The sequence below is a fragment of the Cupressus sempervirens genome, chromosome 7, assembly GCF_028749045.1.
Source record: "Cupressus sempervirens isolate cs-2001-9-10 chromosome 7, ASM2874904v1, whole genome shotgun sequence".
Lineage (NCBI taxonomy): Eukaryota > Viridiplantae > Streptophyta > Pinopsida > Cupressales > Cupressaceae > Cupressus > Cupressus sempervirens.
The window spans coordinates 573,683,063-573,755,151 of record NC_143124.1 but is presented as its reverse complement, the minus strand read 5'-3'; positions in this window follow the sequence as shown (position 1 = coordinate 573,755,151).

Genomic DNA, 72,089 nt, shown 5'->3' with positions numbered 1-72,089 from the left:
CTAAACAAGGATCCGTATACTATCATGCATGAAAGCTCAAATAGTACCTTGAAAATATTTTACCACCCAACCACGTGGAACCATAAATGGCTCACTCCCTTGAGATAGAAGACAAGGCCATGATCCACATAGGTTTAAAACAAATCAAAGGCTTATAATCCAAAATTATAAATACAAAGATAATCTAAAGCCATATGAAATCATAATGCCAAATGAAGACATAAAGCGAATGGACAACCAGAGGCAAAAACATGTGTAATGGTTTCAACTACATCTATGTGAGTGTCATTGTACATTATTATATGTTGGATTACACCACCTGAGCTAAGGGCCATCTTCCAACATAGAATGTTCCTACTTTAAGTACTTCAATGAAGAAATGTATAATGTTCCTTGGTACATTCCTATAATTTTGGGATTAACCACCCGAGATAAGGATCTCTGGCCTCATTATGACTACTTCAACATTATATGTATGGTTACAATATCTAATTATCTTCATTAAAATGAATTCCCAAACTCCCATAACCCATTTAACTTTATTAATTTTTCCACTTTATTACAAAAACTTACATGTACTTCCATCCTACATAAGGCCCTAATCTCTAGTGCATAGAATCCTCTAGCAGCCACTTTCGAGGCCTAGCACCTAGGGTCACATACCCCTAGTCCCAAATCCTAACACATACAAATAATATTCACATGAAGTGGCATCATACAATTAGAACAATATAGGAAACTTGTTTTTCTAATGAGCCATAAAATCCATAAGCCTTCCGTGACCAAAAAAAATTAATTTAGAAATCCAAATCAATTTTTTAGGAGGGAAAGATGGTGTGCATCTATTCGCTATTCTTTCTCATTGGTTTAGTATTATTACACATTCATGCAATATTATTGCACTTTCATACCGGATAGTTTCACATCCATGCAATATAATGGTACTTTTGTGTAATTTTCTTAAACCATGCATATCATCATTATTCCTACAATTTTGTACAATATATCTACACATCTATTCCCTAATGTGCCACTTTTGTTTCCAAAAGTTGCACTTTTGTTCAAAGGTGATTAACAAACTATAAATGCACATAACTAGGCATATGTGAGGTATTCTTGTGCATATGTGTACTATTCATGTGTATTTATTCCAAAGAATACAAGAAACTATATAGAATGCTAAGAATTGAATTTTCAAGATTAGCTTGGATAAAGGACGGAATTCCCACCACTTCTAGTTTGAAACCCTAGGTTAAAAACTCAACCAATACCCATCCAAAGGAGTTCAATTCATATAGAACCAACACGAATTGCAACACACACCAAACCTAAATATAAATTGAAAGGGAAGATTAAGAAAACCATGGAAAGTCATCAAGGATAGGTACCACACATATTGTACTAGAAGTATAATTCAATCTAATCTTACTATTTGTTCTTCCTTTATTATTTAAGTTATTTCAAAGTAATAAGAGGATGAGAAGAGAAAAATCATGGACTACTTGAATTAGATTTTGCAAGCTTATTAAGGCCTGAGATTTTTCCCAAGTCCCTTCATCTTCCTCCTCTGAATCTTTTGTAACTTCCAACAATCCTTCCCTTCCTTCATTCTTTAGGACTTGCAAAATAATTTTCAAAAAAAAATCTATAGTTTTTGTCAATATTTTTTTTCTTTTACAGAGCTCCTATGTGCTCTCATTCTTAGGGAAGCCCCCAAGTTTATAGGGGTAGAATGTGTCATTAATGTTGTTACAACCATTACGACCAACACAATTAAGGTTTGATTTAAAAAATCAACATATTTTTTTATTTATTCAAATTTTTGTTTTAAATGGACCACTAATTTATGGGATTTCTGTGTTGTCATGAACCTCCTACTTAATAAAATCACACGGTTCAATGGTCAAGACACTTCCCTATCATTCAAAAGTTTGAGGGTTTAACTCTCATCACCTTTTAGTAATTCTCATTTACATACCTAACCCCTAATTACAAATTATACCATATTTCTTTTACTATAGTTCTTGAAGAGCACAATAGGTGAGATGGTAGACAATGGGTTTGAAAAGTGGAAGTTTATAGGATCAAATCTCAAGAATGTTTCAGCCTTTTATTTCCTATTCTTACATTTATTTATTTAAGTGGTATTTTACATTATTTATTTATTTTCAATAATTATACAATTAGACTAGTACCCACAAAACATTGTATCACACATGCAACCAATAGTAAATGTATAGTTATTTGAGTATATATGTGAGAAAACATATATACTTAGATAGATATACCTAATTGACCCACACATACAATGAGAGATCAAGATCACATAAACAAAAAATAAAATATTTAAGTATCAAAAGTATCACACATAAAAAACCACTAGTGTAAAAATCAAATGTTGTAATACCTAATTAGAGGTAAAATTATAAAGGATCCCCAATTAGTAGTAGATTTTCTAATCAGGAAGTCTAATCTTAGGGTGTCTATATGGATCATGATCCCATCTCCTTTTCAATAATAGTTGGTTTGAGGATTTTGAGGCATGCTTAGACTTGTGTAGCTAGGTGGAGTCAATGTCTTGTACCTATACATACCCTCATCACTAACTAATAAGATATATATACACACATACACATACATACATATAGACACACACACACACACCTAAATAGTGACATGAAAGGAAGGAGGAGTGTGACATCCTATAGATCTTCCAAAGAAGTGACTAAAACTACCTCCCCTTTTCTAGAAGATACAACAAGCAAATTAAACATACACATATGTGTATATAAAACACATAGAGTTAGTTGAGTTAGCTTAAAACTAAATCATAATCATAAATTAAATTTATCCATAAACTAGATGTTTAAATAAGGTATTTGAAAGCATGACACTGAATAAGAATTCTAAGCTTAGTTTAGATGACAGTTTAAGGATTTTTGTTATTTTGTTTCTTGAAGACTATTTCAAACATTGTCTTTTGTAAAAATTTATATTTTTTTTGCCTATTATAGTTTGATGTTTTGTTGATATAATTATTTGGTTGAGCCTTATGGTTATGAATTAAAATACAATCAATAGTATACATATGAATGAATTGATTATATTTTAACCTAAGCTCGTATTGGGAAAATCTTCCTATAGCCAAGTGTGTCATGTGTGCAAGAATATATTAGTATAATAAATTATTTTATGAAACAATGGTATGATTATACATTATAAAGTATGGCATGTGCTAATAATATGTTGTATGAATAATTCAATAGGTTAACACAAAAAAATAAGGAGATTGACTAATTCAACAATAGCCATAGGGAAAAAAAGGAAGTTAACTATCATAAAGACATCCACTCTCCATCGAGTGGGTCAAGGCAATAACCATCTACCTGGGTACAAATCTAGCACCATGATGCTCTATATTTTTAGTTAACCATTATCAGAAGGGATTATTCTATGAGAATAAGCAAACATATAAGTTTGTTGTTGCCTATTAAGACTTTGTTATATCCTTGTGGCTAGAAGGATCATATATCTAGGAAGCATTTTAAGATTTATTATAAATAAGTTGCTTCGTGAACTTCCATTAGTTAGTACTAAGAATTCATAGTGTAACCTAAAGTAACATTAGTCAATAAATTATTTTACATTTTATTTTTTAATTGATGTCTCAAGTGTGAATACAATGAAGATTTCAATCTCCATTAGTTTATCTTGAGTAATTTCTCTATTCACTTGTCCAAGGGGGGCCTACTTGGTGAGTGAATCTTGTTATTAGATTTACTTTCCTTATTTCTTTGGAGTATCTTGATACTCTATTTTTCCTACAACCACAAGGTAAAAAAACCCATGGTTATTCAGACAACAAGGGGAAACAGAGTAGGATCATATTTGGTTGTTGAGTTTTTATCAATATCATAAATGTTCTATATCTTAGTTTCTTGATAGAATTGGGATTCCAATAATTAACTTCAAGCATTTTATTTTCATAATGTAATGATGAAAATTTCATTGGCTTTGATCATATACTTTCCTTCACCATTTCAATTTAATGTCCCTGGTATGATATTGTAAATGAGCTTATGGAGTCAATTGGTGACTTCTTTGAGGATGTTCAATCCAAAAGTAATGGTTGATTTACTCTTGTTTCCAACTAATTGATTTAGTAAGCATCCCAAATGATTCATGGTATAATATATTTAATCTCATAAGAGTATTATTATAAATCAAATTAAATATAAAACATGCATTTTGATGTGGAGCCTAATATCACTCGTAAGTTTATTCGATGTAGTTTCCCCTCAAATTATTTCTATGAGGGTTAGAGATGTCATAATGTATTGGAAAAATTATTATATTGGATGAATTATTGTAGCCCTAATTTTGTAAGAAGAAAATTGTTGTATATATGGCTTAGGGTTAGAGATTTCATATGTATGATGAAATCGTAGCTTCTTGTGGCAGTATTGAGCTATAAGGGATTGTGGATTATAATAACTAGATAATAATAATATTAGATTGTTGTTGGTGGATGTAGCCTAGGGATTGGGTGAGCCACATTAAATCCTTATGTTTTGTTTTCTCTTCTATGCAATTTATTATTGTATGATATTGGTTATATTTGCAAGTAATTGTTATTTTTACCTGTGGTTAATCCTGACAACATGATTATATGCCTAACAAAACATCATAATAAATCTCTAAATAGTGTTACAAGGATGTGTGTCAAGTATAGAGGTATTTATAAACATATTATATCATAGGAATATAGTTTATTCAATTTCCTTTAAAAAATTTTCTAGTAGATAGGTATCATTGTGCTAGTGAGTGTTAAAGTTCCTTGTAGTTTTATTTATGATAGTGTTTATCAAGATACAATATCAAGGTGTATAATAAATAACCTTATCTTCCAAAATAGACCAAGTGTACTTATACTACTACCAAAATATATTGATACTTGTCATTACTAAAGGAAAATTACACCATCACACCTAATGAATCATTTATACATTATAGAATCTCAAAGGAAAGTCATGTCAAAGTTTGAATTTTTTTTCACAATGTGTACATTAAGAGATGCACTAGTATAGAGTGCTACATAATTTTTCAATGAGTTGAGGTGTTGGAGAAGGTTTTTCCTAGCATTGAATTTCCCAATTACACTTATTAGTGTAGATAGTTTGAGGCAACAAAGAGTGGTTTCAAGAATATGCATAATTGTAACTTTCACTTGAGAAGTGTTACAAGATTTACAAAGGACTAAAAAGTGGTTACCACTTCTCAATGAGGTCAAATATCTAGAAAGTGAGAGACATTTTTGTGGGAAGTAATAATACAATCCCATGGAACCCTATAGATAATTCATATGCCACACATTTTTTGAGAAATGCCTCATCAAAATTTGACTTTTTTGTATTCTATGAACCTTAAGCAAAGGACCAATACATAATGGTACATAATAACTGAATGAGTAGGAGATATAAACAAAATTATTCATCACATTTATCCTCTAGCTGGAGTTGTTGGCATAAATGGTTTGAGGCCATGATAAGAGGTTTCAAAGATACATACTTGCAACTTTCCACTAAGAGATATTGCAACATTTTGCAAGGACTGAAAAGTGGTCACCTTTTTTGAATGGGGCTGAATATTGTAAAAGTGAGGTAGGTTTTTGTAGGCATCAATAACATGATATTATAACACCTTATAGATCATTTATATAAGGGAATTTTCAATAGCTCAATCGTGCGCTATAGGAGATTCATATACTGCTGCAACCATCTACAACCCTACAATTCTATGGGCTATAGTACTCCCTTTCATCTAGACCCCCAAGACCCCTACTATTTATAAGGGACTCATTGCCATATACTAAGAATCTAGAATCTATATTCTCGTCCCCTACTATTTTAAAGGCTATCTCCTAGGCCATGGAAAAATAGGTTGCCTATGAACCGAGACCTATGTCCTTCTATATATATGGGTGGGCTGTTCCCAAGTCCCTTCTATTCTCACTTCATATTGTCAAAATCTAGTATCAAAGCCTAAAGATTATGTAAATTTGACCTCTATTATCACTTTAATGAAAGTTATATTTATTCATAAAATATATTTTGATACTCTTGATTATTCACCCACTATGTTTGAAATGTATTCTATAATCATATAACTCTTTGAATTTCTCATGCATGTCTCAATTTACTTGTTGTAAGACCTAGTATTATAATACCCATTGTTAAGCCGGTGATAGGTGTTATTAGGGAATTATCCAGGTAGTAAAATTTGTAGTTTGAGAAAAAAGTGGAGAGTGGGTCAATGGAAAAAATAATGAAGAACCCAATGGAAACAATAGAGAAATATCATAATGCAGCTAGAAATATTGAGGCAAGTCTACTAACTTCTTTGCACAATCTAAAAGTGATGTTACTATAAAAGAAATAAATTCAAATGTTCTAGAAGAGTCTATTTTAAATGAAGGTTATGGAGATAGATTTACTGATAAATAGTTTAAAGTACCTAAGATACAAGTGTCTAAAATATATAGAGATGTTCCTACTAGTATAAGATTTTTTTGTTTATAAAGTTCTCAGTAAATGTAAGGTTGTAAAATTGTAGCATGTTGTAAAAAATGGCATTGATGGTAGGCTTAGGTTTTTTATGGAAATAGAGATAGGATAATGGTAGAGATAGGCTAGAGATGATCCTCCTGACTATAAATGCCTTCACCTATCTTATGTATGTATAGGAATTCATGCTCACTATATAAAGGGTTTGTCCATCACTATAATTTTAATGCTCAATTATAAAAGGTTGACTAAGCTCTCACATACTCTTTTAGGAGTAGCCTATGATTCTATGTCAAATGGACCCATCTATATTGATTTTCTTCTTGAATATTCTGACAATCTAAAAGATGGAAATATAAATGATGTCCTAACATATGAATTTAATATTATCAACCTACATATGAAGAAGGTCTCTATTGATCATACCCTTACATTCCTTATCCATTACCAATTGTATAATAAATCCTTTCCATTAATGGTCAGTTCGAGAAGAGAAGCCTCACCAGAAGAATCTTTGTACACTCTTTGGAATTCCACAAGTCCAACTACTAAACTGAGGGCACCACATATTGTAAGACACAAAAATATAAAAATGCCTACAAAATGGGCACTTTATCTTTGGGATAAAGATGCTCAAGGTGAAAATACACATTAATTATAGGGTGTAAATATTAATAAACTTGACAACTAAGTTATCACAAGTTTTGTCAATCCTCAATTAGGTTCCCATATACAAAGGTCTCAATCTATTCGGATCTCATTGACCTATCATCCATGATCCTCTTCAAGAGTTGTAGATCATGGTTATAAAATACCCCATGGTAACAAATGAAAAGTATGGATGAATTTCTAAAATTTATATTAGATAGCATGTTCCATTTTCCAACCATTCTGATTGTAATAGGTCATCCTTTAGCATGAATTCATGCTTCAACCAAAGAATCAACTCTTAGTTCAAACGTATCTTCTTTCCCTCATGTATAATTTTCTAAGCTTGAACATAATTTGTACAAATGTGATAGCTGTAATTTTATCTTTTCTACAAGTTTAGTTTGAGTCTTTAGATGTAAAATCATGTCATGAAAAGAAATCTATTTTCATATTGCTAATAATTCTAATCCTAGAGAAGCTATAGTAGATACACTAGCTGGTAAATCTATCATTCTAGGAGTCATTCCCTCTTTTTGACATTTTATGCAATATGATCTCATTGGAAAATGATAAATTAAATTTTGGACACAACATGTTTCACCTATCAATGAGTCCCAAGTGTCCTCTCAAAGTAAATTATTAAATTTGTCTAATTCTTTCATGCGTGAGCATATGTTACTCACCAAATTCTTGAAATTTTAGTAGCAAACTAAAGTCCTAGCCAATCAAAAATATTATACCAGCTATCAAGATAACGTCCATGAGATCATTGCCTACTTGAAAACCATAGAACGGCATCTCTCTAATTAATGGAAGGTTGAACTTGTTGATCAGATAACCAAAATTCATATTGATTATCTTCATTTCAAAGCCCATGCAAAAGCATGTTGGAAAACTCAACAATCAAGTTTCCAAACTCATGAACAAACTATCAAAGGAATAAAATCCAAAATCTCTACAATACTTCAAACAGTCCAATGCATACATTCAATAACTTTGCACATTGGCCAGACCATAATGTGAATTGAGCAAAAATTAGTCAAATCAATAAATGATATAAGCCATCAAATATCTTTGATTCCAACTCAACTAGTTCAATTTTCCTACTATTATGTAGGATATTTCAAAGCCCAGTATGAAGGAAAAGGCTTGAATCCTAATCTTCCACCTCCCCCTATTCAAAAAGTTTGGATAACTCCCTAGGATCCATGAGACAAGCCATGCCTAGAGAAAAACAAAAGGGCATAGGAAAAATTTACATGGAAAGAGGAAATAATGGCTTTGGATATGATGATAATTTATAAACTTGTTGAATTATAGAGAAGATGTTACACCTCCAATAAATTTTGATAGTATTTATGAAGTAGAAAAAACCACTAGAAATATTGATACTCTAAAATCTTGGATAACAAATTATTTGTCCACAAGAATAGGAGCAGATGGATCCAATGTAATTAGACAAGCTCCTAATTCTATCATGAGTATTTCTAAAAGAGATTGGGACTTTATTAATAGAGGAATAGATCAATTTTGTTCTTAGTTATGGAAGAAAATATGCCTTTGAAAGAATGGCTTATAACCTATTTGTAAACAACAAATGTTGTGATCCTAAATAGTTTGATTAGTATTGTGTTGAATAGTATAAGAATTTCTATTAGTCAAGAGAAGAAAAAAATCAAGAATTCATGTATACTACATTTATTAAATGTTTTGAAGGACTAGGAAAATATTATCATAAAAGGATCTTAGAAAAGCTTGTTACGGAACAATTAGAACTTAGGGAAATTAGATTCCCTTAATTGGTTTATACCTTAACATAAATTAATGAAGAAGTATGCAAAAATGGTTAGACAAGAAACAATTAAAAGGGGTCAAGCCCTTAATTTCTCCCACATTATGCAAGAGAATCACCTTGGATATGGATGTGACATTAAAGAGAGAGTTTAAACATTAATCCAAAGGTAGAAATTTTGAGTGTACAGAATGTTCCATAAGATGAAAATATGGAAGTAGGTTTTCCAAAAGAAAGAGATATTTTCATAAAAGAGAAAAATTATAGAAAAAGGAGAATTGGAAACCAATTTCATATATCTATAAAGGAGAAAACTATGCAAATAAGTGTCCTGATAGAAATAAGACCAAGAATAAGGTTAGAGCCTAAATGATAAAAGAAAAAGGGTTAGATGAACCTAATGAGTATGAATTTATTGATGATTATACCTCTAATTTAGAGGAAATAATTCTATTAGAAGAAGATATTGACACTAAATCTAATCATTCCTTAGATGTAGTGGAGAAAAAAAAACCACAATCAAAGTCTAATTCTGACCCTAAATCTTATTTCTTTTGTAGAGTGATGAAGATATCTCCTTCTCTCTTTGTCAACATGAAACTTGTTGATTTTATAAATGAAATTTGGATTTTAGAGAATTGACAAAAGAATAGAAATATTGGCCCATAAACTTGGAGGAAAATTAAAGACAAAATTTCCCAATTAAAAGACAAGAAATGACACCTACTATAGGCACAACAAAAACCAACCTCTCCACTAATTTTTTGTAAACCCCATAGGACTCCTAGATCCCATGCTAGATCCAATTCAAAATTATTGCCTTTAAACCAAAGAATTCCTAGAGAAGCCCAACAACAGGCATAATGGCTAAAGGATCTAATGTAGGAAAATAATATAATTTCTTGAGAAAGTAATTTCTCAAGCCAAAGAAGAGAAACAAGAAATTGAAGATGAGGAAAGTGAGAATCTTACTCAAGAACTCATTAAAGGATAAGAAATGGAAACTATTGTAGATCAATTAAATTCCTCATTAAAAGAAGTTGGGTTGCATTCAATCCAACTTGTTTAGCTAGTTTCACCAATAGCAGAATCTCTCCTTTGACACAAGAAACTTATCCCAAAAATAGAATTAGTTTTGGTCTCTAAAGGATATGATCCAAACATAGGAGAAGAATTGAATACCAAAAGTCATGTTTCTAAATAAATGGTTAAAACATATTTTCTAGTAGTAAAACTCCAAATTTATTTTCGCACAATAAAAAGTATCCTTTAGCATTCTTATGGGATACTAAAGAATATCTTAATATTGCTAGATGCAATTATTTTCCATCAAATAATTGGATACCATTTCAAATAGAAATATATTTTTGCCAAGGTAAAACTACTTCTTGTTATACATGTAGAACACCTATTAAATTCTAATATGGACATCAAGAAAAATTAATTTTTATGCATCTTGAGATTGATGGTTATGATGGTGTCATAGGAAATCATGCTATGAAAAACAGGTAGCCTATAGTAATAACAAAAGAATTTGAGGAATCTTTCATAACCAAAGATTTGAAGAAACATAAAAGAACTCTTATCTGTATATTACTACTTAATGATAGTGATGGAAATGAATTCCCACAAAAGTCTAATGCTAATTGTTTATTGATGAGAACTTGGGAAATCATAATGTGCAAAAAAGAGATTGAATAATTACTAGCCTTAGATTTGATTTCTTTATCTTCTTCACCATTTTCTTGCCATGCTATATATGTTCCCAAGTATGATGAAAATAATGAATTTCTAGAGAAAATGCTAGTAGTAAGTGTTGACCATAAAGAAAATCTAGTATTACCAATTAATTCAAAACACTTAGTCATTTACTAGGTAGAGTTGGTCAGTCAATACTACAACTGAGTCACTCTATATAGATTGAGCTATGTAAAGGAGAAGTATATATAATTAGTTGTTCCAAGTAGTAGTTACTATCATACAGGTTAGGAGTTGTTGAGTATTCTAGTATTTGTTGAGCTTTACAAGAGGCAATACTTGATTTGAGTGATATAGAGACCAAATAGTTTAGTTAAAGCTAAGTACTATCAAGGCTAAGGGACAACATGAAGAACCAATATGCATCAAGCATTAGAAATCTATTAGTGTCAAGTAACACAATTTTGTATAAATGTTTGGAATGGTACAAACATTGATTTTAACCATTTTTATCAGTATGTGAGCATGTTTTTATGATCAAGGAGTTAGTTATGAAGATAAGTATGCATGTAATTAAGGATCATCAATCCCTATTTAATGAGATTAACCAATCATAAAATGAGAAGGAACAAACACAAAAAGGGATGAATCTAGATCATAGATTTGGATCTAGAAGCTTCTTCAAACAATTATTTAAGGGGTATATTTAGACCTAATTTTTGTGGTTGCAAGTTATAAGTTTGGATGTGAACCTGAAGGTGAATTTAGTAAAGTGTCAAGGTGATCGAGCAGTGTAGAGTGCATCTATTGAAGATATATCACAAAGAGATGATTAAAAATTGTAAAAAGCTGACATATCATCAACATTCAAGTGTAAACTAAAAGATCAAGCTCATACATTCTAACATGTGTTTCAGGGTAAATCTCTTAAGAGAGTCATCCTAACAGGGCTTTCTAAACCTTCTAACATAATGCTTACTTACTTTTGTAGTTAAAATATTTTAATCAAGGTAGACTTATAAATCTTGTAAACTCTTAATATGGTAAACCCCACATAGGGTAGATCATCACAAGTGATCAAATTTATGTAGCCCTAACAAGTACACTTTATTATTGTTGGAGTGAATATTTTGTGGATGTCATCCCCACTGTACTTTTATCTTCACCTTGGAGTATTTCTATATTACCAAATATTTATATCATGTATTGATCTATTTCTTACATTTTATTAATGTTATTATATGTTAGATCTAATGTTAAATTACTATGGATGATTGATTTGATATAAGGTTAATAATTAATAAGGGTTTATGGTGAAGATGTCAGATATGGTTAATGTCTTGAGAATCTTGGTTCCCCCCCCTAGCATCTTACTTTCCCTATTATATTTCCAATAGTAAGTTATAATCCACTTAACACTTGGTTTCATGATAATCATCACCCATAATTAGTAAAGGACTACATTTGGATAGTCAGAAAAACATGATTTTGCTATCAATCATATCAAGAAGAAATGTGCACAATTACCCACACTCAAGATACTAGGAATGGAGATAAAATCATTGAAACTAATGCTAGTGAAACCACATGGGTTGAAATTCTTAAAGAAAAACTAAGAATAGTAAAGAAGAAATTATCAGGTATGTTTTTGACAATTTTAAAGGTGTAGAGTTAAATTATTACAACAATCACAAGGAAATTATAGTTGTGATCAATGTTTTATAGGCCTTTTATATGTTCATAGGAGATAAAAAGGCTTTAATGAGAAGTGATTTAAAAAATCCTTTTGGATTCTTTAAAAAGGAATCTAAGGATAAAGTTATTAGGGGAAGGCTACTTAGATGGCCTCAAATTTTGAAGACATTTGATTTTGACATTGAATGTGTACCTAGTTCTAAGAATGCGTTTATGGATTATTTAACAAAGGAAGAATCTACATAGTTTAGTGGTAATGTTTAGATAATCAGGATCAAAGAAGAACCTTGGTTTGAAGAGAGTTTCCCAGATTCAATAGCAATCCATACTCACAAAGAGATCAAGAAAATTTTAATTTGGCTAGTAATTATCTTTTTTAACAAACATCAAATGTTATAGGCCAAATATTTATTAACCATTACAAACATTTGGATCCCTAGAAATTGTTTTAAGATTGCAAGTTAAGAAGAACATTTTAATGAGGAAATATGAGGAATTATTTAGTCTCCTAAGATTCAATTTTAGATTCCCATCTAGTTCATGAATCCACCAATCTAATGACCAGAAAAATGGCTTAAGCAAGAACAAGGAAGAAAATTAATTAGGGATATCCTCGTGCACATTTTTTAGTTTAACTTTTGTAGCTATAAAGGAGTTTCAAGGAAGATAACTTTTAAATTTAAAGTAAAGAATCTTATTAATTGACATGTTTGTCAAAATTATGGTCCCTATATACAAGGATCAATTTTTCACAATTGGGCCATTAATTCCCACATCAAATACCTATATAATTCCCAACAACCTATCAAGATTTGTGTAAGTACTTATCAAAAAGAACTGGGAAACATAAATTCTCATTCTTAGGAAAATTATGGAGCCTATAAATCAAATATTATGCACATCATGTGGATTGAACCACTTGCATCACTTCTTGTTGAACCCAGTTAGCATCCCTCTTTAGGTATGGAACCTAATGATGATAGCTATTGTGCAAGGTGTGTCTATAGAGAAGTGGATGGTGATGACTAGTAGATGGGTATATTATCCACATATAAAAAATTCATATACTAGTAATCCAAGTCTAGTAAACTAAAACCAAGGGTAGACCTATTAGAAACAATAGTCCACCAAGATAACTCAGGGGGGGTGGGGGGTTGAATCAATTATCCAACAATTAAAGGATTTATCTTTTTTAAACAAACTTAACCATTCAACCAGAGTAAATAGAAACCATAATAAGATGCACATAGACAGTTACACTGGATATGTTAACTAGGGAAACCATTGATCAAAAGGAAAACCCTAGTGGGAATGATGCCCACAAGATGATATACTGATATATAAGTTCCTTGTTAGAGGATGGACCCTATTGAGAGTCTATTACAACATTCAGTACATATGAGTCCATGTTATGAGACTTTGAATCTCTATTAGGAGATTCCAACCCTATTAGGAGTTGTAGTACAATGTATACAAGAAGATCCCACTGCCCAAACATGCAATTTCAACTACAAGAAGAGTTCACTGCTCAAGCATGTAATTTAATGTTATGTTCTTTCCTTTGTTTTTTCAACTGAAAAAATCACTATCAAACCTTGTATACTAGGTCATGAACCTTAGATCCAAATATCAAACCTCAAATCACTCAACAAAACCTTGGCAATGAAGTTTCCTTCACTTTCACTCTACTCCACTCAACTTCACATTCCACTCTTACTGCTACTTATAATCACTTCTCCATATCTTTTCTATATCTCATAATAAAGGAAAATGTCCTTCCTTTATACTAAGTCCATAAAAAAATTGCTTGATTCGGATATTAGACCTTCTCAATTAATCATTATCAAACCACATTAAGAACATGTTACACTTAGTGCTAACATTAGTCTTCCTCCTTTCAACTTTAATATCTTTTCATACACATAATATAATGACGAGTGAACTTAACCACATCATCATCAAAATTTATTCTTCACATCCTCAACCTTGATTCTTAGAATAACAACTTTGCTAAGAGATATAACAAGTTTACTAGAACATGCCTTTGTAAACTCTATCTTTAGAACAGACATCAAACTTACATAACTTCTTATAGACTTGTCATTTCTTCTTCTAATGTTAATTACATATACTAGATACTCAAAAGTATCCCCCATAACCTTGGATATTTATAATACTCAACTAGTCATTCATACCAACTTGATCTTTCCATTGTTCTTCTATCAGATAATATAGAAGACTGCTATGTTGACATTAATGACAAACTCAATCATGAATCTAACATATCATCATAGTAACATTTTGACAATACTCACCCATAGGAATATCATCAACATTCATGCTTCCAACAATCTCTCAACAAGACCCAACTACTATTCAAAGGGGTTTTAGCCAAATCCTTAATAAGGCGTGTGGCTCCCTCTTAACAATTACAAAAAGGAGGAATCTCCATATTCTCTTTCAAATGTTAAGAGATGTGTATGTGACATGGTCCTTCATTTATCAACCATCCACTTATTTATGATAAGATATTTGGGGTCCACCTATATGTGCTAATTATGGGCCTCTAAATCAACCACACACTTCAACATGATCTTTACATGCTAGAAACATCTAGAAATGAACATGGATTTGTCCATTCAGTATGTTTCGACAAATTGATCTTTTTCCTTCTAACTAGACTAATTTTATTGTCCACTCTCAGAATTGAGAGATCAACAAATAGACCACCTAGTATGAAGGATTTAATCTAGATAGATACAAGATTAAGCTAAATGATGAGCATATTAATCTAAGAATAAAATAAAACAAATTAATCTAAATGGATGTATTGTAATCTATATGATAAAATAAGGTGAAAGAAATGAATTTTTGAATGCAAATGCTTTGGTAAACAAATTGGCATTAATTCAATACTTTTCATGTGCATCCTCCCAAAATGAGGAGATGAAAGTTTCTTAAATAGAATCTTAGAATTTAATCAATGGTTGAGATTAAACTAAATGGCTAGTTGAGATTGAAGATGAAACTCAGTCAAAATAGAAAATTCCCCTCTGAAAAGGAAGCTAATTGATCACTTCTAAGTGTAATAAGGAGTTAACTGATCTAATTCCTTTTCTAATTTTAGTCCACTTAGTGTTTTTTATTCTGAATTGAAGAGAGAATAAAATATAAGATATTTGATTTAGATTGTTAAATATGACCTCATAATTAAATAATCTAACTAATTTAAATTCAATAATTAGAATGAGGATGTATTAAATGTATTAATTAAATCAAATATATTTAATTCCTTGTGTATATTAGCTAAAGGGGTGACTTTAATTTAATGAAAGTAAAAAGACTTAAGATTAAATTGAGTTCAATTAATAGGTTTAATTTAGCTAATTCAATTAGTATTTAGGAATTAAATAAAGTATGTGATTAATGTAGATTAATGATTTTCTACATTTGACACTTAGGTCAAGTAGAGATTAAAGAAATTAGAATTTCCTAGTACAATAGGACTTTGAGTGAGATTGATAGAACAAAATTGGTTCAACATACCAATGTGCCAACTCAGGGTATTACATTTGCCCCAATTTGAATGGATGTGCGAGTAACATGTTGATTCAAAAAAAATAGAAGTTTGATAATATATACCAAGAAGTGAGGTTGGTTCCAAGATTGATGACACAAAGACCAATTGATGATATTTTTTAATTTTTCTCTAGAATGAAGCTTAGCCTTAGGGGTTCTAGATAGAACACCTAGATACTAATATGAAAGGACAAAGATTACTAAAGTTTATAGAATTTTTCCCAGAATGAGACTTAATTCTTAGGAGTCAAGGTTAGATTTCCTTAGTACCTATCCATTAGATGATGACAAGATTAATCATGATTCATAGAGTTATCCCTAGAATGAGACTTAATCCTCAAGGGTTGGGGTTAGATTGCCCTAATATGTGTCCATTATATAGTGATTGAAAGCAAGAGTTTATAATTGTCTCTAGAATGGAGCTTAATTCTTAGTAAGAATTAGGATTATCTCTAGAATAGAGCTTAATCTTCTAGAGTTCATATAGAGCATCTAAATATTTTTCCATAAAAAGCTAACAATACCTAATCATGAGTCGTATAATCATCCCTAGAATGAGGCTTGATCCTCAAGAGTCAGGGTTAGAATGCCTTGGCAATGATGGGAACCCATCCTTAACTTTCATTATCATCTTGATTTTTACAAAGGCATTCAACAACTATAGTATGACTAGACTCTCCTTGTTCCCTTTGAATAGAAGGAGGATTAGTAGTACTATCAAAAGAATCAATGTCAACACCCATAGTGCTAACAGGTGGTATGAAGTCATCCAGTTCTACAAATGATTTAGCAAGATAAAAAGGAAATTGATAAGGAAAAGTATCCCCATCATTAGAGTTTTCCTCATGATTATCTTAGTTTGTGACTCATGTTTAGATGAATTTTTCAGGTTCTGGTATGAATTTATTAATCCCTAAATGAAAGGGAATCATCTTGAAGCTTAAACCCATTGTATCCTAAGATCTTCTAGATGTTTCTTGGATAGGATCAATCAAGCCATTTTTGTTACATCCAATTAGACCATTTCCTTTTTTACTGAAGCATTTCATGAGCTTAAGGCATGGACCATACTTTTCAAGAGTAATCTCATGAAACTATTTTCTAAGATCCACTAGAATTTCCTCTCTATATATCCATGGAGTGATGGCTTTATCTTAATCTTCCTCTTCCAAAGGTATAGTAGCTATGACAAAGGTACCATTGAACTTAATTTGAGGTGATAAAACAAAAGGTATCTTCACTTTAGGTGGTCTCCCATAATTATGGGGAGACTCAAGAAGAGATGTCAAAGATAGAATAGGTTCTATGTGATACTTGCCCATCCTAGTTTTTGTCAACTTGAGCAACTTCTCCATTTATTTCAACTTATCAGCATGATGATCCATAAATTCCTTATTATAAGGTACAAAGTTCTTAGTAGATTTAAGCATGTTATAGGTGTACCTAGTATTAGTAGGTATAGTAACTTCAGAGCCTTGGAATGGAAACTTGACACATTGATGGTACATCGAAGTCACAACTTGCATTTCATGTATCCATGGTCTCCCTAACAAGATATTGAAAACTAATGGAAGTCAAGGACTTGAAAAGTAACATCTCTTTCTAATGGACTAACTTGAAGAGGAAACACAACAAGACCTAGGATACACTCGACTTCATCATATACCTTGATGGTTAAAAATTATGATGAGGATCAATAGACTTTTCAAAATAGCCTAATTGTTTGAGCAAAGTAGCAAAACAAAAAATTTAGACCAGCTCCATTGTCAATGAGCACATGAAGGACATATTTTTGATGTATCATAACTTCGATGTGAAATGGTTGGTTATGAAGATGACTCAATGAATTATCATCCTCTTCAGAAAAGGACAAATAATGAGGTGAGGTCAAGTGACCCACCATAGATTGGAACCTATCAAGATTAGGATATTGAAGTATGCTTGCCTAATTGAGGGCTTTATCAAGAATCTACCTATGAGAAGGTGAGATTTTCAGTAATTCAAAGATTTTTATTTGAGCATTCATCCATTGAAATTGGTCAAGGATACTATAGTTGGTAACTATGGAAGATGTTACAATTTTCATACCTTTTCTAGATGGACTAGTGATAGGTTTGTCTTTGTGTTGATCTTCCTCAGAAGAAAAAGGTGCAAGGCCTTTAAGTACTATCTTGGCACAAGAATGCATAACAACATTAGCATTAGGTTGTGATTATTCTTGATCATTGGTAAGAGATGTAGCACCTCTTAAGACAAATGGCATTTTCAGTTTCATATTGTCATATTTTCCTTTAATCATGATAACATCACAATGTTCAAAGTTTGTATGTTCAATCATGTTGATCACATTATTGTCATAGGTGTATGTATAATTGACCTTGTTATTGGTTTTTTGTTTGGAATTTTCTCCTTTCTCATAGTGTGGAAATGGCTCCTTAAAATCCTTGTGGTATGAATTCTTATTATGTCCATCCACAATGATTTCACCATTGTCAATTAAGTCTTGAACTTTATGATGTAGGTTAATGCAATTGCTTATTTTGTGACACTTGTTCTGATGGTATTCACAAAATAAATTCTCATTCCACCATGTGGGTCATGGATGTGGATCATAAGGATGAGAATTATCCAAAGGAGTAATGATCTTGTTTTGAAGCAAGGCCTTATAGACCACATCTAGAAGTTTACCAAGGGGTGTGTACTCTCATTTATGTTGTGTAACCCAATATGATTTATTTGTTTTGTTACCAACTTTCTTGTTATTGGGAGGAGATTTTTCAATAGTCTTAGATGATTTGATGTTGTCTGTGAGATTGAAAGTCATTTTAGTGAGTTTGGGAGTAATGTTATCAACCACTCCATCATGTACTGTAATCACCTAAAAATGGTCATCTAGACTATTAGCCCCCTTTTCAACATTTTGGCTAAATTAATTTAATCACTTTCCTAAGCCAAATTGCTAATAATCAATTTATTTGATTATAACCTATAGTTTGACTATGCTATCCTAAGTTCATTATTTGATTAAAAGAACATGTCCCCTTTTAATTAAATAAAAGACCCCATTCTTCTAACCCACTTAAAGTGCACACATAAAGTCCTTTTTCTATTTTGCAATTAAAAGAAAAGGCTTTGTGACTTTTGTCTTATATGACAAGTCAACTTATATTCTATTGGTTGATTTGTGTGTGCACATGGATCACTCCTATTTTTGAATTCCACCGTTGATCATCCACCATCTTCATCTTGATCTCTACCATCCATACATCTTTAAAAGGGAGAGAGCTTTCCCCCTCAATCAATCCTCATTTTGAATATTGTTATGCTGCAAGTTTTCTAACAGGTTTCTTTGGAGCTTTGTGGAGAACTTCTATTTCTTGTCTACATTCTCTCATACCATAGCATCTTAGCTTAGCTTTCATTTTTACATGTAGCTTAATCTCACATAGCTTAATAATGGTATTGTAACACTCTCATCCATGCTTAGAATAGCTGCATTTTTCAAATTCATTCTAGCTTAATCTTCATTTGCATTGCATTCTTGAGGAACTCCTTGGGACATTTGCATTCTTGCATCTTGTCTTTGGAACCTCCCATTGCATGGTTTACTAGCAAGAAGAGTATCTCTAAGGCTCATCTGAGAGCTTTTTTATTCTTGAAATATACTCTCTTGCACTCCATGGATAGGGAGCTCTAAGCCGGCATCTAAGCATTCCCAACTCATGGAATCGTTTGGATAGAAGGGTTTAGAGTGGGACACTTTCGAGTGTACATTTTTGGCGCCCATCGTGGGGCTTGAATCAAATTTTCAGCTCCATTTGCTTTCATTTCTTATCTCTGGTTTTTTACAGCAGCATATTGGATCTAATCAAATGCTTTTGTAGAATTTTCACTTTGGTTTTAAGGCCAAGCCATAAGTAAATTGGTTTGAAGGCCAAAAACTTAGTTGGTTTAAAGATTTCATCATATCTTTTAAACCGCTTAGAATTTGGTTCTGAAATTTTGTTTGAAAGTTTTCTATATGCTCAAAATGTCTCAGTCCAATTTTCAGAGCATTTTAACGTGATTTTCGGAAGTTATGATTTTTTCTTTATTTTTCATAAAAAGTCGTTTTTGATCGCAAATCAGCGCGTTTTTTGGAAAAACTTACATTTTCAGAAAGTTTTTTGAATTCTAATTGGGGTTCTTTCTTTGTGTTTTGAATTTTGAGATCGTATTAAGGATAAAAAATTTGATTTGATAAATTTGGCCTGTTTTGACAAAATCAATCTCTAGGGAGAAAATGAAGAGATTTTTTAAAATTTCTTGCATTTTTGGGAAGCTCTCTGATTTTTAACAGGGGTCTCTTTTTTTCATTTTCATTTTTGGATACGAAATCATAGCAAAAAAGTCCAATCTTATTGACTAGGTCAAAACCAAAGAGTAAAAATGATAGCATTTGTGATTAACTTGCACTTTCTTTGCATGTACTTGGTTGGAAGATAAATTGGATTTTTGAGGCAACTAACCATTTTTATTGTAGTATTTTAATGTTATTTCACACTAACTTGTGGTGCTAACAAGTTGTGATTGCAGGTTGCCATCCTTGTGAAAAAAATTGAAACATTGCATAAAAAGAACGCATGTCAAAGCTTCAAATGCACAAGGGTTACTAATGATTGTTTGCAGGGCTGCCCAATGCATAAAAACCCAATTTTGCTTATTCTTTACTTTTACATGTGCGGCATATACTAGTTGTTCATTTTTCATAGGCACATAAAACTTGTGATTGGAGTCTTTTGGTAATAGGAGAGTATGCTCTTCACCCTTGTGGTGAATCAGAAATCTTGACTTGCCATTTGGTTTCAAAAGCAAGGGGTAACTGAATCTTCTTGGCGTGTTTGGGAGAAAATGATTGGAATAGGAGAGTATGCTCTTCACCTTTGTGGTGAATCAGAAATCTTGACTTCCAAAATTTGATCCACTTTGTGTAGTTAGAATCCTTTAGAGGGCCTGCTCTCGGACAACCTGAGAGGAACGACCCAAGTGGGAACAAGCAAATTACCCGGCTCTTCCAACCCACTATAAATTAAAGGCTACCAAGGACACAAAACTTTGGTAGACGTAGTGTTTGTCTTCACCTAGTGTGATTGCTTATGGGATTTTGACCATAGGGAGATCACTAGGCAAGAATGCTTAAGGTACTCTTGTGATCGTGAGATCGGTTACTCATCGCAAGGTGAGGTGTCCCGTAATTGGGAGCAAGAGGAACACTATGAATGGAAGCCCTATCTAAACACCCTAAGTTAGTAACTACCCTTTTTAGCCACTCAACTTCTTGGTGCAAGGATTGATCCTAGTGGACTACCCGGATCACCCCAAGATTTACACTCACCATATGTGTTCCCTTGGTTATGCTTATGGCATTTCCATGACAAAGCCAATATCTCTTGTGGGCAACCACTTGGTGTGAGGCAAAGGAGCATCAAGCGTGGGCCAAGTTGTTGAGTAATGAACCATGACTTCTAGGTAGATATTGCTTGATGTGTTCTTGAATGTGGTATACTTGTGAAAATCTTTTGAAGATACACATGACGATAATTCTAGGGAATTCTTTTGAGACGTCACATATGCTTGTATCATGCAAGGTTGCTTTGTCCCTTGCTTGATTGTTTGAAGACTACTCCATGTGTCACTATCTTGCTTGGAAAGAAATTAATTTTGAACATCAAACTTGTTATGCTATCAACTATTGTCAAACTTTGTCAACCAAGTCAAAACATCAAATGCAAACATTTTCTTGTGTTGCTTGCTAAGGGGAGTCTCATCATTTGACTTTGATTTGCTATGTCTCTAGTTTTTGAACATGCTTAAAGTGGCTCTTTGGTCTTAGTGCTCTTGGTCTTTTTGTCTTCATGGTCTATGTTTTCTTGCTAGTTATCCTTTTGCTGAAATGGTTTCCTTGATTTCTTGACTACACTCTTGGGTTGGAGAGTTGTTCACTTGTCACCCTGCTTGCTCTATCTATTTGGCTATTTGGGCATCTTGCCTAGCTATTGACTTGAGTAATTCATGTCGTAAGTTTCTTGGACATATTGTTTGACAAGTCGCTTTAATCTCTCTCTACTATCTTGGCAAGTGAACACTCTACCTCCTATAGTTTCAACATCAAGTTATCCTCTAGGCTCTTTTGTGCTTGGCTCTGCATTTAAAACTATGGGATCTAAACCTTGTGCTACCAAAATTCAACAAAATCTAGATGATCATGATATCCTCCATGTCACTAAAGAGTTTCAAGTTCTATATGCACAATACAAAGAACTAGAAGAGACAAATGATCTTTCTTACCTTCATCTTTCTAAGCGCATGATAGAAATGAAGTCTAAACTTGAGAAAAGGTTGGAGGAGAAGATTGCATCATTACATGAATCTTCCTTAAGGTCTTTACATGCATGTGAGTCACCTTCTTTGAGGTCATCCTCTTCTTCTAGGTCTACATGCTCTACTTCAAGACATCAAATGTCTTCATCTTCTAGATCTAAAGACCTTTGTAGAGAACAAGCACTTGAGCCTATGACAAAATTTCATGATGGACATATCTTTGACCAAGATAATGATGAAGACATGGATGCATACCATTCACATGAGAAACAACAAAAGGACTCTAGACATAATTTTGATAGAACTTTTGCTCCCTTGGAAGATTCTTATGATGACACTTTGCAAAAACTTCTTGGCAATAAGATCATCATGTTGCCTAAGTCTAGCTCCTATGGAAATCCTTTCTTGGATGATTATTGTGCTTATCATCAATCTAATGACCATGCTACTTTTGATTGTATAGAGCTGAAACATAAAATCCAAGATCTCATTGATGATGAGATTGTTGATCTTGGAACCTCTAGTGACTCATGTGCTAAGGATACTTCTCTTGAGCAAGATTACATTGATGAACCTATGTCTAGTAGTGGCCCCATTACATCTTCCACTTCTTCCAACACTCATGCGTCTCCCAACACTTCAAAGTTTTCCAACATGCCTCCATCAAACAAAAAATCTAGTGCTTTCCATATGCAATATGCGTACCCTCAAGGGCTACCTCTAAAAGAAACTCAAGCTAACCTTGACTTGGTTACAAACCTTTTCTATACTACTAATCCTAAACATCCTCAACCTTCATGCACTACTATGCCTAATCCAAGCACTACTCCATTCACTCTTCATTCTCCCTTGTCCTTAGAAGTGGCTCCATGTCAAGAGGACTCTCAAAAAGAAAATGCTATAAATGTTAAGAAAGATCAAGATCAAGCACCCTTTCATCTCTTTCAAAATGTCACTCCTCCATATCCTATGTCTTGTCCACCTCCTAAGTATGATGAAGATATCACTTCCATTATCTCCCTTGAGCTTACTGAAAATTATGAGAAAAGTTCTCTTCATATGCTATCCAAGGCTACTTGTCAAGATCAAAGCATCCCCTCATGTTCTACTTCTCCACATCCACTTCAAAACTATGCTCAAGCTTCAAGTGCTTCTATTAGAAATGTTGTTCCTATCAAAGGTACTCATGAATCTATTGATGGCTTTGACCACATTGCTCACTCTAAAGATGTTGATATCTGTTTTCACTATCCATTTGCATCTCCTAAGTCTATCCTTGGTCCTTATCCATCAAAGCTAAAGCCTTCAAACCTTCCATCTATATTGGGACCTTATGTTCCTTCATCTCCTACATTTTCTAGTCCTAGCTCTCCCATCATACCTCAAGATAACCAAAGACGCTCATCCTTGATGAATTATCACTCATCTATCCATCTAAACCAGTCATATCAGCCTTATTCATCCACAAATCCCAAGTCCTTTGGAAGTGAGAATAAAAATAAGAATCCATTGAAAAAGAAATATCACTATGTCCCATCTAATCGACATGTGAATGCTAAGAAGGAAAATGCACAAAAGAGACTACAAAGGTCCACTGTTAAGAGAGCTAAATCAAAGAAAATATGGGTTCCTAAACCCATTATTGAAGAAATGTGTTTTGAAGTATCCAAAGCAAAATCTAAAGCTATATGGATTCCCAAGTCTCTTTTAAAAGACTTGAATATTGAAAATACTTCAAAGTTGACATTCAAGCTTCCAAAGGCTTCTATTCCATCTTCTTCCAAAAATCTTCCTAAAAATATTCCAAAGCCTTCCACTCCAACTTTTTCCAAATCTCTTCTACCACCTCATGCATCTAAACCTCAAGCTACTTCATCCATGATTCCTCCATTGTTCCAATACCCTTCAAGGTGTGTGTCAATGTTGATCTTGTCCAATATTTTAGCTACCCACATGAAATCCTCTAAAGCTTACACCTCCTTTCTATACATGAACTCTTATCCTCCATATATTCTTCCTACTACCATTTCTCTTTCATCAGCCTATCAACATCTTTGAGCATACCTTTCTATGGTCTTGGCTTATTATGACTTATCTTTCCTATAGGAGCACTGTCTACATTCAAAAAGCTTGAGCTCTTTCTAAAAATTCAAAAATTCAAAAAAAAAAAAAAAATGAAAAAAATGAAAAAATATGAAAATGTGCCTTAGTGAAAACTACTTCTTGTGGCACCTTGGTAGCAAAAGTAAAGATAAATAAATTCATCCTATGGTGAAAACTACTTCTTGTGGCACCTTGGATAAGTACCATGATGAAAACCTGGCAAATAGGCGTCATGCGTAATTCTTCCATTATCCACCTATCCCCTCTTCTCTCTTTGATCTTGACAATGTTGAGCTATCTTTGCATATTGGTTATCTTATCCATGAGAGTTTCTATTGTGCTCTCCCATTCACTCATAGCCTCTATCTTGAGCTTTATTCTTATTGCTCTATCCCATTGCTATACTATCTAGTTGACCCCTTGGTCTTGATCATGATAAATAAAAATGGTTCTTAGGTCTCTTGACATGACTACTCTTTTGGACTACATGCTTCATGCTATCTCACTTTTTGGCTTCACTGCTTATTCTACATGCTATCTTGCTCATTACTTCCATTGCTTATCCAAAACATGCTTCATATGACTATTTCACCTCTTTCCCTAGCTTGGGTACTCTTGAGGAGTCAGTTCTTGAGGATCACTTTCACTTGCTTCACATTCCTTTCTTATGCATTATTGCTTATCCACTGGCTTGTTTCTCCATCATGTCCTATACCTTGCTAGACATTGGGAGAAAATGATGCGATCTTGCTTGAGAACTAGTGATCTCTAAACCTTCTAAAAAATTCCAAAAAAAATCATATATGATGCTGAAAAAATTTTAAAAATCAGAAAAAGTCCTGAAAAAATCTATCAAGTGGTGAAAACCTAGAAACAGGCACTACTTGAAACCGTTGCACCTATGTCTATCACTCTCAATCACCTACTTTGCTACACATTTCCTAGCTTGGAATTGTTTCTTGTCCTCATCTTGGGGGCATAGCTACTTAGCCTATTGAGGTATTCTTGTGCATTAGGGTTTCTTTGACAACTCACAAAATAGTGTTTCTCAACACTTCCCCCACTTTGACATCAAGTGTTTTTCAACACTTTATAGATAGTTTACCTACAGTCTCTGATGTCGTGATATTTCTCACTATCAGAATCAAGTCTGGAAGAAATGGCCAAGTGACTTACACACACGCACTTTAACACTTAAACGACTGAGCTATGCTGACATTTATCTACTTTGTGTGCTGTCTATGATGATTTCTTTGCCATGTATTCCCTCCCTAATAGTCTTTCAAGGATGTCATTGACTAGAAGACTGGGGGCATGGAGCATGTCTTCTTGATTTCTGCTTGTGGGTATACTTTGTTTGTCTATAGTGTTGTAAGCATTTATGCTAGTCCTATTCAACACGTTGACTTACAAATGTATCATCCTTGACTGTTTTGCAAGACCGCACTCAGGGTTTATCTTGGCACTTATGCCTTGATATAGGTGTAATCTTGCTAAATTAAACTTAGGGAATCTAATCGTGTAGTTATCTTGACTTACATGTCTCTGATGCTTAGATTGGATTTTCACATACCTATCTAATATCGATCATATTCATATCCTCATAGTTATACTAGTGATGGTTGTATGATCTCATGATGTCCCTAATAAATGCTCAATGATGAAATTAAGAGTCTAAATGTTATGCGCTTCTTGCTGGTAAACCACTTTGCATATTAGCTTGCATTTTAGGTTCATTTTTTAGCTTAGTCTTGCATTCTTGTATATGGGGAGAGCTCTCTCTTCATCTTTTTGTGGACATATCAGCACACTCCTTTCATATATTTCTTTACTTTCTTCTTGTTCATGTCTTTTCACCTTCTTAATCTTTCGCTTCATCTCTTTTCTATCTTGTCATCATATTATATAAAGTTTTGACCTCTTAAATAATTTTGATGTCTTAGATTCATTTTCGGGATCGAAATCCAAATTCGGGTTCATCTTGATGGTCAAAATTGTCTTTTAAAATTCTACTTTCTTCTGAGCAGTTAGCTGACCTTTTGAGGTCTAATCTCTGAATCATCACTGGGGCATCTTAATTTCTTCATGTCTTCATCATTTCCATACTTCATATCTACTGAAATTCACTATTTCATGTCTAAAATCACCTTTCTACTCATTTCAACCTTATTTTTATGCTATATCCTTCAAGGTCAACTCTAGTCAAACTGGGGCATTTTATCAATTTTTTTATATAGTCATTCTTGGGTTCTAATCATCTATCTGTCATCTTGGACATTGCTATATTCTAATTTTCTCATTTCTAGCTAGTTTTTGCATACCCTTAGGTCATTTCAATTTCGATCCCGAGGGGGCAGAAATACTCTATCATTGCTTAGGAGCATTTGTTTGATCTTCTCACTTGCTCTCACTCTATCTACTTTTCTAAGTGTTAGTATTCTTCTTGAATTCTGACATCATCTCTTCCTAGTGTTCAGTACTACTGCTATCAGGCTGTGCATTCAGGACTTGCTATCTATTTCTGCATTTCACTCTTCAAAATTAGATATCTATATCTACCACTGCTTACTTGGCTTTCCATTTTCTTTGACATAATGTGTTCCCAGATCGATCACACATTAGTCAAAGAGGGGAAAATGTAATCACCTAAAAATGGTCATCTAGACTATTAGCCCCCTTTTCAACATTTTGGCTAAATTAATTTAATCACTTTCCTAAGCCAAATTGCTAATAATCAATTTATTTGATTATAACCTATAGTTTGACTATGCTATCCTAAGTTCATTATTTGATTAAAAGAACATGTCCCCTTTTAATTAAATAAAAGACCCCATTCTTCTAACCCACTTAAAGTGCACACATAAAGTCCTTTTTCTATTTTGCAATTAAAAGAAAAGGCTTTGTGACTTTTGTCTTATATGACAAGTCAACTTATATTCTATTGGTTGATTTGTGTGTGCACATGGATCACTCCTATTTTTGAATTCCACCGTTGATCATCCACCATCTTCATCTTGATCTCTACCATCCATACATCTTTAAAAGGGAGAGAGCTTTCCCCCTCAATCAATCCTCATTTTGAATATTGTTATGCTGCAGGTTTTCTAACAGGTTTCTTTGGAGCTTTGTGGAGAACTTCTATTTCTTGTCTACATTCTCTCATACCATAGCATCTTAGCTTAGCTTTCATTTTTACATGTAGCTTAATCTCACATAGCTTAATAATGGTATTGTAACACTCTCATCCATGCTTAGAATAGCTGCATTTTTCAAATTCATTCTAGCTTAATCTTCATTTGCATTGCATTCTTGAGGAACTCCTTGGGACATTTGCATTCTTGCATCTTGTCTTTGGAACCTCCCATTGCATGGTTTACTAGCAAGAAGAGTATCTCTAAGGCTCATCTGAGAGCTTTTTTATTCTTGAAATATACTCTCTTGCACTCCATGGATAGGGAGCTCTAAGCCGGCATCTAAGCATTCCCAACTCATGGAATCGTTTGGATAGAAGGGTTTAGATGATTTGATGTTGTCTGTGAGATTGAAAGTCATTTTAGTGAGTTTGGGAGTAATGTTATCAACCACTCCATCATGTACTACCTCTCAATTCTTGTTTACATACTTGGATTTGTCCTTACTAGAGGTAGATCATTGCTTAATGTCCTTTGAAGGGCTATTTCACACTTTTTGACCATAAACTCCTCTATTCAGATAGCTTGAGTAATCATATCATGAAAGGTGCATGGACCTTGAAGTTGTATTATATAACCAAATTTGGGAAAAAGATTATCCATGAAGATGTCAAGTTTTTCTATTTTAGGAATCTTTCACAAATATTTAGTTTACAACTATCACCATTTTTGAAGAAACATGAGGAAAGGTTCTCAAACCTTTTGTTTGACATTACACAAATCACGTATGTTCACTGGATGTTGTATGTTATGTGAGTATTGCTGAATAAACATATTAGCAATCTTGTCAAATGTTTTAATATTAGTAGGTAACCTTGAAAACTGTTCCATGGCCTGACCACCTAGACTCTGTGGGAATAAACACATAAGAAATGTTTGATTGTGCATAAATTCCATAGAAAAAGACCAAATTCCCTCAAATGATCTTGGCGATTGGATGTTTCAAAGTATTTTTCATATTTGGGTAACTCAACTCCTCTTGGAAAAGAGGGCATATCTAAACCCTTATCAAAAGGAAATGAACAAATGATGTCTAAAGTGTATGTTTCTATCAATTTATCATTGTCATGCATCATTTGGGCCAATTGTTCTTGCATGACCTTAAGTTGTTTTCTATAACTTGGATGTTTTAGTTTCTTCTTCTTGTGTGACAATTGTTTCAACATTAAAATGTTGAGGTAGTTTTACTCCTTCTTGAGAGAGCTTGAGAAAATATTTCTCCTTCTCATCATTGAGCAAGATCTCTATTATTTTCTAAAAAAATTTATCCTTACAACATTTTTATATGTCTTCTGGGGGTATCTCTTTAATATCCTCATACTCATTCATGTAGTTGTAAGGTTTTTTAGTCTTTCATTTCTTTGGTAGTCTTGTCTCCTACTATGGTCTCCTATTTTTGGATTTTGATCAACCATTTTAGGAGTGTAGAATGTTTCAGTATATGTTGGTTGAAAAGATGTTCTGAACAAGAATCTAATTGTTTCATTCAAAGATGTAGATGTTTTTTCAATTTCAGGATTCTCTTGATATATTAGATTCCTAGTTTTCTAAAAGTTTATGGAAAATGTTCTTCTAGGACTAGGTGGACCAACAGGTGAAAGAGATCATGAGGATCCTTCACTAGATTCACACTGTGTGCAAACTTGGGAGCAACCTATATCATGATTTCTACCTCTAGCTCTACCACATTGTGGTCTATAGGGAGAAAACAAGTTTCCACTCCTTATGGAAACAATCATAGACAATGACTTAAAAAAAGTTTGAACAAGGATCACACTAGAATGTGATCTCAAAGTGAGTAAGTGTGTTGTATATCTAGGTACAAATAGCCTGAGAAATGGGTAGAAGAGACAATAATTATCACTATCATGACACAAGGTATAAAAACACAAGAGAATATAATAGGACAACCAAGTAAGGAGACTAGTTCCTGTGCAAATCACAAGTGATCAACTAAGCAAGAAATCAGAGTTTGATATTGTTACAGATAGAGGAATGACTAAATGTTTCAGAGATAGATCAAATTTGGATCAAGTTTTGATGAGAGAGTTCAAAATAGCTCACTATTTTGGACAAATTTGGATAGACTCGCATGAGGAAATAACTTCTAGGAGAGGAAATATAGACAACTAGGCCAGATAACACCTCTAGCAGAGCAATTTTGATAATTTTAGGATAAAAGTTCACGTGAAGATTCACATAGAGCCATGTAAGGAAGTACAATGAACTAGGCGAGAATTCAGAACATCAATTTTGAACTCTCTTTTTTGTGTGAGAAATTGGACAAAGCTACTTGAGGAAAAGACAATTTGACAACAAAGGCAGGTTTTGACTCAAAATTCAGTGTTTTGGCAAAATTTTGTGCAAGGATTTGCAGCCTTCTATGTAAGGAAGTATAGAGAACCATGTGAGAAAATGAAAATAGACAATTGTAAAGGTGTTTTCTTGTGCAAAGTTTTACATAATTGTAAGTGAGAAAAGGACAAAACAGATAGGTTTGGACTATACTTGAAGAGATTTTCAATAATTTTGGCAGTTTCTAAACAAAGGACTAATAGTGTTTGTAAATTTCAAGTAGATATGGACATTATTTTAATATTTTGGACATCATATTGGTTTATAAGTAGAAAATTGTTTTTAGATAAGGGATGCAAGCAGTATTCTCAAATAATCCAACCGAGGACAAAGCAACTTGGAAGGACAAGGGAATCTTGACCTCTTGTTGTTTATATGACTTGGATATTTTATAGACTCAAAAAAGACACTTTTTATCCCTATAACCAAAAATGGTAGAGGAAGAAAAACCTTTGTCTTATAACTTATGTGCATTTTTTCACCTCGCATAGTCGTGTCACCCCATTAGAGGGCACCCATATTTTTTGTGTATTCCAAGGACCTAATAGCATATACACTCAATTGAGTACCCTTGTGGTAGGGGCCAAGAGCGTATACCACCTTCTAGCATCTAGGTACATACTTATGGTAAGTATCTACATGGGAGATTATTCCCCCTCCTTGCACAAAGATTATGCCCCCTTTCAGAGGTGAGTTGGATAGCAACTATCTAAAAGTTTTTACTTGGATTCCATTCATATTAATCTCTGGTGGCTTCACAAAAAAATTTGAAGTTGGCAGCCCATACCAACATCTCTAAGTGCACACAATTAACTAGCAAGCCTAGGGGCAACACTACCCAGTGTAATAGATAGAGCCTCTTCTTGATATGTCATATTAGAATGAAGAAGAGGAAATTAACATGGCTTTGGAGTCTTTACCTCTACAAAGATTATTTATTATAGTGAGTTGGAATCACCGATGAAAGGTGTGTGCTCACTTGGGTCATTCTTGGAGGTTGGATTGCTCTGGCAAGCCCTCTAAAGGTTGACTTACACTATAGCTTAGATTTAAAGGTTAAAGTTTTTGATACTCCTCTACCTTGTCACCTCACCCAAACACATAGAACATGCTCACAACTGAGTTAGTTTATCAATCCTAACATGTCTTTTTCCAAGATTTTGATTTTCCTAAAAGGAAGTCATCATCTCTTCATAAAAAGATTTATATGGGAGAGCCACTAACTTTCTTGCCTCCCTTGGGTATTGTCTTCCAACAGAATCTAGTTTTTTGATTTACTATTGGGTATCACTTCCAATAGTAAAGAGAATACTCCCCTATTCCTTTGTCTAGAGCCCTACAAAGTTCACAAGCCCTATTAAACTATATGTGTAAGAAAACATTAAAAAGACACAATGTTTGAGTGGCTTTGAATACATTATTTGATAAGAGAATCCTTGATTGAACATGTTGCAATTAAAACATCAGTATTTTTTGTATATTCATGATAAGGTATCTTCAACAAATGATTTGCAGACCACTGTTAGGCTATTTCAAAAGTTAGTAAAAAAAACAAATGCTTCAAAAAAAAGTGTTAGAGCAATCAACATTATGAAAAAATAGAATCTAAAAATTACAAATTTTTTTTATTGGCATTGAATTTTGTACGAGCTTTTGTATAGTCTCGCATGAGAATATGTTGTGTAGTGCACGAGAAATAACTTATTTGCATGTGGAAATACACTTTTTTGCATGAGAAAGTACAAAACTATAAGCAAGGATTATGTTTCTTCACATGATATTTATCTTATCATGTGAGAATTTGTTGAACCATATAGATAGAATGTCAGAATAATAAGAAATTTGAAAAATGATAAAACGTTGAGGCTAGAAAAATAGTTTTTCTACCCCGTAGTGGGCACTAGAAATGTATGTGCTAATTATTGTCCTCTAAATGAACCACACACTTCAACATGATCTTTACATGCTAGAAACATCCCAAAATGAACATGGGATTGTCCATTCGGCATGATCTAATAAATCAATCTGTTGCCTTCTAACTAGATGGATTTTGTTGTCCACTCTCAGAATTAAGAAATCAGCAACTAGACCACCTAGTACAAAGGATTTAATCTAGATAGATGCAAGATTGAGCTAAATGACAAGCATATTAATCCATGATTAAAAATAAATAAACTAATCTAAATGGATGCATTGTAATCTTTATGAGAAAACAACATGAAAGCAATGAAATTGTGAATGCAAATGCTTGAGTAAACAAATTGGCATTAATTTGATACTTTTCATGTGCATCCTCCCAAAATGAGAAGTTGAAAGTTTCTTAAATAGAATCCTAGAATTTGATAAATGGTTGAGATCAAATTGAATGGATGATTGAGATTGAAGATTAAATTCAGTCAAAATAGAAAATTCCCTTGTGAAAAGGAAGTTAACTGATCGCTTCTGAGTGTATAAGGAGTTAACTGATCTAATTTATTTTTTGATTTTAGTCCATTTAGTGTTTCTAATTCTAAACTAAAGAGAGAATAAATTAGAAGATATTTGATTTAAATAGTTAAATATGACCTCATAATTGAATAATCTAATTAATTTTTATTTCAATAATTAGAATGAGAGTGTATTAATTAAATCAAATATATTTAATTCCTCATATATACTAGCTAAAGGGGTGACTTTAATTTATGAAAGTACTAAGACTTATGATTAAATTAAGTTTAATTAATAGGTAAATTCAGCTAATTCAATTAATATTTAGGAATTAAATAAAGTATGTGATTAATGCACATTAATGATTTTCTACATTTGACACTTAGGTCAAGTAGAAATGATCAAAATCAGAATTGCCTAGTACAGTAGGCCTTTGAGTAAAATTGATAGACTGAAATTGGTTTAGCATACCAATGTGTCAATTTAGGGGTATTACACCACCCACTAGTGGGCATCTTATCTAGTGGGTCAGTCTTGCTTCTTAGGTAGAATCTTTCTAGAAGGATTTTGTGTATCAATCCTTCAATGATGGATTTGAAAATGCTATGAATACAAGAAGAGATGAGGTATTCCTAGAAGGTTATAAATAAGACACCTCATTCTTCATTTTAATCAAGCTAAAGTGAGAAAGTCAATGTGAGTAAGTCATATTTCTAGAAGTAGAGAGTATGCTCTTATCCCAGGATTATTAGAAATCAGACCTTGTATAGTCCAGTCCATAGTCACGTGTTAGTATGATCAATGTGTGTATGTATTTTATGTACCTTAAGGGACGCTCTAGTAAAAATTAGTCTAGAACATTTGAAAAAATTGGGAATTTGAACAAGGTTGTTCTTAAAATTTACTTATCCTACTAAAATTTTTGGTGTAGATCATTTTAAAAAAATAATTAGTAGTTTCAAATATACATAGAGTTATAACTTTTAAATAAGAAAAATTTTAAGATTCAGCAATGACAAGAGTGGTCACTACTTTTGAATGGGGTCAAATATCCCAAAAGTGCTAAAGGGATTTTTATGGGTAGTAGTTGTTGACAATTAGCTAATTGTGATATGTAAATTTTTTTATTAATGAAAACACATGATGTACATGTTGACAAGAAACCTTAGAAATAAAGATACTTAGTGTTTGGTTAACTAGAAAATTGTCTAAGTATAGAATTTGGTTTATAGTAGTGTATTGTTTTGTGCATAACATGTTGTAGATGTCATATTATGACAAGTGAAGTTGCATGGAGGTAGTATGCATGTTGGTGATTATGTTTATAACCTTGGGAGTTTGTACAGACTATACAAAATAGAGTTAATCATGCTTTGATGAAGCAGGACAACAGAATCAAAGGAAATAATTGTTTTGGTTGGAAAATAATTACTTGTCCAATTAGGGCCAACATCCTAGATGTTTACTCTAACTTGGAAAAGTGAATTGTGGTCTTAGCTAGCCCAATAGTATTTTATGTAAAGGCATGGTATTTATGCAAAGGACTTCTTGCAATAGGAATAGTGTATTCTTATGATTATGTAATTGTGAATTGTAAAGTGAGTGAACTTTTGTGAAATGATATATGCAAAGTTTCATATGAGCTATCTGGTGATCCAAGATCAAGGTGAAGATCAAAGATCAGTGAATGAAGGAAAATAATAGTAGATTACTTGATTGAGCAGTGAGCTCCTCATGTAGTTGAAATTGTATGTTTGGGCAGTGGAATCATCTTGCATACATTATTCCACAACTCCTAATAGGGTTCAAATCTCCTAACATGGATTCAAAGTCTCCTAACAGGGAATGCTATACTAAATTTTCTCATTGACTCCTAAAAGGGTCCATCCTCTAACAAGGAATGTATATATCAATATATTATCTAGTGGGTATCATCCCCACCAGGATTTTCTTCTGGTCAAGGTTTCCCTAGTTAACAAAATATGATGTTATGAGTTATCTTTGTACATTGTTATTGTTACTATTCAGCACTACTTTATTTCTTTTTTATGCATGGTTTAAAGTAAGTAATAATATCTAGTTGGTGACTAGAGTTTGTACATTACTTATTCACCACCCCCCCCCCCCAATAACCTATTTCTAACAATTGGTATCAGAGCACACTTACTTTGAAGAGGCTTAACAGCTTAAGTAATATCCCTATAAATATGGAACAGTTAATGAAGAACCTCAAAGAAGATCTTGAACAAATTGATCTCCTTACTAAAGAAAGAGATAAGCTAAAGGACAAATATAAAGACTCCAAAGTATACATTGGTCAGTTGAAAGAAAAGATTGAACATCTAAAATCCAAGCCTGTATCTATTGAATCTAGAACTACTAATGATGACTATTCAAAGTTGAAGATAGAATAGAAAATCTTGAAGTATAAATTGAAGATTACAAATCTGAAGTTGACTTTGAGAAATGATCCTAGCAAAGTTAAATCTAATTTGAAGACTAAAAATGTAGATTTGAGAGCAAGTCTAGCAAAGAAAACATCTAAGTTTGAAACATTGAAAGAAGATCATGAAGAACTCCATAAATTATACAATACTATTGTGAAAGGTGAATTAACACAGTACAAACAATAGCTTGAGAAACTTTATTCTAGCAAAGAAAAGCTTGATGATTCTATGTCTATATAGAGACCTTCTTATGACAAGACTAGTCCTGGTTATTTAATTAGCATGTCTATGAAGAAACCTAAGATTAGATCAGATCTAAAAAAAGAAGACAAATCTGATGATAAGATTGAGTCAAGTCAATCTTCTGAGAAACCTAAGGAAATTGAGCAAATCAATGAAGTTGAAATCTTGGATGAACCAAAGCAAGTGGAGACTCCCAAGACAACTAGGTATGAATTTAGAGGTAAGTGCCTTTTTTGTAATGAAATAGGTCATTTGAAAAGAGATTGTACTAATAAGTCATTTGATAATGTTAAGGACTTTTATTTTTACAATTGTCATGGTATAGGTCATAATACAATTAACTATAGGAAACCTAAGTATGATAATGATAGAAGAAATAGTAGAATGTCTAGAAATACTAACCCTATAGATAGAAGAAGATCTACTAAAAGAACATCAAGAGAAAGAAGATCTTATGATAACAAAAGATAGATCATGTGTTATAAGTGTAACAACTTAGGACACATTGCTCAGAATTCTCATACACCTATATGTCAATTATGCAATAACTTTGGACACACAACTAGGTACTATAGAATGGAAAAAAACTTAAGATATAGGAGGAACAATGGAAGAAACTTTGGGAACAGAAGGAATGATGGAAGAAATTTTGGAAATGATAGAAGGAAGTAGGAAAGGAACTCCAGAACTAGCAAAAGAAATGAAGAACAAAGAAACATTATTAGTGAACTTTGAGAAGAACGTAATGAAGAATTTGTGAAAGGAAAAAATATCTCAAAAGAAAAGTTAGATGATGAAGAAATAGAAAGATCGAAGATAGTTGTTGAGTTTGATTCAATAAAGTTGAATTAAGCTTGTTCACGGTGTCAAATTTTGAGAATTTCAGTTAGAGACCAAATTAGAGGTAGAAAAGTTGGGAAATGGTGTATCTATTTGTGTTTAGATGGTATCTAATCTTGGTTGTGATTTGGAGCTCATCTAAACAAGTTATGATGAAATTCAGAGTTACTGGTATTACAGTAAGAGTTGATTCTATAATAGAAGATGAAAACTACACTTTTGCAGAGAATTTCATGATGTGAAGTTTTGAGGATGATTTTCATGATGGAAGGAGGATATAGTAAACCTTGGGTGGCATTTTAAGATTGAACAAATGATTTTGGATAGTTATCTAATTGTAAAATGCAAATGACAACTTTTTCATAATTGCAAAGTACGCAATTAATGTAGTTTCAAGTTGATGCATAAATGGAGTACAAAATTGATTTTACTCCATTACAAACATATTCAAGGTGAAGAGCATTCTAAAGAGACTTTTTAGAGCAATTTTGAAGCAAACCCTATTTTCAAAAAGAGGTGTTTTATCATTTTTCCACAAAATTTGTTTTGTAAAAGCTATTGTTGATAAGAATTATGGCTATGACAGTTGTTCACAATGTTGAGAATGAGGATAAACCTAAGTTTAAGGTAGTTTCCATAAAACCTAGTGAAGGAAAACCTAACTCTACTTTGTCTATCACTCCAAACAATGTAGTCTACCTAGAAGATGTAGAAAACTATTTGAATTGCAAGTTTGAGTCAATTGGCAGTGAGTATATGAATAAGGATATGGAATTGGTCTTTAACCATGACATGGTATTAAAGGTTGGATTTGAACATTTAAGTGAATTGGACTTGTTTAAGTATCATTTCTATTGTGAACTAGATATAGATGAATGGACACAAATCATATTGAGTAGGATACATGATGGAAAATTATGGATACAAGATAATATAGTAGACATCTTGGCTAACCTTATTCATGAGGTAACTAGTCTTAGAAAACAAGGTAGTGTACCCATAGGAGAGAAACTAGTTAAGAATAAAGTAGAGAGTTACACTAAGGCAGTTTACAATGGCAAGGCTATTATAATTAGCTCCATCAAGTAGGATGATGTGAGATTTTTTAGCACAATAATAGCTTATTCAATTTGTGCAAGTTCTAAGATAGATGAAATTTTAGTAGGATTTATATATGTAGCTTACAACATTTGTGTTGAGAAAGAATAGGTGAATTTGAGTGAAATTCTAAGAGTGTAACTCTTGGAGAACCTTGAAAAGATTAAGAGGACAAAGAATGGTGTATTTAGATTCCAATCATTGTTAAACCACATATTATTTCATGTGTTGAAGAGATTTCCCTACTTGTTAGTATTAGATATAATGAGTAGTGATAGATGCACTATGGAGAAGATATGAGAGGTATGCAGAAGGCACTCTATAGACAAGGTATTGGACAGTGGAAATTTGATTATGAGAACATTCCAAAATGAGATGAAACAACGGTTTAGGATCTCACCTGCAATTGTGGATAGGTTCAAGGAAGATATCTGTATTTTAGTTGATATTGACTATACATACATTCAAGTAGTAAAACCTCAAGAAATTTTTTGGATCCTTTGACCTATGATTTAAGTAATGATGTTGCAATTAGCTACATTGATCTATTATTGAATTCTAATAGAGATAAAGCTGAGTACAAATTTGGCACGTATGATGAGATCACACAACATGCTCATCAAGCAACCTTAGAGAAGGCATCTCACAAGAAGATTGAGTCAATAATGAAGAAGGCATTATCTGAGGTTGAAATGATAGAAAGTGAATCTAAAGCCATGAGACAGACTATGAAACAAGGTGTATTGAATATACAACCCTTGTCAGTTTCAATTGGTGAGACAACTTCAGGATAGAGTATACCATATGTAGCAATATTTGATGTTCAACCTAGTGAACATAAGAGAAAATCAAAGAGATTGGCTAAAATAGTGCCAACAAAGACTAAGAGAGTCAAAAAAATGGCTACAAGACCTAGCAAGAAGCAGAAATCATTGTTGACAATTGAATCCAGTAGTGATGAAGAAGTTGAGGAACAAGAAACAAAGAAAGCTGAAAAGGTGACTCCACCTAAGCAAGCAATAGGAAAATCTCAGCAACCATGGAAGCCAAAGATTGAGAAGATTAACATAAAAATTTCTAATGAAGGAAACTTTGTTTAGATGAACAAATTTTATGATCTTTATAATAATTTCAAAAAGGATTAGATTGATACATTTACTATTAGACATATCATTGAAAATGATCTATGTATGAAGGATATAAAAGGAGTAGTAAACCAAAAAGTCTATGAGAGACTCATATAGAAGAAGACTCTAGCAAGAGAAGAAGAACTTGAACTTCAGAAGTCTATGCTAAGGACAATTTGCAAGACTGACAATGAAGATGAGATAAAGAGATTGCTAAATAAACTTGCACCATACTTGAGAAATAAGTTGAGGCCATTCTTATTTATGGTTGGTGAGAAGGATAAATTGAGGAAGGATACTATAGTAGCTATCATCCAAATTTTGTTAGAATCATAGAGAGCAACTCCTACACTATGAAGATTGATCAAACCAATGTTACAATCAACATTGATGATACCAATCCATTTGGTGTTTCCAAACCAAATGTACCTGATACTAAAGATGTTGAAGAGAAGTTGAAATAAATTGAGGAGGAAAAGATGCTAATGGAAATTGAAAAGTAGAAGATAGAGGAAGCTAAGCAAAAATTGCTTGATGATGAAAGAAAAAGAAAGGAGGATGAAGATAATAGAAGAATTGTAGAAGAAGAAAAGAAAAAGAAAATAGAGGAAGAAGAAAAGAAAATACTAGAAGAGAAGAAGCAAAGAGAGGAACATGAAAGGAAAGAAGAGGAAGAGAGGAAAGCTAATGAAGCAGTGAAGAAATAAAGGGAGGATGAAACTAAACCATCTAGTTCATCTACTCCACTCTCTCTTGCTATTTTTTCCACTAATGATGATGATCATATTGATCTTATTTCATACTTATCCAAACTCCTATGAAAAATAAGACAGTAAAGAGTTTATAGAGATCATTGATGGAAATAACTAATAGATTGCATAGTACTTTGATAGTACAACATACTGAGTCAGATCCCAAACTGATAGCATAGGCAATGCTAAAGTCTTTTGATAAAGAATTTATAAATTTGTTGAGTGTTGCAGAGGGAAAAGCTCAAATTTCCCATGATGCTAATTTGTTTAGCACCATCTGCCAAAATATCAAGAATGACTTATTCAACCCTGATACATGCATCAAAGAACTTTAGAAATGTCAACTTTAAGGGAAAGCTTTCTATGTTAAGTATACCTTATCATGAAAACTTACTAAGGATTTGGATAGTCATTTAGAGGCAAAGATGAATGAGCTAGAGGCTTTATCTAGCCTAATCCAACACCCATCTAGCAAAGTTGATGATTTTGAGAATTAAGATTCCAGTACTCATAGTAAGATCAAGAAACTAGAACTTCAAAAAGAGTAGATATTGAAGAGAACATCTAATTTTAGAGAATCTATTGCTCTAAAGTTATCATTTGTTGAAAATTAGCTAGAATAATGTGTCAAGGCTAAAGACACATATACAAACTTTTTGTATTCAGATATCAATGCAGTTGAGATTGCATCACATGCATTATGTGCAATTCTAACATTAGTAGAGTCTACTAAAGAAACATGGAACAAAAGATATGGATAGTTTGAAGGCTATTTTTGATGATTGTATGAATATTATTTCAACACAAGGGCAAGGACAAGAAATTTTGATAGTTTTGGATAGAATCTTGACTTTTTGAGACCTTTTTCATTGATGTCAAAGGGGGAGTAATAGCAAAAGAAGATTGGAAAGTGGAAATTTTGGATAGTAAAGGGAAGAGATACATTTTTAGTATGAAGTATATTGTAAGGGGGAGCATATATATAAAGTTGTAATAGATGTAATGTTTATTTTGATAGTTTGTTTTTATCACTTAGCCAATATTCCCTTTTTTTTGCCATCAATGCCAAAAGGAGAGATTGTTGAAAATTGGTAATTGTGATATGTAGTTGTTGTCATTAATGGAAACACATGATGTACATGTTGACAGGAAACCTCAAAAATAAAGATACTTAGTGTTTTGTTATCAAAAAATTGTCTAAGTATAGAATTTGGTTTGCAGTAGTGTATTGTTTTGTTTATAACATGTTGCAGACATCATATTATGACAAGTGAAGTTGCATGGAGATAGTATACATGTTGGTGATGATGTTTATAACCTTATAATTTTGTACATACTATATAGAACAAAGTTAATAGTGTTTTGATTAAGAATGATAATGGAATTGAAGGAAATAATTGTTTTAGTTGCAAAATAATTACTTGTCCAATTAGGGCCGACATCCTAGATGTTTAACTTGGAAAAGTGAATTGTGGTCTTAGTTGACCTAGCAGTATTTTATGAAAAGGCATGGTATTTATGCAAAGGACTTCTTGTGATAGGAATAGTGTTTGCTTATGATTAAGTAATTGTGAATTACAAAGTGAGTGAACTTTTATGAAAGCGATATATGTGAAGTTTTGTATGAACTATCTGGTGATCTAAGATTGAGGTGAAGATCAAAGATCATTGAAACAAGGAAAATAATAGTAGATTACTTGATTGAGAAGTGAGCTCTTCATGTAGTTGAAATTCCATGTTTGGGAAGTGGGCTCATCTTACATACATTATTCCACAACTCCAAATAGGGTTGGAATCTCATAATAGGGATTAAAAGTCTCCTAACATGGACTGCTATACTAAATTTTCTCATTGACTCCTAAAAGGGTCCATCCTCTAACAAGGAACATATATATCAGTATATTATCTAGTGGGTATCATCCCCACTGGGGTTTTCCCTTGGCCAGGGTTTCCCTAGTTAACAAAATATGGTGTTATGAGTTATCGTTGTGCATTGTTTCCATTACTATTCAACATTACTTTATTGCTTTGTTATGCATGGTTTAAAATAAGTAATAATATCCAGTTGGCGACTAAAGTTTTTAGATTACTGATTCACCCCTCCGCCCCCCCTCTCAATAATCCCTATTTATAATAGTAGTAACATGATCTCTTACAACTTGAAGGATCATTCATATGTTTCACAAGATTCAATAAATTGCTTCTCAATGCTTAACAATATTTTTACTTTATGTTATTTAAGGGATACATTCATATAGAGTAGTTAGAAACATTAGAATGAGTTGGGGAATGCAATTAGATTGTTCTTGGAATTTACCTACCCAATTAAATCTTTTGGTGTAGATAGTCTAAGGCTATAGTAAACAATTTTAAAGGTACATGTAGTTGTAACTTTCAAATAACTAACATGATACTACTCTATGAGGACTCAAAAGTGATTGGTTCTTTTAGTGGGGCTGAATCTCCAAAACATGAAAGAAATTTTTGTGGGTAGAAGTACAAAACAATCTTATAGCACCTAGAAGATTATTTATGCATTATAGTATCTACAAGGAAATCCACATTGATTTATGATACATTTTTCACTCTATCCAATTTGTGATACATTGGTATGGAGTGGCCCACAAACTTTGAGCAAGTTGAGAAGCTCAATAAGGTTGTTACTGCTATTTATATTCTCAACCAAAGATATTTGAGTATATGATCCAAGGCCACAATTAGTGGTTTCAAAGATATGCATAGTTGCAACTTTTGGCTAAGCACAATTTAAAAACTTGGCAAGGGGAAAAAAGTGGTTTCCTCTTTTGAAGGAGGTTGAATCTCCTAAAAGTGAGTAGCTTTTATGGGCAAATGTAATCACATATCATAGAACATTTGTAATGAAATAACTTGCACAATATAATAAATAATATTAAATATCATATAAATACTTGATAATAACTAAGAATAATAGGCCACTTTGAGAGGGAAACCTCCCAATATCTCCAATGAGAACACACTTCACAATATGATCTTGAAATAAGACTCAGAGCCTTCTATATATACTTAATTATGCTTAGGTTGAATAGACATAACCCTGTATAACACCTAGGCCAATCTACCTACCTAAATAATAATATAATAATGATAACATGACTTAATTAAGGATTAAGACAGCCACATGTTGACTATTCATAATCCTATATACACCAATATTAAGGGTGTATCATGCCCCCTCTCTTGAAAGAAGCATTTTCCTCAATGCTAACCAAGTGTGGATTCTTTTGAATGAACTCCTCATCCTGCCTCTTCAACTAGTAAGTTCTTCCATTGGATGAGATATTGAGTTATGGTTATGTTCTTCAACTTCTTCATGCATGTTTGAAGAATGCACTCCGGTTCCAAAAAATTTCTTCCTTCATCAAGTTCTGGTAGTACTATTTGAGTAGGAATATTTTACTCAATTACCTTCTTCAAATAAGAAACATGAAAAATTGGATGTATCTTTGTTGATGGCAACTCAAGCTTGTAGGAAACACTAACAATCTTTTGCATGATTTGGTATGGTCCATAATATCTTGGAGATAATTTATTATTCTTTTTTTGTTGCTTCATTGAGATTTTTTTATAAAGCTACAATATCAAAAAGACCCAATCCCCAACTTCAAAAATTCTTTCACTATGGTGTTGGTCTACTTGTTGTTTCATTCAATTTTGTGTCATAGCTAAATTCTCCTTGAGTCCTAAAAGTACCTATTGTTGATGAAGCAAGTGGTCCTCTACTGCCTAAACTCTTGGTGACACCTTTAATGATGATGTGATGAAAGAAGGATGATATCCATAAAGTGCCAAAACTAGAGACATTTTTTATGAGCTATGAAAAGAAGTATTATACCACCATTCCACAAGAGGTAGCCAATCTACCCATTGAGATTTTTTTTTGAAGTGAAACAATGTAGATATCCTTCCAAACATTTATAAACAACCTTACTTTTCCCATCTAAATAAGGATGGTATGAAGAACTATGAGGTAATTGAGTATCCAAACATCAAAATAAATCTTTCCAAAAGTGACTAGTAAAGATATGATCATGATCACTAACAATAACCTTAGGTGTACCATGTAGCTTTTGGATATTATCCAAGAAAACATTTTCCACTATACTTGTTATAAGAGGATGTGATAATGCAATTAAATGTGCATATTTAGTGAGGGAATAAATTACTACCATGATGAAATTATGACCTTTAGATTTGGGAAGCTCTATGATAAAGTCCATGGATACCTCTTCCCAACATTGGCTAGGAATAGATAAAGGCTACAAGAGACCTGGTATTTTAATTGTTTCCCCCTTATTTCTTTGAAAAACTAAACATTCAGCCACAAATTTTTGAACATCACCTTTTATCCCTTCCCAAAAAAATCTCTCTTGACCCAATGATATGTCTTCAAAAATCATGAATGCCCACCAATTTGGGGCTCATGTAGTTCTTTGAGAATCTTGTGTTTAAGAGTTGAATTCTCACAAAGATACAAGCACTCTTATACCAAAGAATATCCCCCTTTAAACAAAACTTATCTAAACTACTACGGTCACTTTTTATTTGTTGGATGAGATTACTTTTTGCAACATCATTTTGCCACTCTTCTTTGGCTTCTACCACCCAATTTTCTTGTAACATTGAAAGGGCACACAAAAAGGCTTCATCTTTTTCATTGGCCACAATATTTTCCTTCCCTTTCTTGTATATAATTTCAAAGTCATAGCCCAACATCTTAGTGACCCATTTTTGTTGCTCTTCCTACAATAGTCTTTGTTCCAAAAAATATTTTAGGCTATCATGATCTATCTTAACCTTGAAGTGTTGACCCATTAAATAAGGCCTCCATCTTTTAAATACATGAAGGATTGCTAGCATTTCCTTCTTGTAAATAGGTTTGACTTGATTTTTACCTTTTAATTAATGACTCTCAAAATAAAATGGTCTACCTTCTTACATGATAACTTCTCATATCCCATTTCTAGAAGCATCACATTCCACAATGAATTCCTTAGCGAAGTGTAGAGTGGCAAGCATTGGAGGTGTACACATAGCCTTCTTCAATTGCTCAAATGATACACTAGCATATTCATTCTAATGAAAAGAATCCTTCTTCAATAGAGTGGTAAGGGGTGCTGCTATATAACCATAATTCTTCACAAATATTCTATAGAATTCTATCAATCCCAAGAAACCCCTCATCTTCTTAATAGTTTTTCGAATATGTCATTACATGATAGCCTTAATTTTGTTAGGGTCCACCTTTACTCCTTCATGTGAAACTATATGTCACAAATACTCTACCTCCTTAAGACCAAAAGCACACTTATATGGCCTAGCATAGAGTTGATGATCTTTGAGTAATTGTAATGCTTGATCTACATGTTGCAAATTTTCTTTCAAAATCTTGCTATAAATTAATATATCATAAAAAAATACTAACACAAACTTTCTTAAGAACTTCTTAAAAATGGAATTCATCAAACTTTAAATGTAGATGGTGCATAGGTAAGACTGAATGGCATCACCAAAAATTCATAATGACTCTCATGGGTTTGAAATGTTGTCTTATAAATATCATCCTCCTTAATCTAAATTTGGTGATAACCTAATCTAAGATCTAACTTGGTAAAATACATAGCTCTATTTAATTCATCTAGAATATCATCAATGACTAGAATAAGAAACTTATCTTTAATGGTGTACTTGTTGAGTACTCTATAATCTAGACACATGGACCAAGTTTTATCCTTCATACACACCATCACAATAGGTGAGGAGTAAGGACTTTGGCTATGCCTGATAATTCTCACCTCTTGCATTTCCTAACATTTTTTTATATCTCACTTTTTTGTATGTGTGAGTACCTATAAGGCCTACTATTTGGTGGCTAGCTCCCTAGAACTAGTTTTATGGAATGGTCATGATCCCTCTTAGGAGGAAGTCCTTTAGGCATATCTCCAAGAATCAATGAGTGACAATCAATTATTGCTTGTAAATCTGGATGAGTAAGAGCATTATATTGAGAGACTTATAATGAACATAGTTGGACCACAAATCTATGACCACCTTTCTTAAGAAAAATTTTCATTTGATGAGAGATTACCATCTGTGGGGATTTTTCCTTTCATCCCCTTAGCTTTACTACCTTTCCTTTTGATTGAAATTGCTTGAATAGTTATTGGAAGTTCATATGAATTATTCCTCCCAATTTCATAAGCCATTGTACTCCCAAAATAATATCCATTACACCCATGGATATAACATACATTGGGGTATCAAGTTGATAATCTCTCATGGATAATTTGATGCTATGACACTTACCTGAACAACTAATTGTGCCCCCATTTGGAATAAAAACCTAAAACTCTAAGGCTAGATTTACAAAATAATTTAGAAGAGTTTCCAACATTTTGTTGATGAAATTATGAGTACTACCTAAGTCAATCAACACTATTACTTTCTGCTTCTTTAAGAAACCCACTACCTTGAGAGTTTGTCGTGCACTAAAACCTAAAAGTGCATAACAAGAAATTATTGGTTGAGAATCATGTGATTCCTCACCTGACTCCCTATCCTCCTCTGATATGGGCTCATCCTCTTCTTCCTCACTTGGACCTTTAACATAGAACAATTTCTTTTCACTACATTTATGTCCTCAACTATATTTCCTATCACAATTGAAACACAACCTTTTTTCTATTTTCTCCTCAATTTGTTGTTGAGTCAACCAAGTAGGTTGAGGAAGAGAAGGTTTTGAATATACTTTTTCTCTTGTCATATTAGCCCCTTGCTTTCTAGGAATCAAAAACTTCTCCTCTACCCCATCTGCCAATATAAAAGACTCATTTACTGAGCTAGGACAAAAAATGCATACCTCATGTTGAATGTCATCCTTGAGACCACCCAAGAATAAATCATTCAAGTTATCCTCTATAATTATATCCACTCTTAAGGATATATTTTTGAATTTTTTAATATAATCCTTAATTGATCTTGCTTATTCAAGCTTAGCAAGTTCACCAAATAAGTTTTCTATCACACAATTGCTATATTGTGCTTGGAGTTCTTCTGTAAAAATTGACCATGATACAATGAGACCCTTTTTCCTCCTATGAGTAAAAATCCAATGATACCAAATGAATTGATCTAGTTCTAGATACAATGAAGCCATCATGACTTTTTGTCCATATGGGATTTGATGTACTTCAAAAAAAATCTTCATTTAATTTATCTATGTTAGAGGATCCTTGCCATCAAATTTGCACATATCCACCTTTGGAAAAAAATTCCTAGATCCCATAGGATTAATAAAATTTGTGTCATTATTAGTCTACTTGAAGGTTTCACCTTAATTTCTTAAGACATCCTTCCTTGTCTCATTCATATAGGTTTTTAACATGCTTTGTATATCTGATATATCTCCTTATAGGTCATGTGTATCCCTCTTAACCTCTTCCTTGAACTTACTAAGTTCATCATTGGGATTACTATCCTCTATTGCTTCCCAATCTTGATCAAAGGATTTCCCTGGTGTGGTAGCATTATTTTTGCCTCTTGCCAATAACTATGTATTAAAAAACCCAATGCTAGTTACACTCTGATTTGGCAAGATGTGAGAGATATGAATTGTTGGAAATATTATGATAGGCTAAGTTACTGAGAAGGGAGGGGTGAATCAGTAACTTATAAAATTTAATCCTTAATTAGCAATTAATCCTTCATGTGAATTCTGATCTAATTGCCTGCATGAGAAAATAAAAACATTAAAGCATAACACTTATGACACACCATTTGGTGACCCAGAAACCTTCCAAATAGAAATTAAAACTTGAGTGGGGATGATACCCACAAGCTTTAGTAATGTAGTATAAAGTTGACCTGTTAAGGCTTGAAATGATCACTTCTGATGATCTACCCTATTAGGAGAACTAATGACTGCTAGGTCCACCTTGCAAAAGGATTTACAAACATATAATGAAGTATGCACTCGGTAAAGAGATTTACACAAGACTAGTTAGGTCTACCTTGTTAAAGGATTTAATTGATCTACCTATTAGGATAGATTCATCTCTTATCTACAACATCTCTTATCTACAACTTGGTTTGCTAAATGAGATTCCTCTAAGTGTAGATAGATTTTTGTTGCTCCTTATACTGTTATAGCCTTTGTAATTCACTCTTCTTCTCTTCTCTAATTATTACATTACTTCTATACCTTACATTGGATGTGACACAATACATTACATATATACCAATTCAATTTATAAATTACAAAGTTGGCCACAATACAAGTTTACACAAAAATTACAAAGTCAGCCCAAAGTGTAGAAACTCAGGTTCTGAAGACTGACTCGATGAGGTTTTGATACTTAGCGTCCACTATCAATGCTCGACATTGTCATGCACTCAGTAGATGTAGAAGCTCAGTCCATATTGATCACTTCCAAGTAGTCTTGAACTTAGTCTACACTGGTGACTTGGCAAATACTATGAAACTTGACATATAAATTGAATCACTTGATTCACATTGCACAGCTTGGTCAATGCTATCTCTATGAGCTCGATATAAACTAAGTCACTTGGTTAACACTGAGTAGCTTGGTTAACACTAGACTCACATCACAACAACTACGAACTCAGTAAGCACTACACAACTTAGTTTGCACTAATAAACTTGGCATACACTGAGATGCTCAGTTTATGCTACTGATCAACAACTTTGTAGTAACTGCTCAGTGCAAACTGAAAGTTGTCCAAGGGACTTAATAGCAACTGTAGAACTTGATAGCAACTAAAATGCTTGGTTAACATTGTTAATTGTAATATTCTTGATAGATACTTACAATCTAAATAAGTGTATATCACTAATAGAAAACATGAGTGAAATGTCAACAATGAAGATCTTAATAAATTGTGTAGTAATAGTAATTCTGCAATAATTTTCTCAAATTTTCTCCAATTCCTCTAAATTTTGGATTATATATTCTTTAATATGGTCTTCAAAAACCCTTTAAAAATCTTTGAAATATTTTCTAAAATCTAAAATTTATGCTCTTCCCAAAATCACCCCAATGTTGAGAAAAAATCTTGCCTCTATAGTGCCAAGATCATGCTCTAATACCACTTGTAATGAAATAACTTGCACAATAGAAAAAATAATATAAAATATTATATAAATAATTTACAATAACTGAGAATAATAGGCCACTTTAAGGGGGAAACTTCCAAATATCTCCAATGAGAACACACTTCATAATATGATCTTGAAATAAGACTCACAACCTCCTATATATACCCAATTATGCTTAGGTTGAATAAACACAACCCTAAATAACACCTAGGCTGACCTACCTACCTAAATAATAATATAATAATGATAGCATGACTTAATTAAGGATTAAGATAGCCACAAGTTGACTATTCATAACCCTATATACACCAATATTAAGGGCATAGCAACCTAACAAATAATTTATACATCAGACAATTTTTTTTTAAATATCATATCAAAGTTTGACACAATTTTTTTCTCTTTGTACTAAATGAGATGCACTGACATGAAGTTTTCTAGAATCTTTAAGCAAGTTGGAGAGATAAACAAGGGAATTCTTTGCCTTCTTGTTTAACCAAGATGTTGGAATAAATAGTTCAAGTTCATATTGAGAAATTTAAAAGATACAAAATGCAGTTATAACTTTCAATTGAGTAACATAGCAACATTTTACAACAACTAAAATTATACTAGGACTATTTAATAGGGATAAATCCTCTTAAGAAGGGAGGCAAATTTTTAAGCAATGGTAGTTTATGATCTTGTACTATTAGAAAAATTGATCCTATATCACACAAACTATGAGAAATATCTCAATAGATTCTGACCTAAAATCACACTAGATGACATTAGGGGACACATAAGTACAAAGTGGTTTGGAATGTTTGATTTGATTTAAAATTAAAATGAGGTAACTCCTACCATTTACCTACTAGTAATATCTATTTAAGCAGATGGTTTGAGGACACAATGAGTTTTTTTGAAGATACACAATATTGTACCTTTCAATTTAGTGACATAGAAACTTTTTGCAACAACTAATAATTTCTTGACACTTTATAATAGGATTTAATCCTCCAAAAGAAAGAGATTTATTTGGGGTAGTGGTAACTTTATCTCATACCATCAAAAAGATTGATTCTACATTGCGCAAGATCAAAGAAATTTCCTAACAAAATTTGAGATGAAAAGTTACACTTTATCACCTGAGGAAACACACAAGTACACAATTCTCTTAGATGGTCATCTGAGTTTGGAAGTCAAATGAGGGCATGCTAGGAATTTAGCTACTCAATAAAATATATTGGAATAGATGATTTGAGACTAGGATAGTGGCCTTGGGGTAAATTTGATATGTCTTTCTTGTTGTGGTAGCAAAGATAAAACTATGAATGTGTATCAATTAAATAAAAAATGTTTAACTCACAAAAAAATATTGTAAGTGTCAAGAAGAAAATTGGATATGGAGAATCTAGTTAGGAATTTTATTGAGAATGAAACTATTCAAGAATTGCATGATATTTTACTCCATGTTTCTATGAGTATCTTGATGAACAAGGGATTATAGCTACATTCATTATATATATAGTAGGAAATGGGAGATATTATCAATAGAGAGATTAGTTTGTGAGAAAATTAAAAAATAAAATGGATATATTGGTACTATCCAAGGCATGCCAATCGCTCACCAAAAAGAAAAAAGTCCTTGAAACTTAATGGGAAAGAGTGGGAAGAGCTTCTTAGACCCAAGAAGCAAAAAAGACATTCAATGTATATTTACATTGAAATAAAGCTTCAAATAGAGAAGTAAAAAAAATTGTATAATTATCCCTAAAGTAATGTGAAATGAAGCCTCAAATTGACTCATTCATAGGAAAAGAATCTAATCACACACTCCATTTGATGCAAAGGTGGGCATAAAACTATGTAGACAATCTCAATGTATAGGGGCTTTTAAAGATACATTCTCCAAACAAAATTTTCCCCTAATGCTTCATTTTTCCAATGAATGATAGGACACAAAGGATGGCCTAGGAGCTAGCTATTCTAGCTTATATGTACCATGAGTTGCATAAGATTGTCTACCGAGAGGGGAAGACATGGGCATGTAGTGCAATAGTAGCAAAAGTTTGGGCATGGAACCACATAACAGTCATCTGGCCTCAAGTGTAACCTTAGGAGAGGTCATACCCATTTACCTATAGATTCTATAGCTCTATCTCCTAGACACACAATAGAGACCTAACATACTACTGGTGATTTTTTGATAAGCTATCAATATTTGAGTGGCAACCCTATAGGGGATGTGAGGGTTGGCAGGAGGCAGTGGATGAGTTGGGCTATATGTTTAAGATTCAATTGTTAGTAGGCCACCATGTAGGCATTGTGGAGTGATTCATAATCACATAGTGTGGAGGTAGTTTGGGTAGCAACAGATGGTTCCAAAAGAGACCACCACATATGCTAGGTTTCATAGAGAGGATAATTTAGGGTGGCTACTGATATTGGACTATATCATAGCTATATAGGAGACATAGGGTCTATGGAGGGAGATGTGTGAATATCCCCCAATGGTCCTAGATGGAGGAGTTTCACTAGATTATGCCTAGAGCATGAGAAGGTATCTATTTCCATAGTTTATGATTCCTTATGCACAACTAGAGGATGTGGGGCCAGGAGGAGATGGTGATGGTGATGACAGAAGGGATGGAGGGGTGAGAGAGGTAAGAGGGAGAGGAAGGAGAGGAAAATAGTGGGGGAGATGGAGGAGGAGGGACTGGTGAGATGACCTTGGGTGGAGAGGCAGTAGCTGAGAAGGAGAAAACAAAGGCAACACCTACCCTAGTTGGAGAAGGGGATGATCCGAGGAAATAATGAATCAGAGCACTAGAGGGAGAGTTACAATAGGCATATATTGCTATAGATTTCCATGATTAGTAGCTCATAGATGAGAAATCATGGAGTGAGGAGTTAAGGTGGGAGCAAGACGCATCCAAATAAGATTCTAAGCACTACAAAGCAAGGGTAGCCTATTACTATCTAGCTTATCAAGGAATAGTTCCACTAGGATAGGGCTTACCTAACTACTCTACAAGAGCTTAGAGATTAGAGGAGTAGTGTTGTCATTTGACAATACATAGGCACCACCACCATAGCCTCCTCCCACACATAAGGGAGGCAGTCAGTCATTGGTCCAGGACTAGGTTGAGGTTTTGATGCCCTCATGGAGCTTGTTGATGTATATTTTTGAGATAGTTATCCATATTTTTGGATCCCATATTTGTACATATACTTGGCTCATCATTATATATAAATAATGAATCAGAGCACTAGAGGGAGAGTTACAATAGGCACATATTTCTATAGAAGTCCATGATTAGTAGCTCGTAGATGAGAAATCATGGAGTGAGGAGTTAAGGTGGGAGCAAGATGCATCCAAATAAGATTCTAAGCACTACAAAGCAAGGGTAGCCTATTACTACCTATCTTATCAAGGAGTAGTTCCACTAGGATAAGGATTACCTAACTACTCTAAGAGAGCTTAGAGATTAGAGGAGTAGTGTTGTCATTGGACAAGACATAGGCACCACGACCATAGCCTCCTCCCACACATAAGGAAGGCATTTAGTCATTGGTCCAGGACTAGGTCAAGGTTTTGATGCCCTTATGGAACTTGTTGATGTATATTTTTGAGATAGTTATCCATATTTTTAGATCCCATATTTGTACATATACTTGGTTCATCATTATATATGAGATACTAGATTTAGTTAATGGGTTTGTGTACTTGTCTCTTTTTTTCTGCATGTGATGGATATTCATGTGTATTTCAGCACTTATCTTTATGTTTCCATATGATTTTGATATGTATGCTCATCTTATGTTTATATGCTCATGAATATATCTCTCATATATGTGTTAGCTCTCATGTTATGATGTTGGCTTATGATTTGAAAATGTAGCACATGGATAGATTGGCTATGATGATGAGATTAACCCATTATAATGATAGGAATCAAAGAAGAATTAAGTTGATATGACTGGTAAGGAGTAAAAGATGTGATTGAGAGGAAGTAAGGAAAAGGTTAGTGTAGTTAGCTAATGTGCCCATGAAAGACAAAGAGAGAGCTCTCTCAACATGCAAGATGTAAAAGCTAAAATAGAATGAGTCCTAGAATGTAAGCTAGTATGCAAAGGAGTGATTGAAAGGGACATATAAGTAGACTCTAATTTTCATCACTAAGCTTTACACTACTACATTTGGGCCTGAATTGCTATGGCATGCCATTGCGATTTTGATAGACACCCATCACCCAACCAATAGAAAGAGGAATTAGCTCCTTTCAGACGAGCATCAAACTTTCTCCATCATAATTTGTGATGGAAAGGGTGACCATCAAAATTGAAATGGACACCATTTTCATAAATTTGGCCAAGTCACTGGCAAAGAGTTCATTTTCACTGTCCCAATTGCAATGAAAAGCTATCAAAGACACAGTCACAATTATGATGTGTTTATGATAGAAATGCTATGGACCTATTGCAAGCCATCAGAAATGTTTGTCTCAATAGTGATGAGCATGTGGTTGGAATGTTGCATGACCAATGGCTAGCCATAAAAAGTGATCATCTCAATTGTGACAACATATTATATTAATAAAAAAATATCAGTGGCAGATGTTGAATAGCTATGATGCTCTCATAGCTCACAGCATATTCACATAGTTCATTGTCATGCAATCATAGGTTAATATTAAGATTCACTTGGTTTCAAAAATAGTTTAATATTCTCTACTAATTATGGCCAACCATGTGAAGGTGGAATCTCATTTGGCCCACCCCCTCTCCTAACATCTAAATTCCCTATTAACATCTAAAATATTTAAGAAAGGATCAATCTTTAAAGTGCAAATAAAGTTTCTAGACCTACAAAAGTGAAATTATTTTCCCATATTCTGGTGCATGTAATTTTTCCATCTCATCTAAAATAAGATTTTGAGACTCTAAATCAATAATGCACATGTAGTTGCATTCAAATGCATGGACAATAGGTGGATTTGATAAAACACAACTGGTTACATTTATTTAATAGGTCTATTAAGATTTTAAAATTATAGATCATCATTAACAATGTTCATGATGGTCTATAACTTAAAATAAATAATAAAAGACCTCTAACAAAAATGCAAACCTATTGTGTTTTCAACTCTACCTAATGTCATATGCATATAAATTGGCATTGCATATTGAACTGTAGTGTCCTTCTACATTGCCTAAAACCAAGAGATTCACACAATTAGTTGTCATACAATCATAGGTTAATGTTAAGCTTCACTTAGTTTTGAGAATAGTTTAATATTCTCTACTAATTAGGGCTGACCACATGAAGTTAGAAGCTCATTTGCACCCCCCCCAACATCTAAATTCCCTATTAACATATAAAAATTTTAAGAAAATTATCAATCTTTAAAGTACCTAGAATATCCTCGTTGCCTCCTACTACTCTATAGAGAAGTCCATCTTCATTCTTCATGAGAAATTCATCACATGGGTACATCCAAGAATGTCTTCATCACCTCTTGCATAAAATGAATCCAATATCACAAAATTCCCCCCAAAAAATAATAGTTCAAGTGAAATAAACACATAAAAAATGAGAGAGAAAAATAGGAACCTACTTACCAATAGGCATTGTCATTGCATCTATGGCTATGGTATCTATTGAGTAAGTTTTATTATTTTTCTATTGTGCCAAGATCTCTTTGTTTATATACATATATACATACATACATATATAGATATATATACATATACATATATATATACACAAATACATATACAAAGATCACAAGGGCACATCAACGAGATGCAAAGATCACAAGGGCATGACAACAAAATGCAATGATCACAAGGGTACGACAATGAAATCCTAGAACTCCACTGATCTCCACAATACATAGACACACACATATGTGTGTGTATGTATGTATGTATGTATACACATAATATACATATGTATATATGTATATACATACATACATATATACATGCATACATACATACGTATATACATACATACATATACATACATACATATATATATGCATGCATACATTTGCATATGCAATTTTATCACCTTGGAAAATTGTATTTGATCCTGCTAGTTGGTAATAGTTGATTGTTCATTTTATTGTACTTGATGATAGTTCTATAGGAATTTGTAATCAACCCAACTAATCAACAAGTAGACCAAATTAACAACAATAGTAGATACTTGGGATCCTTACAAGGATAGTGTGCTAATACATGCATGGTTACATCCTTGGTTACCATTGTTGGGCTAGCATATGGAGCCTTTATATCCAACCATTTGTAAATTGGGGAATGTGATTCATGCCTGGCATGCAAGTTTTGCATGCAAGTAGAATGTCCTCAAAAACCAAGTACATTAGGTATATCCAAGAATATCCTCATCATGTCCTGCATAAAATGTATCGAATATTACAAAATGCTCCCTAAGAAATAACAGTTCAAGTGAAATAAACACATGAAAAATGAGAGAGAAAATGAGGAATCTACTTACCAATGGGCATTGCCATCGCATCTATGGCCATGTTGCCTGTTGAGTGAGTTTTATTATTTTTATCTTGTGCCAAGACCTCTTTGTTTATATACATACAAATGGGGAATGATTAATGTCATGTTTTCTTTTTCCTTTTTTTTTATTTTCCATAATCTACAATCTACGAGACCTCTATAGTGATGTCCAAATTAACTTCAATACTCAACTAATTAGCAAGTAGACCAATTTAATTGGGTTATTACTCAGGCATGTGTTATTCCCATTTATCATATGGTTGCAATGTTGGAGGTAACATTTTTTTGAAAGTGGCAGCAAGTTTTGTATCATCGACTTTGCTCAAGTCCTAATTTTAATGAAGTAACAAAGTAGTTTCTAGGGTGGAAAGGACTATTTTTCCTTGAGCTTCTTGCTAATGAGAGGACAAGAAGTCATCTAAACATAGCCCTTCAAATGATAAATCAAGCTATAGAGGGTATGACTATGGAACAACTTGGGGATAGAGAGAATGTAAGCTATCTTAGGGTGACAAAGCAATGTCAATTTGAGGCACTTCAGTAGCATCGTATGTTCAACAACAAGCCTCAAATTCCATGGGTAGTGGGATTCACTTGAGTAGCCCATGGGTGCACCTTAGTTGAGTTTGAAGGAAGTAATTATAATATATGCACAAGAGCATGACATCCAATTTTTCCCTAAAGTGGGATGTACACATGATGATCTTCAACTTTATGGCTTTAGAACTCTCAATATCTATCTAGATCCTATAAATCAACAACTACTTGCATAATTTGGAGATAGATGGGCAATTGCATCATTGGAGTAGCTAGTTCAGATGCATTATTATCAAACTAGAGGAAATCATTGATAGAACAAACATTTAATGAAGAGAAAACTTAAAAACTTGGATGCTAAAATATTGAAATGAAAGTTGTTGAGGATCAAACACTTATGCCAGAGTTACAACACAATGTGAAGTTGACTTTATATATATATATATAATGAAAACATGACATAAATCATTCTCAATTTTATGTTCACAACTCAAATGCTCTCCCATGGCCTAAGTCAAAACCCTCATTACTACATCCAAAATTAAGGAATAAAATACAATTATGCCCCCAACAGAGAATTTAAATGTAATTTTTTCAAATTCCACTTAGTACTATGTCAATAAATTCAAGAAATTCTACTACCATGCAAATAAACTTACATTAATTCCGAAGCTTAGGCCCTAAAAATAGTCAAAAGGAAAATTATTGTCAAAGAATGTGCTAAAAAAAAGAAAGAGTATATATTTAGAATGAACGTAGATATCGGAAAAAATGAAGAAACATATAATACTCTTATACATAATTAGAATTATGTCAGAGATGAACTCAAGAAATTGAGCAATATAGGAGGTGCTCAACTAGATATTCTAGCCATCTTGGGTGATTTGGAAAGAGGCTTCAGAAAGGGAATGAGCCTTATGATTTAACATATAATGTCTTAAAATAGTTAAGTACTACCTAACTACATCCAAGGCATCTACACATTGGAGGCATACTTCACCTACCAGGCTGCCTACATACCCTTATCCATGGGATCACGACCCTTGAACTACTCACTCTAATGAATATGTAGTTTGGTTTTCTAATTGTTTTGATGTAGTTGTATTCCTATAACCATTGGTGAGATTTTCTCACCTAATATAACTCTTTTCCATCATATGCCCACTCAGGTAAATCAGGCAATTTTCTATCGTTACAATACAATACCCTGGTGCAACCTTTGTGTTGTAGTTTACAGTTAATGTAAGGTTAACCTATATACATACTAACTCACTTCTTATTTATTCAATTAAAATAAACACATGAAAAATGAGAGATAAAAAGAGGAATCTACTTACCAATGGGTGTTTCCATTGCATCTATGGCCATGCTACCTATTGAGTGAGTTTTATTTTTTTTCTATTGTGCCAAATCCCTTTATTTATATACATATATATACACACATATATACATATACATATGTGTATATGTATATATATATATGTATATATACATATGTATATATACATATGTATATAAATACATACATATATATACAAAGATCACAAGGGCATGACATTGAGATGCAAAGATCACAAGGGCATGGCAACAAAATGCAACAATCACAAGGGCACAGCAATGAAATCCTAGATCTCCACTGATCTCCACAATCCACAAGATCTCTCTCTATATGCATACATACATGGACACATATATATGTGTGTATGTATGTATGTATGCATGTATGTATGTATGTATATATACATATAGATATGTATATATGTAACATACATACATACATACATACATACATACATACATACATACATACATACATACATACATACATATACATACATCTGCATATACAATTTTATCACCCTAGAAAATTGTATTTGATCCTACTAGCTAGGAACAACTGATTATGGTTATGGCTTGTTTCTTTCTAAAAATATCTTCTATGATATGTTTTTATAAAATTTCTTATGAATTCTACCCATTTTTCCTAGTCTTCATTATTTTTGTGAAAGATCTTGAGCTAACACACTTAGCATTGGTTGAGTGAGTTTTATTATTTTATTATTTTGATTCTAGAATATGTATGCAGCTAGATCAATTTTTTTTTTGTGCTAATATGTAATAAGAACCTTTAAAAAGATCTCTTTGTATATATAAAGTGTAAAATTTCTTACCAAAATTCATATTTGAGGTTGACTGATGCACAACTTTTATTGCAAGTATGAACACTAATTTATGATGGTGAATGGGCATGTCTCCAAATGGAGACATGAACATTCACAATCGCATGGAGGGGTATGATTGGAATGTGATATTGAATGGGCATGTCTTTGAATGGAGACATGAACATTCATAATCACATAAAGGGGTGTGATTATGAATGGGCATGTTTCCATTCAGAAACATGAACATTCATAGTCACACAAAGGGGTGTGATGGTGAATGGGCATGTCTCTGAATGGAGACATGAACATTCACAATAGCACCAGTTCAGTGATTTTTTATCAAACCCAATTTATATAGACTTAACATAAGTCTTAATCATGTATTACTAATCATTATGAACTATAGATTGATATAATATAGATCAATAGTGATCTAAAATCAAAGGAATTAGAATAAGTTTTGATCATGCTTTAAATGAGATCTCATATAATATATATATATGATCATTGGTTTCAATTGTGCATTATTCCTTATATTGCCATTATACATATGCATATTTATAATATTATGTGAATCATATTTTTATACATATATACATATGTATATATATGTTGGTCACAATCATTTTCAAACCGAAGCTACATGCTTTAACATAAAGACTACAAGTTGTGCAATTTGTCATGTATTTCATTTGCATTTGCTTTGTCATTGCTTATAAGAGTGTTTCAAGGTTGGGAACCACTTAAGCATCCTTTGCATGGTTTAGAGGTAAATTCATTGTGGCAAAGAGAATAACTTCAATGAAGATTTGAGTGTAGGGAGTTACTACGCTGAACCTATGCTACAAATTCCTAGGAGCCAAGGGACCTAAACCTATGTTACATTGTCTGGAGACATGGGAGAAGTTATTATTGACTTCAGTACTTCATAATATTTTGGATCATATAGTGATGCCCAAATTAACTTCAATACATGCATGGTTACATCCTTGGCTTCCATTGTTGGGCCAATGTATCGAGCCTTTATATCCAACCATTTTTTATAAATTAGGTAATGAACATCATGCCTAGCATGCAAGTGATGCATCTACATATGCAATTTTATCACCTTGTAAAATTTCATGTGATCCTAGTAGCTGGGAACAATTGATTTTATTTTATTGTACCTAATATGATGACAATTCTACAGGAATTTGTAATCAACCCAACTAATTGGAAATTAGACCAATTTAATTGGGTTATGGCTCAAGCATGTGCTATTCCCATTTATCATATGGTTACAATGTTGGAGATAGCATTTTTTTCAAAGTGGCAACAAGTTTTGTATTATTGGCTTTGTTCAAGTCTTGATTTTAAGGCAGCATTTTTTTCAAAGTGGTTGTAGGTTTTGTATCATTGGCTTTGTTCAAGTCCTAATTTTAATGAAGAAACAAAGTGGTTTTTAGGGTGGATAGGACTATATAATGAAGAGGAAACTTGAAAACTTGAAATTTAAAATAAAATAATGAAAGCTATAAAGGATCAAACACCTATGCCAGAGTTACAACATAATGTGAAGTTGATTTTAGATATAAACAAAAAAAAAAGCATGACATAAATCATTCTCCATTTTTTTGAAATTGTGGAGAACTGCATGCAAAAGAGGGTGGAGAGCTTTGAACAAGGGTGGAGAGATTTCAACATTGGTGGAGATTTCATTTTTGTGCCCTTCTGATCACTAAATTTTGTTGTCATGCCCTTATGATATCTACATTTTATTGCCATACCCTTGGTAGAGATTAGTGGAGATCTACAATTTTTTTGTCATGTCCTTATGATCTCTGTATTTCATTGTCATTCCCTTGTGATCTATATGCCCTTTCTCTATGATTTTTTTGTCATGTTGTGCCCTTTTGATCTATGTGCCCTTTGCACTACAACAATTAGAGTCAAATTGCAATGGCAATTTGCAATGGTGGTATAATTTGTGGTGTATTTGGGCCCAAGTGTAGTAGTGCTCTATGATTTTCTTCAAGGGGATAACAAGTAGCTATGTAAATGTTCTTTTCTTTTCCTTCTAAACATGTATCTCTTTATATTTTCCCACATGTGTGTGTGTCTATGTATGTATGTATTTATATAGAGATCTCTCTATTTATATACATACATAGACACACATATGTGTATATGTACATGTATATATATACATATATCTACATATACATATGTATATACATACATAAATACATTTACAAAGATCACAAGGGCAAGACAAAAAGATGGAGAGATACATATATACATACATCTACATATGCAATTTTATCACCTTGGAAAACTATATTTGATCTTTACTCAATCACCAAGAGATAATATAATCTACAAGTACTAATTTTTGCATACTTAGTTTGGTATGAATAGTTTTGATTGAATTTTTCTGAGGAGATTGAGTCTACTCATGATGAAAATGGCTCCATGTATTGGGTCTTTAAAGGAGAGAGACTTACAACATATTAGATGTTGTTTATGGATATGGGATGATTCATTTGTGATGCCAATATATCCTCCTCCATGTTGAATTTCTATATCATCAAATTGCTAGATACAAATTATTAGACTTGATCTTCTGAAATGGTATGGGCTACTTGGCATTTTCAAACTTGAATTGTTGGATAGTACATTCAGATTGACGAACCCACACTTTGAATCACTAGTTTCATGTTCAGAACCTTTTGCCTTTGAAGTGTGAACTTTGACTTTGATTTTTGGTGCATGGACTATTGTGAACCAAAATACACCTAAATGTTCTATATTTATGTTTTAGTGATAAAAAATATGAAGATCTTGAAATTGAAAAAGATAACAATCAGAGATCTATATTATTGTTTTAGTGATAAAAAAATATGTAATCTAATTTCAAGAAAACTAATAGTCTTAAATCTATATGATAAAATAAAATAAATAAGAGTACTAGTTGTAGCTATATAATTCTAGTATTACTAATTATGTTAAATGAAATGTTCAATAAAATAAGTATGAAGTTACATAAATGGATCATCTACTCGATCCTATTATGACTTAATGTGAATGCATCTGATCATTACTTGGACAATATTATACACAAGGTCTTTACTCAATCACCAAGAGATAATATAATCCATAAGTGAAAATTTATGCATACTTAGTTTGGTATGAATATTTTTGATTAAATGCAAGGATAATTGCTTGTGTGAATTCAAGACATGAATGATTAATTTAATTTAGCAAAAGTACTATGCAATTGTGTATGTATGCATGTAAAATAGTTCACATAGTGAACTAATATATAGACATACATCCACATATGCATACAATCATCATAATCAGTTATCCTTGAATCTGACCAAGGCTATTATATATGAACAAGATATACATGTTTAGAAGGAAAAAAGAACATTTACATAGGTACCTCTTATCCCCTTGAAGAAAATCATAGAGAAAGGGCACGAAGATCACAGGGAACATCACAACAATGAAATGTAGTGATTGCAAGGGAATGGAAACAAAATCCTAGATCTCTACCAAAATTTAGAGCTCTTCACCCTCCTTTGGAGCTCTCCACCCTCTTTCATGCACAGCTCTCCACAATCAATCAAAAAAAATGGGAAATGATTAATGTCATGTTTTCTTTTATTTTTTGTTTATAATCCATAATCCATAATTGACAAGATCTCTTTATATATATGTGTACATATATATACATACATACATACATATATACATACATACATACATATACATACATACATACATACATACATACATACATACATATATACATATATACATACATACATACATACATACATACATACATACATACATGAAAACAAAAATGCACTTTCTAAGAGTTTACAATTGTTCAACAAAATTAATGTCATTATTGTTTATCTCTCCTTATCTCAGCATTCATGATAGGTGTCATAGATTTTATCTCTACTATACAAATGATCCATGACTTCTTTGGCATCCTTCTCTACGGCCTTAAGAGGAATCTTCATCTTTAGTGCATTTTTTGCTAGGTATAAACTCATCCTACAATAGTCAAACTAGAAAGTCAAGGAACGATGGAGGGTGAATACCAATAGCTTCATGTTAATGAAGTATCTAAAGAAGGAAAAATATAAGAAACTTAGCAAACTCCCCCATATACAAATGCTAGGTCCTTAGCCCAACAAAGTATAGAGACTCCTTTGGAAGATATTTCTCGACATGAGATGATGCAGTACAAGGTAGTCTAATCCCCAAAGGAAGTCTTCTAGCACCTAGGAAATAACTACACAACAAAAACACAATAATAATGCAAGATCTCATACCAAATCACAACACTTTATTATAAAATAACTTATTCAATACAATATGTTGGGTTGTAAGGCCTTCTCGGTTAGGGCCAAATACAACAACAATTACAACAATAGTTCTTCAAGATCCAAAAAGATCTAACTCACAATCATAATCCCAAATAGTCCAAATCTACACTCGAAAAAAAAACCACAATGAAATCTTAACTTGTGTTTGTAATCCCACCAAGCAATCACCTTGTTTTCCAAGCCTTGGCTACTAACCCTTCAAAGTTTTCTCCTAGACTTCATCCTCTTCTCTAAGCTAGATGATAATGACTTATAAGACTTCACAAGACCCCCTAATTATACCCAACTAAGCCACAAATCAGCCCAATTCATTACAAATTAAATTATAACCCTTACATTAAATATATATTGAGCCACAAGTTGGCTACAACAAAAATAAATAACCAAAGTCGGCTACAACATGAAATAAATGCCAAAAGTCAGTTCATACACAACTCAAAATGTATAGGATCCAAGGCCATACCATTTTTTAGAGAAATAAATCCAAGCATCAACCAAACCATAAGTATTGATGAGCTCCCAGTACATGTTGAGCTCCCAGTGCATGTGGAGTACAGTATCTATCAAGAAACCAACATATGTCAAGCCTCTAATACACATCAAGCACACAAAAAACACTGAGTTCTAACAATGATTGAGATGATTCAATGATTGAGTTCCTTATCCACAATACACCCTTCAACAACCAAGAACCACTATTTGGTGACTAAGTCCACAACTTCTAGACAAAATACCTCCAACATGCTAGATTGCTAAAAACCAGAAGATGCTCCTACATTAGACACCCTAGGTTAAAAAATATGTTCTTAGTAGCTGGAAGAACATCTTCATGGATTTAGTACATAAATCCCAAATTACTTCTTTACATACATGTCCTAAAAGTCCTCAACTTGTACACTCTTTCCATTTCTCTTCTTCTACTTATTCACATCTATCCTCATTATGCTACAAGAATACTTCCTGTGTTGATCTCCAACCTTCTCAGAGTCCCTCAACTCAACTCAACTTCAAATACTTAGGTTCCTCCTACCAAGCTCTTCATTCTACAAAGGAATCAAGGAATGGTTCCTACCACCTTTCACAATTGTAAACACATTCTTGACACAATTATGCACAACCCTACAATCATACTACCAAGGTCTACCAGGCAACACATGAAAATTGTTCATGTCCACAATATCACATAACACTTTATCCTTATAGTACCCAATCTAAAAATCAACAAGGTACTGCTCCCTCACTTCTAAAGTATCCTCACCTTGCAACTAGTCAATCCTATAAGGGTAAGGATGTCTCACTCTCTTCAAACCAAGTTTCTAAACCATCTCCTCAATAACAAGGTTATCAGTACTACCACCATCCACAATCACATTGTAGACTTTACCACTAGCCTTACAATAAATCCTAAATAAACTAGTCCTCTACCAATATTATGTTATCCTCTGACCAATTAAGCTCGTTGAGATAGCAAATTCTCTCCTTGCTTAGGTTGACTGTCTTGGACTTCAACCTCATTCACAAAAATAACAACATTCCTACCATGAGGACATTCAAAATATCTATTCCCTTCTTCACCACATCTAAAGAAATTACCTCTAAACTCACCTCCACCTATCCTTCTCTTCTAATCAATAGGTTTTTGTTCATCTTCTGCACTTGCTTTAGTTTTTTCTGAGCTATCCTACTTCCCCTTTCCTCTAGAATTACCCTAACATTTCCACTTCAACTTATCTTCTACCTTAAGAACATACTGATAAGCACCCTTAACTGAAGAAATATTCAACATCTCAAACTCATCTTGAATATTGTATCTCAAACCATTAATGTATCAAGCTACCTTTTCCTTTGACAACTCTCTATGCCTAGACCAAATAGTCAACTTGTAGAAATCCTTGGTATAATATTTCACAGACATATCTTTCTATTTTAGATTCAACTACCTACTAAAAAACTCAATTTCATAATCAGTAGGCATGAACTTAGCCTTCAACTTCATTACCATCAACCTCCATCTAGTGATCTTCATTTGAGCTTCTTCTACTATATATCTTTGTAGTTCCTTCCACTAAAGAGCAGCATGTCATTTCAACTTAGTTTATCCCAACCTCACTCTAAGTGGATCCTCAATATCCTCAAGCTAAAATTAGTCTTCCAATTCACCAATCCAATCAATCAATTCATCAAGAGTCAAAGTACCTAAGAAATTAGAAACCTCCATCTTATGTTTAAGCTTCAACTGAGATCTAGGTCTAGCAAACTGATCATCTCTAGTTCCAATATGTCTATACATGATTAATTTTGTCCTTGCCACTAGATCTAGAAATTTTGAATTCTTTAGCCTCATAAATATCTTTAGTACCCACATGCCTAGGTACACCACCTCAAGCACTCACAATTTTAGCAATCATATCACTCTTCATCATTGCAATCTCGTATCTAAATTCTAATTTAATCTTGTCTAAGATCCTTTCCTCCATAGCATCACTAAGATCATCAATTTCCCTAGGGTCCAATCTTCTCAAAGGCATATTCCAAGATCTTCAAAAATTCAAAGCAATAAATACACAAATCTAATAGATCAGTTAGCTCCACTAGATCAACCTTCACTTCCAGCCTTTACCCAAGTCCTAGTGTAAATTGCCTCAACTTTGGCAATCTATCTACACACATAGGAAAACTTGGCTTTGATACCACCTAATGTAGTGCAAGGTAGGAGAATCCCCAAAGGAGATGTCCTAGCCCCAAGAAAATAACCATAGAGTGGAAACACAACAACAATGCAAGATCTCATACCAAATCACAACTCTTTGTTTATAAAATAACTAATTACATGCAATATGTCAAGTTGTAAGTCCTTCTTGCTAGGGCCAAATCCAATAGCAATTACAATAATAGTTTTAGAAGATCCAACTCACAATCCTAATCCCAGCTATCCCAAAACTGCACTCTAGAAGAAAACCCCAAGGAAACCTTAACTTGTGCTTGCAAGACCATCAAGCAATCTTCTAGTTTTCCAAGCCTCAACTACTATCCCTTCAAAGTTCACTCCTACACTTCATCCTCTTCTCCAAGCTAGATGAAAATTACTTTAAAAACTCCACAAGACCCCCTAGTTATACCCAACTAAGCCACAAGTCATCCTAGTTCATTACAAATTAACTTAAAAACCTTACATTAAATATATGTTGAGCCACAAGTTAGCTACAACATGAAATAAATGCCAAAAGTCAGCTTTAAAAAATCTTGAAATCTATAGGAACCAAGACTAGACCGAGTGTCAAAGAAACCAAGTTGAGTATCAACCAAACCATAAGCATTTTTGAGCTCCTAGTACATGTCAACCTCCACATGCATGTTGAGCACCTAGTGCATGTCAAGCATAGTATCTATTGAGCAACCAACACATGCCTATAATCCAATATATGTAGAGCACAAAGAAGATGTCAATCTCCAACAATGATTGTGCCCCTTCAATGACCAAGCTCCCTAGCCACAACTACACCCTTCAGAAATTGAGCACCATTTTTTGGTGAATGATTCCACAACTCCTAGCCGAAATACCTCCAACATGAAGGATTGCTAAAAACCCTAGAAGGTCTCTACATCATGAGAAGACTCTAGAAAGAAGTGATAAAGTAAAGGAATCTATTGCACAACCAACCTCTTCAACCAAGTATATGTCATCCATGGGCACCACACTAGAATAGTTGAAGAGGGAGGTCATATTTTGATAGAAGATGCAATTAGAGTTAACAATAGAGGAAGGAATGAAGGAATTTATTAAAGCAGTAAAGAGGTCTCAGCCACCTAAGGGTGATACAAGAACATTGGCCTTAATAATGAAGAACCAAGACCTGGACTTGCTCTCACATATTGTCATTTCTTGTCCTGATGCCCACACAAAAGAATTGACTCAAAAGATTACAAAATCAAGGAGGTCATATTAGGAAAGCCCACAGTGGACATAGCCAAACTGATGATCACCACAAGCATGAAGGAAGTGTTTTGACACATAGATTGGGATGAAATTAAACTGATAACACTGCACAAGAAGAATGGGCTACTAAGGGGCTACATAAACAAAGTAGTGGGCCCTATTAACATGGAAAATCTAGAGATCACTCTTGCAGTAGAATTAGAAAGAAAAGGAGTAGGAATATGGCTGGACACATTTTTGGAGGTACATTAATAGTGGCATGATAGTTTTGAAGAGAAAAGAGTGTAGATAATATAGGGTAATTTGACCCTTTTGCACAACATCCAATCAAATGCCAACAACTTGGTTCCTATAGTGAACCAATATTTTGGGTTGATGGATGAAGTACATACCTAGGCCAAGGATGTACAGGCATTGAGAACAATAAAGGGTCAGAGGTATCAAATACTTATAGAGGTATACACTACTAAGGAGCTAGATAATCTCAATGATTAGGTTGAGAAAATATCAACATGTAATAAAGTAATAGAAGCATTGCATGAAGAGATCCAGTCGATTAAAGACAAGGCTTAAGAGAAATTTTTAGAAATGAAGAGGTACTATAATGTCACTTATCTTGAGATTTTTGAGGATGAGTCTAAAACCAAGCTTTTTGTGATGCAATTAGCAGTTCATAGGGACATTTGAAGAAGCTTTTTCAAACAATCAAATTTAACAAGCATTCAAAACCAAAGAGCACTATTGGAATTAGACACCAAGCTTGAAGATTTTGTAGCACCAAGGTGGGTAGGTGCACCAAAAATTAATTGTCAGTTCCTATTTTAGAGCATTCCATGCACTGAAAATGCATTTTGATGGCAGTTCAACTCCTAGAAATGACTAGAGAAGGTAAAACTTACATTTATAGAGCTTCCAAAGGCTTCTAGATCATCTCATAGCTTCCTTCTTATTTTTTTCTTATTCTTTCATTATTTTATGTCATGTAAAGTCTCATGCACCCATTAATAGATATAAACAAGGGTGTAGATCTACTTAGCACCATAGAGAGTTAATTTGTATATAATTATATTTGTTTTATTAGTTTTTAGCATTAGTCTACATTTTAAGAGCTCTCACTCCTAACACAAAGGGAGGAGATAATTTATTATAGATTCATGGATACAATATGTACTTTAGGCCATTATTTTGATGCAACAATATATGCTATTGGTGCTCTCATTCTAAGTGTAGTAAATCTTGCCAGAGTGTTTTATTTTTGTGAATGCATGTTCATGAATAATAATGGAACCAATGGTTTTATTGTGTTGCTATGATTGTGTGACCTTTTAGTCTCGGTGTTTTCCTTGTGTTAAAAAATTATATTATTGTAACAAATTGGAGAAAGGATCATCTTTTTCTTCCATGGTGTCTTGTCTTGTGAGAGCACACTCTCCATAGCCTTGCAATTTAATTAAATGTGAAACACCTTTTTGTTTATATTGAGTTCCCATCAATGATTGCATCAATGGAGTTGAGGAAGTGCTACTCCTAATTTCATTGGTTTCCTACTTGATCTTTTTGATAATTTAATTTGTAGACATGTTGTTACCTTGGTTTATGTCCATTAGGAATTTCCCTTACAAATCATTTTCTTTAATATCATGTTACTCTGTATCTGTTATTTTCTTTGTAAATGCTTCGTTAAAATAAGAATTCATATAGTTGCATCAATAAATTGTATTCATCATAAAAAAATACAAAAATATATTTCTTTTGTGGTTATATTTCAAATAGAAATAGATTGTCCAAGATTGGTTTGAAGTACCAAAGGCCTCCTTGTAAACATACACATTTATTTTCAATTGAGTGAACCTAGTAGATTGCAAAACCACCCAAAACCTTAGATTTGGTCCTTGATCAACTTTTCAAGAGAGGGATTTGAAAGGATCCCTATTATTCAGCATCTTGCAAAATGATAGCTCAATAGAAGTGGTGCTAGAAGGAAGGCCCGAGAATATTCAAACAAGAAAAACAAGTTGTTTGAAAATTCTACATTTTTTTGATAGTTCAGAAGAAAAAAAATTGTTGAACACTATCAAAAGGTGCATAGGTGTGTTATTTTTAAGAGGTGTGCTTCTCAAAGGTGCACTTTTCTAAAATTTTCACAAATTGGAATATCCTAATTCACCATCTCCATTTTAGTGAGCTTAAAGATCTTCACCTAGTGGACACAAGTTCTTAGAACTCGGTCATTTTTTCAAGCCTCATAGTGATAAAGGATTACCAAGAATTCTACCACTTCCAATCCTAATTTCATCATTTTCTTCATTTCCACCTCAAAACCAACCTCCACCTATTGTTCCACCTAATCCTCCACCAATGGTCTTCTTTAAAAATGCAGTAGATTCACCAATCAACTTGCAAGGTGGATTCAATAACCTTCCCAAGAATCCTGAGAAATTATGTCCAAGTTCATCTATGGAGAAACACAAAAAACTAAGGATCATATCAAGGTATTCAAAAAAATATGCAATCAGAAATAGATTCAAGAAGAGAATTTAGTCCTCCATTTATTCACATACACATTGGGAGAGGTTTCCTTCAATTGGTATGTAAATTTTCCACCAAGACATATCCAAAATTGAACTACCTTTGAAAAATTGTTTTTAGATCAATTTAAAACATTTGTTAATCCAGTTGTGATACATCATCAATTCATATCAATCAAGAGGGATCTAACAAAGACCATTTTACATTTTAATCATTTTTTCATGTGGCATACCACAAGTTGGAGACACCCTAAATGATACCAGTTAAAGTTATAATCTAGATTTATCTTAATGTTATGGACCACCTAACTACTATCTTCCTATTGGCTCCTAATTTTATAGTGATTTCAACTACCTTTTACAATGTTAGAAGACCTAAGAATTTTCTAAAGACCGTGATGGGTATCCTAAGAGGAAAAATAAAAGGACCAACTAACAAGACTATAAAGTCTTCTCCACTTTGAATTTTGCAAGATTCAAGAGGGTTTACCTTAGGAATTCACTCTTTCTTGTTTTAATATCAATATTCTCAACATAAACTCCAAGATAACAGATTATTTAGCCTTCTTTCTTCTAATTCAATAGCAATGAAGAGATAATAACCAATTATTTTATCAAACCCCAAATGCCATGAATCAAGCATAGGCTAACATTAATTTCTTAAACAACAGAATATTAAAATATTGATTGATATAAGTTTTATGCATTATGCAAAGCATTCTAATTAGATCAATTTACAAGGATGGTAGTGCCTTATCCAAGGGCTATAAATTCTTGAGATAACACACCTACTTATGTATCTTATCTTGACACTTTTTGTAAAGATTTATCAAGGTTCATTTCCAAATATTATTCTTATCATATGTTTACTTAAAACCAAAATGTTCTTTCAATTTGCATTACACATTTACAAAATCCATTAGATTATCAAAAAAACAAAATTGAAATATAATTCAAGATGAATTATGACTAAAACTTAATAAAAATTTCTATTAAATCTTAGATAAAAAAATAGAGACAAGATCTAGGATGAAAACCAACTTTTAATATCTTGTATTGATTTCTTTGAAACTATATAGAATTTAGTATTTATCTCTATTAGAAATTAACACACATGGACTAGCAACTATTAGCTTTTGTATTCAATTCTAGAATAGATTTATAGTGTTAGTGTTTTTAAACTACCAAGTAATAGGGATACCTAATACCAAGATGGTGAAGATTAAAATAACCTAGGGATTAGCTAGTTCCCATGATTAGTTAGAAGATCTTCAGATCTGGACCCAACTTCAACAAAATCATAAAATATTTTCTACTCTTTTGGCTCTACAAAACCAAGGTAGGTGCACCTTAGGGATAAAATATTTCAAAGCTTGTTACTACATTCATATTTCATTCATTCTATGATATTTTATAAAAATGTTAATCCCCTACGGCCAATGTTGAGATAATGGGTGTTGCACACATTGCATAATATTGCTTAAATTTTATTATTTTATTTTATTATGTAATGTTGTACCTAAATGGATGTGCAACATGTAAAGATTCCCATAGGATATACTTGATAAGTTTTATTATAACATTGTGATAATATTTTATGTAATTATTTAATATTGGGGAAAAGAATTAAATTTTCAATATTAAATGTGGGGTTAGTGGGTTAGGTAACGCATGGTTTTAGCACATGGTTTATGTAATACCACTTGGTGGTTTTTTGGGACTTGCTACTATATAAGTAGCCATAATGATAATTGTTGATGTGAGAGAGAAGACAAAAGGTAAAAAGGAAAGAGTCAAGCAGGACAAGGCTTGATAGGTTAGCCAAGGGAGAATTTGTGAAGGTTGGAAGCATGGCATGGGATGTGTGGATTCATGCTTGTTCACATGTATTTCTTGGTTGTGGTTATGGCTTTGAAGGCTTCCATGGTTGTATTGTAGTGGTTTTTTTTGTTGAATAATACATGGTGATGGATTCTTTAGGAAGCTGGGTTTTCCCCTCAATGAAGGTTTCCCAAGGTATTGTTGACATTCAGTCAAGTTTGTTATTAGTGACAACACTTATTCAAATTTTGTATGGCTATCGAGCTTATTGAATAGTCTATAGTATTTGCCATGTATTTTAGTAGCCACTGAGCACTACAGTTCCTACCATTGAGCACTATAGTTCCTACCAAGCATTCTAGTGGTTACCAAGGGAATTCAATTAGTGTGAAGTGCAATAGTTCAAACTGAGCAGAATTAGGTAGTATGAAGTCCAACAGTTCAACCTGAGCACTTCAGTGGTTACCAAGCTTTGCAATTTCTACCAAGCTAAGCAGTTCATGTAAAGCAAAGTTAGTATTAACCAAGTTGTATGATGATTAGTGTTTACCAAGTGCAATCATGGTAAACATGTAATTCAGTTTATATTGAGTTACACAATATCTATCGAGTCACCAATGTAGACTGAGTTCAAGACTACATTGAAGTTATTAGCATGGACCAAGCTTCTACTTTTACAGAAAACATGATGATGCTAAGTAATCAGAGTGGACATCAAGTATCAGAACTTCTCCAAGTTAGTCTTCAGAACCTGAGTATCTACATATGGGTTGACTTTGTAAAATTGGTGTTAACTTGTATATTGGCCGACTGTAAATTAGATTGATATATATGTAATGTATTGTATTATATCTAATGTAGTATGAAAGTGTGACAATAATGTGAAATAGATGGATGCGAATGTGAATCAGAAGTAGACAAAGTGTATTGTAAGGCCATATCAAAAAAGGAGTAGCAGAGTCATATCTATCACATAAAGGTGATCAATACTGCAAGGAATTTCTATCAACAATTTAGTTGTAGGTCAGTGATCTACTATTGCATCCTAAAAGGTGAACCAATCCAAATCTTTTAACAAGGTAGACTTAATAGTCTTTTCTCAAATCTCTTTATCAATTGCATACTTCATTATGTGTTTGTAAAACCTCTAACAAGGTGGACCTAGTAGTTCTAATTGCTCCTAATAGGGAAAATCATTAGAAGTGATCATTCTAAGCCTTAATAGGCAAAATTCATTCTATAGTATTGAAGTTTTGTGGGTATCATCCCCACCCCAATTTTACTTTCTATTTGGAAGGTTTCTAGGTCACCAAATTATTGTGTTCAAGTGTTATGAATGTTTTATGTTTTTAGTTTCTCATGCATGCAATTAGATATGATTTTATGAACTAAATGGTAATTGGATTATTACAAGTAAGATCTAAATTTGGTAAAGTTTTTAAGGTTACTGATTCACCCCTCCCCTCTCAGTAACCTAGCTAGTCTTGAATATTTCCAACAATCGGTATTAGAGCTTTGTGGTTCTTAGGATAAAGTTTGACAACTTGAGCAAAGATCAAGGACAATGGAGATATTCAAACTTGATGAGGTAATTGCTAATGAAAATTTGGATCTAGAAATGGCCATTGCACAACTCAATAAAGCTAAGGAGCAACTTTCCCAATCCCTAAAAAGAAGGAAGGAACTTGTAAATCAAATGAATGATCATCAATACATTGAAGAAAGAATTGAAGACTTTTTCCCTTCAAGCAGTTCAGATAAAGCAAATGCTGTAATCAAAGAAATCTTAGAGAAGAATGGTTCCCTACAAGAAGAAGTAAGAAAGCTCAAAAGAGAACAATAAATTTAGTCAGTAAGGCTATGTGAAATCTTGGAATAGAGGAACAAGATGAAATAAGAAATGGATGGAAGAAATAATGAGATCCAGAACCAATCCCTTCAACATGTAGATCTTATAGATCAAATATCCAATGAAAATAAGCAAATCATGAGCCAAAGATAGATCAATGAAAGATTAAGAAATGATCTAATTTTGGAAAGAATAAGAAATGAGTTGAGATCTAAAAAGAAAATTAGTGAAAGATTGAAAAATGACCTAAACACTGAAAAGAAAATCAATGAAAGA